The sequence below is a fragment of the Myodes glareolus genome, chromosome 9, assembly GCF_982192425.1.
Source record: "Myodes glareolus chromosome 9, mMyoGla1.1, whole genome shotgun sequence".
Taxonomy (NCBI): domain Eukaryota; kingdom Metazoa; phylum Chordata; class Mammalia; order Rodentia; family Cricetidae; genus Myodes; species Myodes glareolus.
In genome coordinates, this window is record NC_142034.1 from 75687743 (window position 1) to 75744265 (window position 56523).

The 56523-nt window shown below is 44.9% G+C and overlaps 1 protein-coding gene, 1 long non-coding RNA gene and 1 pseudogene across 3 annotated transcripts; 2 read left to right on the forward strand and 1 right to left on the reverse strand.

Moving 5' to 3' along the window:
• Positions 1-2627: 2627 nt before the first annotated feature.
• On the reverse strand, positions 2628-12125 carry LOC125401607 (uncharacterized). Its single transcript, XR_015738884.1, has 4 exons — positions 11773-12125; positions 7118-7252; positions 5461-5618; positions 2628-4253 (listed from the first exon to the last, which is right to left on the reverse strand). It is a non-coding gene; the product is annotated as an uncharacterized LOC125401607 (long non-coding RNA).
• Positions 12126-16063: 3938 nt separating this feature from the next.
• On the forward strand, positions 16064-17261 carry LOC148120989 (small ribosomal subunit protein mS29 pseudogene; annotated as a pseudogene).
• Positions 17262-23973: 6712 nt separating this feature from the next.
• LOC125401603 (T-cell-specific guanine nucleotide triphosphate-binding protein 2-like) lies at positions 23974-30211 on the forward strand. Of its 2 annotated transcripts, XM_087910683.1 has the most exons (3): positions 23974-24297; positions 26574-26732; positions 28253-30211. In XM_087910683.1, the coding sequence occupies exon 3, from the start codon at positions 28281-28283 to the stop codon at positions 29523-29525; it is 1245 nt and encodes a 414-aa protein (XP_087766809.1). In that variant the 5' UTR covers positions 23974-24297; positions 26574-26732; positions 28253-28280; the 3' UTR covers positions 29526-30211. The 2 variants fall into 2 exon arrangements, with proteins under 2 accessions (XP_087766809.1, XP_087766808.1); XM_087910682.1 differs by lacking the exon at positions 26574-26732 and having other exon boundaries at positions 23975-24297.
• The last annotated feature ends 26312 nt before the right edge of the window (positions 30212-56523 follow it).

Here is a 56523-nt window from a genome sequence, read left to right on the forward strand (position 1 = left end):
AATGAGATTGTTTTAACACTAGAACTCCCGCGACAGATGTCTGCGCTGAGCTTGTTTTTCTGCAGGACACCCATCCACAGGTGAGTGACAGTTTTCCTGTCATGCCATCCCGACTTGGCAGTTCCTACACCAGCGGTTGGTGCATTTTTCAGTTTCTATTTATGCAGCGGCCTATCCGCTTCCTCCTATTGTCTGTCTCTCTCCAGTGTGGTGGTCACTGTCTTCTGCTGGTGTTGGGGGTAGTGGGGAAGTGAGTAATTTTCCGTTATTTCTTGTAACTCTCCACTTTGACCTAATTCTCCCCTTGTCTTTCCTTAATCGTATTAACACTTGCCTGCCTTCTCTCTCTCTGCTTAGGAGACCAGCAGTGGTCCCTGAGCTGAAGAACTGTGTGCAGCAGGAAGGCACGGCACAGACTAAGGGAGGTGAAAGTGGAGATCCAGAAAAAGCACTGATATGAGACAGAGAATAATTTTTCTCCGGAGATCAGTGGGAAATGAAGTGGCTTCTTACATGGTCTTGTTCAAAGGAAGAAAACAAAACCACCACCTATACCCGGCATGTAGAGTTGAGACCTTTGAGCAGAGACACAAGCTTTACAAGGTTGTTTTGTATAACAGAAATATTATTTGTCCAAAGGGTATTTGCTGATAACCTAACACAGGCACTGTTTTCAGAGCCTGGGGCATGCAAAACAGACATCAGGAAACCTAAGTTCCAACTAGGAGACCAGAATTCAGCAAAGCTCATCCAGCACAAATAAAATATCCTGTGCACTGGCATTGTTTGCTGTGGGACACGAGGCAGTAAACAGACCTAGGGTGGAAAAGGAATTCAACTCTAAATCAAGCATGAGGGGAGGGTTCAGTAGGTGAAGGGGAGATGAGTTAGCAAGGCAGGATGTATCTGGGAAAAGCCCTCTGTGGGGATGTAACACTGGAGCGTAAAGGCCTTGAAGCTGGTGTCAGCTTGCAGTGTTGGAATAACAGGGGGTGGACAAGGAGACTGAATGTGAGGGAATTATGGGGGAACCGAAGGAAGGCAGTCTGGGTGGTAGTTGAGTGGGGGGAAGTTTCTGATGAAAGCCTTTCATAGGAAGGTTTTATTTTTACAAAGATAGATTCACTGTCAGTAGCCTGGGATAGGAGACAGGCTATGCAATGTCGGAAGAGTCAAGGAAACAAGGAATTCCAGAGGTGCTGTATATACATAACATCACTCAATACTTTTTATTTAGAAGGTAAGGCCAGTTAGGGAGCATTGCCATCATGAAGAGTGGCAACACCAGTGCTAATGTCAGGGAGGAGGAAGCAGACAGTAAAGGAGTCAGGAATGGGTGTGTTTTAGGTCAGCAGATGCTTTTGATGGTGGGATGAAGGAATGAATGAATGAGAGAGGTTAGTCCTTTAGAGTATGCCCAGTGGGCTAACCTGCAGCCAGACGGACCTGTCATTACCTGAGGTGGGAAGCAGAGTGGCATGGTTCTGTGGATGGCACTTTACTTAGGACAAGGCCACTGGTATTTCAAAAGAGAGTAAAGAATTGTTTAAGAATTCAGCTGCTCATTTGGACCGTGGAGTGCTCAGTTCGGTGTTCCAATATGGGTCTCCATCTGTATCGCCATCCAACGTCGGATGAAGGTTTCCTCTGCCCTTGCCTTCTTTGCTCACGTTCTCTTTCCTTCTGCCTCTTATTTGGACCTAGGGAGCTAGGTCCAGTGTTCCAACGTGGGTCTCCGCCTCCATCTCCATCCATCGCCAGATGAGAGTTCTATGGTGACATGCAAAATATTCATCAGTATGGTTGTGGGCCAAGGCCGGTTCAGGCACCCTCTCCTCTGTCCAGAGAACCATCTGGGGATCTCTCCTTGGACTGGGGATCCCCTTTATAATCAAGTCTCTTGTAAACCCTAAAATGATTCCCTTAGTTGAGGTATATACTTGCCTGATCCCATATCCATCCTTCCTCCCTCCCCCCCATCCCAGTCCCCCGATCTTTCCCCAATCCTCCCCTACTCCCTTCTCTCTAACCCTCTCCCTTTCCGACAACCCTCCCACCCCCCCATGCACCCGAGGTTACCTGGGACTCTTGTCTATTTCCTACCTCCTGGCGGGTAGCTAAATAATCTTCATCAGGTTCATCTTCTTATTTAGCTTCTCTAGGATCACGAATAATAGGCTCAAAGACCTTTAATTATGGTTAGAATCCACTTATGAGTGAATACATACCATGTTCCTCTTTTTGGGTCTGGCTTACCTCACTCAGTAAAGCGTTTTCTATTTCCATCCATTTGCATGCAAAATTCAACATGTCATTGTTTTTTACCGCTGAGTAAAACTCTAATGTGTATATGTTCCACACCTTTTTTAACCATTCTTCTATTGAGGGGCACCTAGGCTGTTTCCAGGTTCTGGCTATTACAAATAGTGCTGCTATGAACATAGTAGAACAAATGCTTTTGTAGTATGTTAAGGAATCTCTAGGGTATATTCCCAAGAGTGAAATTGCTGGGTCCTGAGGGAGGTTGACTCCCAGTTTCCTGAGAAACCGCCACACTGATTTCCACAGTGGCTGCACAAGTTTGCATTCCCACCAACAATGGATGAGAGTTCCCCTCATTCCACATCCTCTCCAGCATAGGCTATCATTGGTGTTTTTGAGTTTGGCTATTCTGACAGGTGTAAGATGATATCTCAAAGTGGTTTTGATTTGCATTTCCCTGATTGCTAAGGAGGTTGAGCATGACCTTAAGTGCTTTTTAGCCCTTCGAAGTTCATCTGTAGTGAATTCTCTGTTCAGTTCAGTACCCCATTTTTTAAGAAAATTAAAAAAGTAATCAGGACTGCGAGGGATGCGAGCACCCACTGATACAAGGGAACTGATATAATGAGAGTTCACCAAGGCCTGTTGGACTGGGACTGAACGAGGACGTGATCCAACCAGATTCTCTGAATGTGGCTGGCCCGGAGCCTTTTTGAAAAGCCATTGACAATGACACTGGGACTTGCTTCCTCTGCATATACTGGATTTTGGCGCTCCAGTCTGTTTGGACTCTCACCTTTCCTGGACCTGGAGGGAGGGGGGAGGAACTTGAACTTCCCACAGGGCAGGAAACCCTGACTGCTCTAGGGGATGGAGAGGGAGGAGGAGAGGGAGTGGGGGGAGTGGGAGGGTGTTGGGAGGAGGGGCTGAAATGGAAACTTTTATAATTTAATAAAAAATAAATAAAAAAAAAAGAATTCAGCTGCTCACATTAGCTGTACCAGCTAAGAAAGCACATAACCACATGGGGGCAGCAGAGGGTCAAGGAGTCCAGCCAGGATCGAGAGAAAGAGATCCAGCATCGAACTTGTTTACCTTTTGATTTTCATAGTTTTAAGTTGTGTGGTTTTGTATTTGTTAAGATAAGATGTGAGTTGGAACCTTGGCGGGTCGGGTGAGGCCCGCAGCAGGTGACAGAATATGCCATGCAGAGAAAGCTTGAGTGTGGAGTTTACTGAGAAGGTATTGGGAGGGCAGGGTGTGGGAGGGAAGGGAAAGAGGCAGAGACAGAGACAGACAGAGAGGGAGAGAGGGAAGAAGGAGAGACAGAGTAAAGGTGAGAGAGACCGAGACCTGCTTGCCTTGGCTGTGGGCGGGGTGGGGGGCAGATATCAGGACTGGGCAGAGCTTGTCTCTTGAAGGGACATTTGCACCTGCGTATAGTCAGGGAACTACTTGCCATAGGCAGAGGAGTGTCAGGTTCCCAAGGGGCAGAACCAAGGTATGTCTGGACACTAACAGTATCTCAGGTTGGTTGGTTTGGGTTGGCTTTTCTTTGTGTGTGGGAGGGTTGTCTCATGAGCCCCATTGTCACTATGACACAAGGATGTCCTTGATCTGATCTTCATGTTTGTACTGCTCAAATCCTGAGTTTGTAGGCATGCACCACCATGTCCAGGTTAGCTTTTATTTTAAGAGGTGATATTAGACATTGTTCTGCTTAGGTTTTCTTTACTATTATTGCTGAAATATGAGCGTTTGTTATCCATAAAACAACCAGAAACATTTTCATAGAGATTTGAGCTTAGCCTTGAGACGTAGATCTAGGCTAGGTTAAAAGAGAAGAGCAGAGTCTAGATGATTCTATTGGTCTTGACAGGTTTCACAGTCTCTCTGAGCATCTATGGTCTCATCTATTAAATGGAGGTGATGTCAGACCTGGGGTAGAGCATCTGCTCAGCATTTGTAAGACCCATGTCCAATGTCTAACACTGCGAAAGAAAAGAAAATAGTGTAGCTGAGTTTATTAATTTCAGTGGAATTTGTGGTTTCTGTCTGTTGCTTTGATATTGCATGTTGGACACATGTTGAGCACATTCTCCCACTGAGCTCAATTCCCAGCCCTGTTTATTGCTGTTATGGCTTAAAATGGAAATGTCCCCTGATGTCTCATGCTTTGAGTGCTAGCTAGTTCCCCAGCAGCTGTTATTTCTGGAGGCTGGGGGACCTTTAAGAGGTGGGTCCTAGCTGGTAGTAGAAAGTCACCAGCCAGTGGTGGCCATTTGAAGTTAGAGGCCAGTCCCTGGTTCTGGCCCCACTCTTTCTATTTTCTGGTCCACCAGAATGTTAACAGTCTGACATATTTTTGCAACCAAGTGCTAAGCCGCTCTGCCCAGGCATCCCTGGCTTCTCGCCAATCAAGATCTCAATTAATCTCTCTTTCCTTCAGCCATTTTCCTTAGATATTTATGTCATTATCATTGCTAACTAATATGAATACATTTCAACACCTTGTAGGTATGTCCTTAGTAAGTTGGAAATAATATAAAATTGAATTTCATCTCTTTAGTCTTTGGACTAGCACAGCCAAGCCAAACCTACTTAACTTGCTAGCATGTATTTGCTTGCAGCTGGGGTGAAATCGTCTGACACACAGTTTGGTATATAGTAAACTGTATGCTATCTCGTGCAAAATGTTAAATATCTCTAAGAAAAAAAAATTGCTGGTGACAGTACAAACAACCATGCGATGCTAGGGCTGACTGAGAGCGTGGTCCACGGTGACCTCCTACCATCCTGAGATGGTTTCACCACATGTGGCTAGCCTGGAGAAGGACCCGAATTCAACACTTCGAGCTCTGTTTCTGTTGAAAGCAGGTCATCTCACACCAGTGTCACGTGGAGCCGTTGTAAATCAGGACTAGCTATAGTTGTCAAAGCCTTCATGGTTATATTGGGAACGCTTTAGAAGGCAGTGAAAAATACAAGTAGTCAGAGCAGATGGGCTACAGTGGTGAGGACCTCAAAAGCCAGAGCAAGGAGTCTGTCCCGGGTGGACCAAAGAGGGAAGTGGAGTCGGGGAGCTGTCAAAGGTACACCTGAGATGTCCTCATGATTTAAGGTGCTACTGCCTCTGGCTAACAGTTACCACCAATTAGTTGTCTGGGGTTCCTGAGACAGTGGGGTATGTCTGCCTACCTCTTGAGCACAAACTGGCAGCAATTGGATGCCTACAGAGCTGGAGACTCATATAAAAAGTGACCTGGGCAGGACAATCCTTGGGTCCTCACTTCATACCCTGAAGCCTCTGCATCCTATTCATCTGGTGATTTCAACGTGTGGAGCTGAGTAGCTACCTGTGAGGGTTATACACAGATTTTGCTTCATTAGAAAATCAAGTAAAATGAACAGCATCTTTGCAATCAGAAACTCAATAACTGCAGCTACTCGGGAAATGCAATCAGTCACTGTCATTCCCAAAGACAGGGATGCAGGGAGGAGACAATAGTCAGCTAAGGGCTGGCTGTGAACAGTGACTTTGCCCTGGAAAGCCCCTGAATGTAGCGTTCTTTAGAGATTTTGGATAAGCTCCCATTTGGTACAGAGGGCAAATCAAGGTCAACAAGGAACTTCCCCAGGAGACAGTGCCCACCCCTTCATGTCCACATTGAAAGTCCGAGCAGAAGGGTCATTCTCCAGTGATGGCCACAACGCTCATGCCTTGACTCTGCAGGGCCACAGAGGTCTCCCTGCAGTGATTTTTGAGGACACGAGGAGACCTGGCTCTGGGTTAGAAGCCAAGAATCTGGGTCTGATCCTGGGTGAGTGAGTGAGTTCCTCAAGACTTTCAAGGATGAAGTTCCCTCCGGTGGACTTAGAGGCTCAGGAAACACCTTGTAACAGCCTACCTGAGGGATGCTCCCTCACTTCCAGGGGCAGTGCCTCCAAATGCACAAACACATGCTCACAATTCACTCTTAATTAATAAAAAAGCAAAGATTAACAGGGTACCATGTGATGTATCATTGTATGTTATCGTGTGCCTAAATCTGCTCAAACATATCTAGTTTCTCAAATGTTTGTCATTTCTTTATAGAATCATCATCCCAGCCCCCCTTTTTTCATACTATTGAGCATACAGTGTGGAAATGTTGTCATATACTGGACTTTTCATTGAGAAGATTCAAAAGTATTCATTCAGTTTTTACTTGGTACAGTCTCCTCAGATTTCTACTAAGACGACATCATTTGATAATGTTCTAGGAGTTTCACTCTTCCGGCTATGTTGGCTCATGAGTTGGGGCAAATTCTTCCACAGATCTTTATAATTCTTTTTATTTCCACAGACTCAGCAATGCTCCCCTTCCATTTCTGATTTTGGTCATTATGCCTTTCTTCAGCTCAGTCTAGCTGGACTTTAGCTAGTGATTTATAAATTATATTGATTGTTCCCCCTCCCCCCCGCCACCCCCGGGAACCAACTTTGGCTAGTTTTTGCCACTCTTTCTATCTGTTCAGATCTTTATCTCCCCACTTGCTCTGAAACCGAGTTTACTTTTATGTTTTGAGTTTCTTTATGGGGGTGAAATAGGTTGTTGGTTTGAGGCCTTTTAAAACATCATGACTGGACTGGAGAGATGGTTCAGAGGTTAAGAGCACTGGATGCTCTTCCAGAGGTCCTGATTTCAATTCCTAGCAACCACATGGTGGCTCACAACCACCATGTATGTAATGAGATCTGGTACCCTCTTCTGACTTGCAGGCAGACATGCCAGAACACTGTATACTTAGTAAATAAATGAATCTTAAAAACCAAAACCAACCGCCCCCCCAAAAAAACATTGTGTCTCTTTACCAAGTGTACGCTCTCTGGTATTGTTAGCATGGGTATTTAGAGCTACACATTTCCACCAGGTCAAGTTCAGCTGTGGCCTGTGCATTTTGATAGCATGTAATTCATCTTCATTCAGTTCCTAGCTTCCTTTATGACCTATAGAAATAAAGAAAGTAAAAATGAAAACAAACCCGGGATATTTGCTCAGAGCTTACTTATAGATAGCAAGGAAATTGGCCAGTCGGTGTTTAATGTTAAGCAGAGCGTAGGCAGGTGGGCTTACAAATTTGTATTTCTATGTTTCTATATTCCTACACCTGGATCCTACACTTATATATTCCTACTCCTAGACCTTCACAGGAACACTTTCGACATTCTCTGGCAGATCCCATGAGTTGGAATCAAAGCCAAAAAACAAAACAAAACAAAACAACAACAACAAAAAAAAAAACAAGAACGGTAATATTTAGTCAGCTCCTTAAGCTAACACACAAAGTGAAGAAATTATAGCACCTCCATACACATGACATTAAACTTTGTCCTTATTCATTTCTCTCTCCGATGGCCATTCCCTGTGTCCCCTTCCCCACAGTTGGTTCTGTCTCTTTCCCCAGTTGGTTTCAATTTCTGCTTTTGTTTGAATGTACTCCACTACCATCTCTCTTTCCTGCTGTCCGTAAGATCTCCTCCTTTTTCATGATTTTCTTTCTGGTTTCATGATCTACTCATTCTCACATATAAATACACACTCATATATACACTGGTACATACACAAACATATCAGTTTAAATCTAGGTTCCACATATGACAGAGTCAGAAAGACTAATAGCAACTTTCTTTCATATGCACATCACATTTGAAGCTAGCCTTCCCAGAATGCCCCAGGAAAGGACTCGGGATGACTCCGCACCAGCTCTCTTTTGCCTGTGAATCAGATGGGACACATGGACCACACACCTCCTTTCTTCACTCCAGCAAGCTGTCTCCTCCAGTTAGTTAACCCAGTTCTTATCTTCACATTGGTCCTGTTGCAGCAGGCACAGGTTCACTGTCATCTAATTGATCTTTTGATTTCTGTATTTATCATTGGTGCTATTATTTGTGTACATATTTTGTGTGGGAGGGCTGCTATGCCATAGCTTGTGTGTGAATGTCGGATAACAATCGTGTGGAATTGATTCTCTCTTTCATCCTTTTCATGGGTTCAGGAGCTTGATTGCAGGTCTTCAGGTCTGTGTGGCAAAAGCCCTTTGTCCACTGAGGTGTCTCACCAGTCCCATCTAACTAACGTTTCAAAACCCCTTCTGATGCCCAGTCAGAGACCCTGAGGTGAAAACTGGACACCCATCTTTTGTATGGTGGTTTCTAGTTAGCTCCTGGCTGCTTAGCCCCAAAATAATCACACAGAAACTGTATTAATTAAATCACTGCTTGGCCCATTAGCTCTAGCTTCTTATTTTCTAACTCTTACATCTTAATTTAACCCATCTCCATTAATCTGTGCATCACCACAAGTTGGTGGCCTATCAACATAGTTTTGGCATGTCTGTCTCTGAAGGAGGCTCCATAGCTTCTCCCTGACTCTGTCCTTCTTCCTCCCAGCATTCAGTTTAGTTTTTCCCACCTAGCTAAATTCTGCCCTGCTATAGGTCTAAAGCAATTTCTTTATTCATTAATGGTAATCACAGCATACAGAGGGGAATCCCTTTTTCTGTTTAAATAAAAAAAGTTTTAACTTTAACATAGTAAAATTACATATAACAGTTATTAAGCAAGGATTATATTTAAAATATTTGTATCTATTTTATCTTTTATCATGACTAAGGAAAACTATATCTATTCTTCAACTCCATCAAAGACTTTAGAAGGATATAATATTACCTACATTAACAGGAAGTACATTGTAAGTAACTTTCAAAACTCTAGAATTGACAGAGATGTCTTGCTGCCTGGACAGTCATCCAAGGTTCTTCTGTACCATTGGGGCATCCATCTTCAGCCTACAGGCTCATAGTATCAGTCACTTTCTTCTGTGTCCTGTAGAATGTCTGGCCAACTTTTTCAGAAAGCAGGAACCCTGAAGGATGGCCTCACCTTTAGGTAAGTTCAGCAGTCATTTCTTTGTGGGTCCTGCATATTCAGTTAAGCAGTCCAGGCAAGAGCAGCTTCTTGCCTAAATGGCTAACAAACTCCATGAGGAGATTCTTCAATGCCCATTATCCTCTTGAAGTAGATTGGTGCTGCCAGGAGCAGATGTGTTTCATTGTCATAAAAAGTCTTAAGCTCTTAAAACATTTTAAATGCCATATTCTGAAGGTCTCTGAAAGATTTGAAGAATATCTATCTAACTGAAATATATCTCTATGTATCTAGAAAACGTAACTACTATGACTGCAAACTTGACTACTATAGATGACTATCTATTAACCTGTATTTATTAATTATACATTACATTTTAAATGAACTGCACAAACACAGTACTGTAATCAGGAACAGAAATATACATAAAACAAAATTGACTTTAAATTTGTATCAATAGATCAAGATCCACACCAATGCAAAATACTCATCTCTATAGCATATCTCCCTTTAAATGTAAAGAAACATTTACAAACAATATTTGGGAATTTGGGCTTCAAATTACTTCCTTCTGTTTATTGGGTGAAGTGATTTTTGGAGTGTTCATGGAGACCTTTCAGGTGGTCTTGGTTCATCAAACTATGTTAGTCTGGAAGGAATCCATAAGTTCTCATCCTCTGTAGAAACAAAAGCAAACCTCCTTTCCAAAGCAACATATCCTTAGACTCAAATTTTGAACTCAAGATACCTTTAAAACATATATGTTGGTTGAGCTTAGCAGTCCATATAATGAAATGTTTCTCTGTTTCACTGTACTTATCTCATTCACAGTCAAAAAAATTCAAAGAAAACAAAAGAATATATATATATATATACATATATACACACACATATATATATACATATAGACTCTCTGTGTACATTCCATCATTATGTGGCTTATTCTTCTTACTCTATTACTCTTTCTACAAGTTTAATATTTATTTTATTATCTTTACTCCTTTAATCTGTGACTGTCTGTACTCTTTTATATTATAACTGTCTATACTCTTTTTCCTCTCTCTCCTAAGCCTACATGTATTTATCCAACACTGTGACACATTCAGAGGTCTTTTTCATCTGAATGTGTCTTTATTGTGTATCTGTAATTATATTCTGACCAGAGTACTTTTTTAATGTTAAGTGGGTGTGGTTAGGGTCAACATGGCTCTGCCTGTTTGCTCTACCCAGTCCAATAGGGCAGAGACATGTTTGCTGCCTCTGAGAGTCATGTACAATGCCCCATTTTGCCCCATTAAGCAAATTGTAGCATTTTGTTCACAGACCCTATTTAAATGTTTGTAGCTAGACCTCCCAAAAGAGTCAGAGCCATTCATGCTGGTGAACCAAGAAGCCTTCAAGGTGCAGTGCAATTTTTGCTTCTACCAGTGAGTCGGGAAGACTTCTCTTAAAAAGAATTGTGTGTCTGTTTACTTCTTGCGAATAGAACCCACTAAGAAAATGCTGCTACCAAAAAAACATTATTAACTCTGTTCTTTTGTGTCTAGAATACATTTTAAGCTTTCTCAGGTTTTACATGGATTTCAACCACGTTGGCACACCAATCTGTTGGTGGTTTTTGTCCTTCAATAAATACACAGAAATTATATTATATGCAATATTGTTTGGCCAATAGTTAAGAGTATTTCTAGCTAGCTCTTTTATCTTAAATTAATCCATTTCTATTATTTATATTTTGCCATGAAGCTCATGGCCTACCGACAAGGTTCTGGATGGTGGCTTGCGTCTTTCTACTCTGGCAGCTACATGGCATCCCACTGACTCTGCCTTCTCTCTCTCTCTCTCTCTCTCTCTCTCTCTCTTTCTCTCTCTCTCTCTCTCTCCCTCTCTATCTATCTATCTATCTATACACACACACACACATACACATACATGTGTGTGTATACACATATATATGTTAGTATGTGTATGTATATAATTCAGCCTGGAATTACTCTGTTAAGCTACTGGCTGAAAGCAGTTTTTTCATGAACCAATGGCACTAAAACATATTCATAGCATACATCACCTCCCACATCAAATAAGAATTGCTTTGTCTCTGCTTACTAATGACACAAAATGAGTTCTAGAACAAGAGAGGTCTGTGAGCATCTTAAACAACAGACACGTTTGCTCTCAGGTGTGTTCTCTGAGTGTGAAAATGGAAAGAACGTCCTGTTATAGAGCAGGGCGGACATCATCAGACCTCGGCAAACAGGAGCGATGTTGACACATTACTTAGAGTTCTGCTAACTATGGAAACCTCACAGAGTTGTGACCATAGCTCCCTGGCAGTGGAACACTAGACTCAGAACAGGCAGCTGTTTCACAGTGAGAACTTCATGGATTCCGGGAGAGTCACCCATAACCCTTCTGCTCGGTCCAAACTTTTCCACAACTCCACGGCACCAGCGGCACCAAACAGCAGCTCCAGACCCATGGCTCCCTATAAAGATGATGGCACAACTTGTTGCTTAGCCAAGCCAGCTCTGCCCTCTGCCCTCTGCCCACAGAGCTGACACCGGGTCACTGCCAAGGCAAAGGCTTTTCTCACTCACCAGCTCCAAAGAGTTTCTGCTGTAAATAACCAGGGCCAGAGCTTCCACGAAAATAGAAAGCCCTGAGTCTGCTGCTCACTGCAGCCCAGAGCACAGTCACCAAAAGCTGCACAGAGCTGTGCTCCTTGAGGAAAGTATCAAGGAGAGCAGAGACCGGGAGAGCAGAGGTGGGGAGGGTGGGGCCTCTGTGGAGAGTGGAGCAATGAGCCCAGGGTACAGAGAGGAGCGTTCTGAGGAATGTTCTGCAGCTGTCTCTGTCGATAGGCGGAGCTGGCTGGTGGGTAGACATTTTCAGGAAACAGAAGTGAAACTTAACCTCTCTGTGTGCATTCTGGGCAGTATAAACAGTTCCAGGAAAGAGAAAATGAACAGTTTATGACTTCAAGATGGAAAAAAAGCTGAAAGATTCTGGGTCAGGAAGGCGGTTCCCTTGAGGCATGTGAGGGTGTCCCTTGGCCAAAATTCCTGAGGAATGAGCTCTCTGAAGCCAAAGGAGTCCTGGGGACAGGGAAGAATGCTGGGAAGAGTTTCCAAAAACACTAGTGAGTGAGAGAAACAGGTTGCCCTGCCTCATTGTCTGTCTTCTCAGGAGCACTATGACTGACTACCCTCATTTCAACCCAAGGGCACACATGAGCGCGGGGTCTTACAGAGTCCAGAACCATCAAGACAACTCAAGATCGGGGATCAGGTCACACATAATGAAAGATTGGGGTGTTTCTGGGGAGCTCATAGTACTACATAAGGTGGAACTTTGAGAAGTCTGGGTACTCCCTCTGACCCTTCTTCAGTGAGTAGGAAGTCCATGCAGAGCAGAGGGGATGGTAGAACTTGAGGAAAATGAAAAGGTCCAGCTGCTGAGTTGTGGGGAAACCCTCATGGGCTCCCTGGATATTTGGGGGCTTGTAGGTGTAGAGATTGCTGATGGGGGAGGGGAGAGAGCATAAGAAGTTCCTCAGCCTCACCAACCCTCCCCCAATGCTGTGAACATATTTTTTCACAGCTACAGCCTCAAGCCTCTTGTCACCTGGGTTCATTCTCTAGGTCTTAGATCTCCAAAAACCCTAGGACGGTGTGTTCTTCTAAATTGCCTAGACCCTGCAGACGATCCTGCCAACCAGACAAACGCACCCACTGGTGGAATAGTGGCAAGACTGCCTATGGGAGTAACCAACAGCTCTCCGTCGAGTTGGAGGCCTGTTCCACAGAAGGAATTTACGTCTGGTACTGAAAACATGGTTTTTTAAAAGAAAAAAAAAAAGAAGCCGGGCAGTGGTGGCTTGTGCCTTTAATCCCAGCACTTGGGAGGCAGAGGCAGGTGGATCTCTGTGAGTTCGAGGCCAGCCTGGTCTACAGGAGCTAGTTCCAGGACAGGCTCCAAAGCCACAGAGAAACCCTGTCTCAAAAAACTGCAAAGAAGAAGAAGGAGGAGGAGGAGGCTCGAGAGCTCATTGGTCCAAAGGGAGGACCTACTGTAGTGAGCTGCTTTGTGCCGCACCTTAAAGATGGCGCTGACCTTTGCTCTCCACCCCCTGGGTGGAATGTGCTTTCAACTGTAAATAACTCCATACAAGGCTAAAACTAAGAATCTGGCTTGTTTCTGTGTACCTGGGCCTATCCGTATTCCCCACGTGGCTTGTGGGAGTTGGCTACACAGGGGCTATTTTAGATGTGAGCTGGCTTTCCCTGGAGTGAGAAGATTATTCAAGGTTTCCTGATTAAACTGCAATTGAGAAGAGTCCGGTGTCGCGTTTTCCTTGCTGGCCAAAGCTACGCGACAACCTACTATTTTCCTAAGCAGCCCTCTTGCCAAACTGCCTTCTAAATATTTATATTCGTATTTCCAGATGTGTGCCACCCTCAACCTTAGGCAGAGGATCTTCTTATTCTAGTGGGTGGTAGTAACTGCAGAGATTCTTACTCTTCAAAGTGCTAGGAAAAAGTGATTAGGAAGGTCTGCCATAGATGGAGCACCTACATTGAGCCTCCCTTGATCTTTAAGGCTCAGAGAAGATCACAGAAGAGCTGGAAGAAAACTTCTAAGAACTAGAGGATAAAGAGGAGGAGTAAAACAATGTCCCCTGGACCTGGCATGGCTGTTGCACGTGAGCTCACGGTCGCCATGGTTACTCTATTAAGATCCACACAAGATCTAGTCAGTTAAAAATGTCAGGATATTAACTAATATCATTGATGAAAATAGCTGCAAAAGTCTTCAGTTAAAAAAAAATGAGTACAGAAGGTCTGGGCTGATGGTAAGAAATCCACGACCTCCCTGATGCAATTCTCAGGTGGGTTCTAGCCACCCCCAGGTCCAGTCAGGGCCCACAAGATCAGGGCTGGCAGAAGACATCCACCACCCACCTGGCGTCTTGCGCACTGGTCAAGTGGGTCCCATTATGACGAGCAAATTTGTGGTAGAGAAATGGGAAGGAAAGAGAAGCAGAATGGTTCAGGTGCTGTGGAAAGAGGCAGAGAATGGAAGAAATGAAAGCAGTGAGGAGGCGGCTGATGTGGGAGGCCTGCTTGACACCTGGGACCAGGGTAATATCAGAGCCCAGGCTGCTGCCAAGAGCCATGTCTGAGTCCATGGTACTACCACAGCCAGGGTCTGTGTGGGCATCCACAGTCCGTGTTGCCATCAAAGACCACAGGATGCCCCATGCCTGGGCTGCCACCTGTGGCCATGGAGGTGTCCAAGTGCTGTATCACTGCTGGATTCATGCTTGTCTGGGTGGCCTGTGTTATCAACCAGGGCTCTGGTGTTGTCCAAGCTTGGGCTGCTGCCAAGGGTCTTGACTGGGTCTGAGGCCCAGTTGCAACCAGGGTCTGTGTTGATGCTGTGGCCTGTGTAACCTCAGGGGAGCATAGGAACCTTGCATGATGAAAATAGAGGGCCATGCTGAGATGACCCTACCCTCCACTGGTCCTGGTGAAACTAGCCCTACTTCTCAATGGAAGCCACAACAATAGAGCTGGTCCCAGCCCTTGCTGGAGAGCTGGCCCCAATACTCAGGAAGGGTGGTCCCATCCCTCACCACAGGTGAAGGAGAGCTGACCCTGATGGCATGAGCATTGGGGAGCTGGCTGTGCCCCCTCACCTGAAGCAGGCAGCTCCAGTGACCCAGACTGACCAGGTCAGTTACCACCTAGGCCCATAGCCAGACCTTGGGTTGACCCATGCTAACATCTACCCCATCTAGGACTTGTTGGAGTTCAGGAAAGGACTGGTCCTGTGGAATGAATGATACCCACAGGATCTCCACGATTAGAAGCAATCACAGGATATCCCGGAGGAGTTTCTGAGGATGCAGTGAAGACCCAGTGATGATGGTGTACCAGAAACCAGAGGCCTTGGACCAAACCAGTAAGCCATTGCAATGAACAACTAGTGAAGCTGATTGTACAAAAGTGTGTGCTCTGTGACACACTGCCCCCATCAGAGCAAATGAGGAGGAGTTGGAGAGGTGACAAAGAAGGAAAAGCAAAGAGGAATTTTTTTTTGGTTGTTTTGTTCTTGTTTGGTTTGTTTGATTGATTTGTTTTGTTGTTGTGAACTTTCTTTGCGGGGGACACTGCATGAGTGAGGGGGAAACATGGGGGATGGGGAGGTGAGCAGAATTAGGGTGCATGATATGAAATTCCCAAAGAATCAATAAAGAAATTATGTTATAGAAAGAAAGAAAAATTTTAAAAATGTGTACAGGCAAATATCAAAAACATCATCTACCAGGATAAAGTTGGCTTTATCCCAGAGGTGCAGAGATGACCCAACATATGTAACTCAACAAGTGTAATAAATCATATACATGTACTAAAAACTGATTATCTCAGTAGATGCATAAAAGGTCTTGGACAAAATCCACTACCCCTACATAATAAAAGTCCTAGAGAGGTCAGGGATGATGGAGCAGCTTTTTAATCCCAGTACTTGGGAGGCAAAGGTGAGCAGCTTTCTATGCTAGAAAGAGTCAGAATAAAGGGAGCATACCTCAACACAATAAAAGCTGCACACAGCAAGTCCACAGCCAGTATCATCCTAAATGCAGAAAAACTTAAAGCAACCCCTGTAAACCAGGAACAAGACAGGGTTTCCCACTCTCCGCACTCCTTTTCAAGAGAATGCTTGAAGTACCAGCCAGGGCAATAAGACAAGAGTAGGAAATTAAAGGGATACAAATAGGAAAACAAGTCAAATTATCCCTAATGAAGATGGTATAAGATCTCAACAATTCCACAAGAAAACTTCTAGATCAACACTTTTAGCAAAGTAACAGAATACAGAATTAACATGACCGGAGCTTGCTTCACAGCTGCAGGACTGACACCTCGGATCCAGCTGCTGCCAGTGTCAAGGCAGCAGGAGTACTGGTGGTGGGCTCAGGAGAGCAAAGACAACGCTGGCAGGAATAGTAAGGCTCTTCTCCAGCGTCCAGACTTGGACCAAAGGTGTTTGTTACCCTTGAGTGCCCAAGCATCTCAGTAAAATCAGGCTCTAGCTGAGTATCCCAGAGCTGTTTCCCACACCAGAGACAGTGACCTGGCTAAATACAGGGAACAGGGTGAAAGTCAACACTGCAGCAACCCCCTCCAGGATCTGAAGAAGGCTGTTTCCTCATGGCCTGCCTCCTCAATATGTGATGCAGGTGAAGACTTGGTGAAGCTTGTCTGATGGTAGAGAAGCCCCCAGCTCTAGAGCTTCTGGGCTCCCTGGCAAATACTGCTGTTGCCCATCCAGCTGTGCGGTATCTTCTCTTTGGACAGAAGGGAACAGGAAGAAAACCTCAGTCTCGGCCTTGCTGTTCATTTCTGTGTAAAGCATGACCGGCTGATTCTGTATATCCTGGATGCTCATCTTTGGGTTAAAACTGCAGTAGAGTTTTCAGTCCACCTGCAACAAACAGAGCTTTGATCGACGCTTAGAGGCTTCTACCTGGCTGAAGACTTTCAAAACCCAGGATGAGCGCTTCCTGAGCTAGATAAAAGTTCAAGAGAAGCACGTTTGGAAGAAGAGAGAACGCACTGAGAAATGCAGACCTCCATGAGATGTTGTTGAGAAAACACGAGTGAGGAATGCCACAGACATCCTTGAGATTGCAAGGAAGGAGTTAAGGAGGCAGAATCCCTTAGGGCTCTTTCACCTCCTGGTGGCAGAGGATGGAGTCAATGACTTCTGGGGAAGGCTGAAGCTACAAAGAGAACATAGGATCCTGATTGCCCCGGAAGAACTAGCCCTTGCCCACAACCTAGGGAAAATGGTGGAAAATGATTGGCGTGGAGGTGCAATCATGTTGAGTTTGAGCTGAACCGGGTGTCTCTTTAAGTCCTCAACGTCCAGCTCCAATGGAAGAGGAAGGAAGGAGCTAAAGTCCCTGAGCAACTTTAACGGGGGCAGCTGGGGCCAGGGGTGGGGTGCTCTGTGCTTGCTTGTCAGCACAGACACAGTGCAGCACATCTGGAAGACGTTTCCTTCCAGCTCCCTCACATGAGGAAGTTCCTAGGTACACAAATGGACCAGCTGACCGGCAGTGAGGGAACAACAGGTAGTTCATCCTGGCTGGAGCAGCCGGGGACATCACATCTACAATCAGGAAATAGAGCAATGGATTCTTCCTAATGCTCAGGTCACTTTCTCTATTTTATCCATCCCGGGATGCCCTACTGAGAAAATAGTCTGGCCCACAGAGAGGATAGTTTCTCCTACATCAGTTAAAGCAGCCAAGATAATCCCCCATGGGCATTCCTCAGAGAGTCCATCTTCCAGATGTTTCTAGATATTGTCAAATTGGCAATTAATACTGACTACCACAGATATAAACATGTAACTATTATATTTATGTAGTCAGAATTTCCATATCCTTAAGCATTTTTACAGGAAATTTTGTCAATATTATGTGGACATATTGACAGAATTCTTCAATATATTCTAACCAAATATACATACTTTTGTTACTATTACAGCATCATTTCTTAGTTTTGGTGAGTTTCGGCACTTCGATTTGCTTATTATTGATATATCAGAGGGTAATTTTTGAATTTCTTATTGTTAGAGAATTTCATGTGTTTGTTTTTATGAAATGCACTCCATTGTTCCTCTCTCCAGTTCCTTCCTCATCCCCACTGCCATATTTCTATGCCACCTTCACATGCTCTTTTTTTTTTCTTTTTGAGGAAGTCTCACTTTATAACGACTTGTTTGCTTAGAACTCACTATGGAGACAAGGCTGGCCTCCAGCTGAAAGATCGCCAGCCTCTACCTCCTGAATGCTAGCTTTAAAAGTGTGCCGCCACATCTAACAATGTGGTTTTTTTAAAGCCCACTGAGACCACTTAGTGCTGACTGTTTGCACATGGGTGCAGGAGCAGCTACTAGATGGTGGGTAGCATCTCTGGGGACACATCCCTGAGAAAACGGATTCTCCCTTGCCCAGAAGCCCCCAGTTGCCAATAGTCCTCAAAAAGGAATGGGACTTAATTAGCTCTTCTCCCAAGCATGCTACGGTTCTGCAGGTGTTGTTCATGCTGTCACAGCCTCTGAGAGTTCATGTATGCAACACTCCCACAGTGCTCAGCAAATAGTGTTTCCCTGAAGATGTTCCCTACCTCCAACTCTTACAGTCTCTGTCTCCCCTCTTCTGTAGTATCACTCGGTCATGCAGAGAGGATAGGCACAGAAATACCATTTAGAACTGAGCATCCACGATCTCTTATTCTTTGAATAAGAGAGCTTCTCTGATAAGAATTGAAAGATGTACAAGTCTATGAGTATAAAGATGAAGACTTAAGAGAAATTTATTACTATGTCCTTTTAGTAGAATAATAGTATTAGATTCTCCCACTAGGGCCTGTGTCCTAGCCAGCTATGGGTTTTTTTAGCTTAGTTAGCAATACCAGACAGGAGTCTGATCTTGTGACACAGGCTTTACATGTAATCAGAAATCCCTGGCTACTCCCGTAACATCTGTGCCACTGTTGCACATATCTGTTGGGTATATCTAGGCAGAGCACTCATTATTGTAATTTGCAGGAGTCACAGCTGGGTGATACTGCTGATTACTGTTCCCTCCAGCAGCATGCATGGAACCTTACATCACTATGAAAACTAACCAGGAGGGATGAAGCTCCAGCTTGATTTCTCCATGTCCTATGACTCAACTGAGTGGTGCCTTCAGCAATAGGATCTTACTGTTAAGTTCTGGAGAGTAACCAAGAGCAACGACAATAACCTATAATGTTTAGAAGTCTATGGGATCCCAATAGCCAACAACCTAAAAAGAAGTAACCTATACTTCACACTGAGCTTTTTATTTGGTAGCCTATGGTGTCTGGGAGGGGCACTGCCCTCTCCATTGTAGGGTGGCTCCATTTAAACTCATTTTCATATTTTGTGAACGTTCCACAGGAATAGGCTCCCTGTGGCTTTTTCAACGATCTTCAGCGTTAGTTGTCCCTCCCTATATGCCCTCCTCTTGTGAAGGAACTTGTGCCAATACCTTCTTCTCCTTCTAGATTTTTTTCTCTTGTGGCATTATGTTCTTTTCTTTCTATTCCATTGTTTGTAAACTCTGGTAGCTTCTACAGAACAGTCTGGTGTCCACTTGCCTGCCTCTGTGTCCTATTGCAGAGGCTTCACATAACCTGTACTGTGGCCTCAGGCTGAAAATGAGCACGTGGACAGTTGTCCCCCACCCATCTCCCTGTAATACGTACCCCTGCCTTGGTGTGTAGAACAGCCCAGTGACTGATCTTAGCTCCATATTTAATCCATCTCTACATTTTCAACATTTATCATCATGGAGGAAAGACACTGGCTGCCATGTAGGAAGAGGAAAAGTTCAGCAACTGACATGTTCTGTTCTTGGTAAATCTGTCACTGAGCATGCGATAGTTGTGTTCTGAATACAACAAGTGTTCCTGCATATCTCCAGCACATATAACCAGACATGAAGAACAGATCACTAACTCAAACTGTGGCATTTCCCCAGCTCCCTGGGGTTTGAGTTTGTTCTAGATCTGCATGGCTGTGCAAGTGCGGACAGTGGAAGGTTGAGGCCATGGCCTGGGCTTCTATCTGGTTATCTGAAGCACACAGTCCTCCTGTCTCCTTCCATACACAGAGTCATGAAATTAATATATATCTGTCTTTGAACTAACCACAGCTCTTCCTTGGTTTCCTTGTGGGAGTCAAAATATAGTTGTAGCTATTGAAAGTTTGGGGTACAGAGCCTGGCTTCCGTGTCTCAATTATATGGCAATGTGTCACAATTTCACCACGAAGATACTCTGTGATTTGAAAGGGGGAGAGAGGACACTGTCTGTCTTTATCTCTGCAGCAGCAGGGGACCAGTGCAGAGCATTCCTAGAGCACCTGGGGGGTCCATGGTACAGAGGGAAAAGTGAAGCAGGAGTGAGCTGCAGGCCTCGGTGTCTCAGAGAAACCTCACCTGCTTAATTCAGAGCTGAGACATCTCTGAGAGGGACACTATGGTTCTCTCTTTAGTTACAAAGCAAATGATAGGTGACCTCACCATCCTGGATCAAAGACAAAACTGTGTTTACATTCATGTGTGCACATTGCACATTCTGGGCATGTGTGTGTGTGTGTGTGTGTGTGTGTGTGTGTGTGTCTATGAGCTGGTATATGTGTCTACCTGTAAGGTAGGTGTGTATTCCTATGTAACAGTTGACACAGTACACATACCTTCTCATAGTACCCTCCATGTAACATGTGTGGATGTGAGAGCACAAATCCCGCACTTTCTTGGAACAGTGACATGTTGTGTGAAGTTGTTAATGATCAAAGTCATATGAGGAAAACCTTTGCTCCTCCCTCTTCTCTTTTTCTCCTTCTGTTTATTCTCTCTGCCTGAAAGCCCCATCTATCCTTCTCCTGACTAGCTATTGACCATTTGACTCTTTATTAGACCAATCAGGCATTTTAGACAAACAAAGTATCCCAGCATCACAGAATTAACAATGCAACAAAAAAGAATGCAATTTGTCTTTGCATCTTTAAGCAAACAGTCCACAGCATAAATGAATGTAACACATCTTCAAGTAATATTCCACAACAGTTGTGGGCTCAGAGGATGGCACTCAAAATCATGCGGAGGTAAGTCCTCACACATGGGAGTCACATCTCAGTTCCTGAGCTCTCTCCGGCCTTTCCCACTCCTGTGAACACACAGGCTGGGATTCTGATCCACGGTCCCCTGCCTCCTGTCTCCAAGGTGTGCTGTCCAGCTCTCTGCCCCCAGCAGCTCTAAGGACATATGTTCTTACAAGTGGATAGTCCTGTGCTCTAGTTTTTAGTTTTCATTCATAAAACACAAAATAAAGACTGTCTCCTTTCCTCTAATGAGGTAACATGGAAGAATGAAGAAATCAAAATCCATGTTTGCAGTACTACCAAAATAGGGCAGAAATTTAAAAAAAAAAAGGAAAAAGGAAAAGAAAATGGGAATCTGGATTTGAGTCAGGACTTTGAGGACTTCTCACTATGGATCTGCTGACACAGCTCCCACATCCCTGAGAGGCTTCAGTGACACTGAGGACCCAGAACAGTAGCACACATATTAGGCATGACAAGCCAAACCTCAACCATGTGCAAGACATGCTCATACCTAATCACTTCAGAGAGCACAGGGTGAAGGAAGCAGGGCACTGATCAACTATTAAATATTGTTTTAAAGAAGAGAAGGTGAAGACTTTAAACACACAGCCATCCCAATTCCTTCCATAGAGAGAAGACCCCACACACTGCTTCTTAACAATTAACTGTGCGCACATAACCCACAGGCCTGGGGCCCTGAGGAGACACAACACTGGACTGTGACACCCAACGATTTGTGACAAATCCCAGCTTCAAGGACAGAATGGGTGACTCTGGCTGTCCTCTGTGTCTGCACACTACATCCATTGATGAAGTCCTTCCTGCCTAACAGACTGCTAGCTGCCTGACGCCCGGTTCACTATATTCTGCTCTACCGAGGAGCATCTCTACCCAGGAGCATAAAGGGGCAAACAATACTGACTGTGAGACATGGGGAGATGTAGCCCTTGTATCCCTGAGCTGGGGTGCTGGACTCACTGAGATACAAAGCTCTGAATGTCTCCCCCTAACCCTCGTGTTCCCAGGTGCTCGCTTAGCACCATGACATAAAGGAAGTAGGACACAGAAACAGCCTGTTAGTCTCCCAAAGCATGAACTAAAACCTGAAAGAAATGTGCACCAGCTCAAATTGAACATGGAGTAGGCTCTGTTCTGCTGCCCCCCTCTTCTAATCACTATTGGGGTGGGGGGTAATTTGCCAGTCTCCTCCATGAGGACAGTGGCTGTGACTGCAGAGCTGTCCTAGCCCTCTGAAAGGAACAAGGCTCCTGCCCCATGCTCACCACATCACTTTTGCTGGGAAAATCTCCCTCCATTCCCTGTTGTGAATATCACATGATTATTGCTGCTTCCATGACAAGGCCAGAACACCCAGTCTCTGATTGCAGTCAGGAGTTCGCTGTCTGCTCAGCTGACTCCAGGCTGTTAGGAAACTGTGATCTTCCCCAAAACCTGCATCAAACACACTTCCACACTGAGACACATGGTGCAGGGCCAGGGTTCTGACCAGGCATCCTTCATTGCTCCTGTGTTTTCTTGTTTGAAGACTGCTGATAGGTGAGATTACAGCAAACAAACAAGTAGATGCAGAGAGGAAACACAGCAGGCAAGGTTTCAGTGAGCAAGGCCACCATGATGGTCTGTAGCCTTCTAACAGCCAGGATTCGCTGAGTTTGAAGTGTGATGGTGAACATTGTGTTTAGAGGATCAATTTACCATGTTAAGCATGAAAAAACAAAATTGTTCTTAGCTTGTATAAGCCATGAGGAAGTTGCTCCTGCCTTGAATGTGCCCTGTCAGCTAGCCCCAGACAGGACACTTCCTGAAACAGCTAGGCTATGAAAAGTTTCTGCACCCCAATAAGCCCCTCCACCAAGGCAATGATCCAAATCAGACCAAATCAAACCGAATTAAAGAAAGCCCAGGTTTAATGGATAACAACGTTCCCGGATGACTTTCCAGCACCCCAGAGAGTAGTTGGGGAAGGAAGACCAGAAAACCATGTTTGTTCTCTGGGGGCAGTTTAAATACCCTTTGGGTGTGGTCTTGAATATCTCTGGGGAGAGGTCATCATTTGGCAGGCTTTCTTATGGGTGGAGTCTGGACTGAGGGAAGAGGGCTTGGGATGGTACTTTTCCCCAAACATTCCAGACTCTTTAGATACATGGATGCCAGGGGTTGGGGTGAAGCCTTAACCCAAACATTCTAGACTCTTGGGGTATATGAACGCCAGGGACTTGGGTGAGGCTTTAACCTAAACAGGATATTCTTGGTGGGGGAAAATGGAAAGAAGGAAGGAAGGAAGGAAGGAAGGAAGGAAGGAAGGAAGGAAGGAAGGAAGGAAGGAAGGAAGGGGAGGAGGGGAGGAGGGAGGGAGGGAAGGAGGGAGAGAGGGAGGGAGGGAGGGAAGGAAGGAGGGAAGAAAGGAGAGAGAGAGAGAGAGAGAGAGAGAGAGAGAGAGAGAGAGAGAGAACGTCGAACGTTGGACATTTCACTTCCTCCTCTGTTCCTACAAGGTAATGGTCAGAGAATAAAACAGGTTAACCTGCTACATTCTGCTTTTGTAGGAAGCTCTTGCTTGTTTGGACGTCTGAAGCATCTGCAGGATGACTGTTACAAGATAAAGCATTGTTCACACCCAGACAGGGATATGGTTATTTGACTCCCCAAATTAAAACTTTGAACGCTTTTTTCCTTTATACTCCACTGACTAACAATAGCCAGGGCATTACCTAGAGAACATCGGGTTTGTTCCTGGCTGGTGTCTTTAATTAAAAGTCTCCAATTCATTAAAACCTAGACTGAAGTCAGGCTCATAAATTTCTAACGAACCTGGAACCCACAGTAGAAGGGTAGCTTGCCTAGGGCTAGGTGCCCACACCTGAGTTAGCAGTCTCCAGTGGGGAATCTAGAGGGTCAGACCAAGATTCTCTACCATGAACTCTGCTCTCATGGGCATGCCACAGACTTAGTAAGACAACCTCAAACAGCTTGACCCATCTGAGACCTCCTCTAAAGGACCTCCCAAGTGTTTCGTGCAAACCAGCCATTTCTAGGAATAGAAACTGAAACCAACTCTGAGTGCAGCCCCTTTCCTGGAGGTGGTTTGTTTGACTAGAGCTCTTATCCAGTCTGGAAACTGTACACAGCAATGGTGGGTGGAGACCAGGAATGATGAAGTAACTTTAAGAAGACCCGGCTGCCATCCCAAGTGCTCCACCTTTCTCTTTGCAGTTCTCCCTAGGACTCAGAACTCCAGCACTCACTGCTTTTCTTCCTGAACACCCTGAGTCTGAATTCCAGTTCTAGAGCATTCCAAGGCAACTGCCCCTGCTGCAGTGCACAGACCTCTCCTAAGAGGAGAGCTTTCCCAGAGGCACCACTGCCCTCAGATCAAGGCCACCACTGCTGAGGTGAGTGAAGGGATCTAAGTTCAGCTTGGCCAATAGCCCTATGTGTGTGATAACATGAGCAGGGGAGCACTGACTCCAGGGCAGGAGGGCGTGGGGATTTCACTCAGGGAACACTCACAGTAGCATCCTTCTGTGCCATCTTCTGTGCCACAGAGAATCCCAAAGCAGACAAGCAGCAGCCCTTCCTTCCACCTGCTTGTGTGGACCTAGCTGGTCTTCTGAAGTAGTTGAGCTTGGAGAAAGACAGTAGGCTGAGATACCCAGATGCTCTTGGAGTCTTTGCTGTACCCCATGGAGAAAAAAATCCCAGATGAGAAACAACCATCCACAGTGTCTGGCAGAGCAGTTGAGTCCCCTGGCTTTCAGGAATCTGCTGCTGTCAGTCGGTTGTTATTCTGATGGCACCATCTTTACACTTCCTGTTGTTTTTCTTTGGCAGTTTGCAGACATTTGGCCCTGTATTTTCAGGGGTTTAACTGTGATATGACTTCAGGAGTTTCTTTTCCTGCCCTGTGTATCTGGAGATCTATATGCCTTTGTATCTGTCTTGAAGTGCATTTCTCTCCCTAAATTTGGAGACATTCTTGCTAGGGTTCATTGAGAATATTTTTTATGCCATTGGAATGGAGTTCTGCTCCTTCTCTGTGGATGTGTTTCATGCTGTTTCAAAGGACACATGTAGTCTGCTCATAGAGGTATTTTTTATTTTATTTTTATGGTTATTGCTGACAAGGTCTTTCCACTTTTCTACATTGTCCTAAGCTCTCTCCTCCATATGATCCACTCTGATGGTGAGTCTTTGCTCTGAGCATTTGGTTTATTGCATTTTTCATCTCTAGCTTCACTTAAGTCAAGATTTTGCTCAGCATTTCTCATTGAATTTTATTTTCATGCCCTTTGTTGACCTGTCGTTCATTCAAATGATTGTTTGAATCTTCTTTCTTTGATCACATTTACATCATCCTTGTGAATTCTTCATCTGGAATTTTATCTAAGTCATTCTCATGAAGACCGTTACTCTGGAGTTTGTATTTTTTAATAGGGGATGAGCTGTCAAGGATTTTCATATAACTGAGTTTTTGTGTTTGTGTATGCTTAGATCACTGGTTAGATTTTCTTTGGCATATATTTGGTATATATTCCTTTGGTATATATTTACTGCCTTACTTAATTCATAATAGGAAGCACTTGGGTGGGCTTTGAAGGCTCTGCTACTTGGTCATCAGGGGCCAGGTGAACTTGGATGTCTGAGACTCAACAGGGGGAATGCTGACCTCCCTGGTGAGTAGGTGGGTAGACAGCTGGCAACTCTGACAGTCCAGATAGTGGATGGGCAAGAGGCCTGGCAGGCACTGAATTTGTGGGATCTGAAGTCTCTGAGGGACAGGGGGGTCTCCTCATGGGGTAGGTAGTGGGTACGCAGGAAGATTGACAGCCGCCAGTATTAATATGTAAGTGATAATCTCATGAAGCAGGCAGCTGGTCAGGTGGTTTCTGATCAGTGTTTTGGAGACAATATTCTACAATGTAACCCTGGCTGGCTTAGGGACATCACTGTAATGTCCTTAGATAGTTATGGTGAATTACATTCTTTGGAGGATGGTCTCCTCAATGCCCTTGCCTCTAACAGTAGTAATTACTTTTTAATTTTACCTTTTATTTAATTTAAATGTTTGCCATGAAGCAAGAGTCCTTTTGTTTATTACAATATCAGAGCATCCTTCTCCCTCTCCTCCCTGCTGTCCCTTCCATAGCTCCTGTTCCCTTTCAGATGTGTGCTCTCTAACTCTTTATTACTGCGACAGTGTACTAACAAATAAATACATACACTCAACCTACCGCCTTTAATACAGCTTATATACATAGATATACAGGTAAATGATAGATGATCAGTACAAGATAGATAGATAGATAGATAGATAGATAGATAGATAGATAGACGATAGACAGACCGACAGACAGGTTTTAGGGCTGAACATTTGGAACTGAATGATCAACTAGGGAGCTCCTCTCTTGGGGAGACTACTTCTGCCTCTCTGCAGCTTTTTACCACTTGTGCCTCTTCATCTAAGTGTGACAACCCACGCAATTTCCCACATTCACTTTGGCACATCAACTGTTGGTGCCAGTGTTCAGGTCCTGTTTGAAAGGCCATAGTGTTGAGGTTTCATGGGTATCTTGGTCATATCCAGTAGACTCAATCTTACAGCGGACTGTGTTGTCTTCCTATTCTTGTGTCGTCTGCACCCTCCTCCTCAGTGTTTTCTCTCTCTTAGGTTAAGGCTCAAACGATCAACCGAGGCTGGGCACCGCAAAGTCAACTGCTTTCTGCTTTGTTACCAGCTGTGTCTTTCTGAAGTGATCTCTCACTGCTGTGAAAAGGAGCATCTTTGGTGGCGAGAGAGCTCTGTGTACCTCTGGGTATAAAGAAAAAGGTTTGGAAAGCAGTTAGGAATATTCTGGGATAGGAAATTGGCCACAGTGGATTCTCCTCTGAGATCTGTGACCTCACTAGCAGCACATGGTGGTTGGTTAGGTTTTTCAGTTACCAGGCACGATTTTCCTTTTGTTCAGCCAGCGTGATGCACAATTAGACAGGTGTGGGTCACCACCAACACAAAATGCCACCCCTGCACCTTTAGCTACCTCAGTGTGATGGTCATCACTGTGGCTCACGGGAGTCCCAGCTGGGCAGGATTACAGAACATTCTCCTCCCTTGGAAACTCTCACAGCTCCTTCTGATCTTAGGGAAGCTGGGCCTCGGAGAGGAGACCTTGGATCAGATGCAGCTTGATTGCTATGTGTCCTTTATCTGAAGTGTCCTGTGTCTTCAGCACAGCACCCTTCAACTTCTGGGGCTCAAGCAAGGGCAACAGCAGAAGCCTGTGCTGTTTGAGGAGTATCATGGGGTCCCCTGAACCACAACTCGAGAGAAGTTTCTCATGCCTGACAATGATGTTTCTATTACTCTATGACTCAGAGAGGAGGCATTACTAGCCAATGGCATAACGTCATTTAAAGTGTATAAATATACATATACCTACACACACGCAGACAGCATGTGTATATGTATAGTTAAGTAAATATGAAATGAGAGGATTCCAAAAGTCGTCTTTTTCTATAGTTCTCATTCTTTCCCCAAGTTATTCCTGGTGTTTTCTGGAGTCTCTGAGCCAGCATGGTTTTGAGAAATGTTATGACCTTAAAAATCTAGTCAGCATTATGCAGGATGCTTGTCAGAGTTCTCCCAGGATGCCCCTCCTCTCAGTGCCTGGGGTGGAAGCTCTGATTCTCAGTTGTCTTGATTTTTGACCTAGTCACCCAAGAGAACACAACACAGAGATGTACCCAACTGAGCATCTGAACACCAGGGAGCAGGGTCCCTAACTTAGGTGCCTCCAAACCATGAATGTCATGTCCCACCTCTGCTGAGAGAAGTAAGGGAAATCACAGTTAGTTGGACATCTCTTTTCAATTCAGCCATTCCAATCCCTTGTCTGGTCTCATGTCCTCATAAGAATAACTATCCAAAGAGACCAGAAGCCTTGAGGTCCCACAGGCAACTCAGTGAAGTGTTCAGGTGAAGTTGAGGACCCAGCCAGGAGAAATGTTACTTCTTTCTTGTCCTTCAGGGTTGATATCATGTATGGGTGTCATTTTAATGAAAATAAAGGCATTTAAATGGAATTTCAAATTGATAATAAAGGCTGCAGTGGGTAACTGCATAGAGTAAGTGGAGACTGAATTAGACAATGAAGTACAAGATAATTCCTAGGAGTGTGAGCAAGAGGCTTCTTCATTTCCAGGGCAGCAATTGCAGCAGCAACCAAGAGAAGAGGAGACAGACAGTGCCAGCTCTGACGTGGGTTAGGGTCAGGGTCCTGCTTTACTGAACCAGCAAACACCAAGGCTTTGCTCTGCTTTAATTAATGATTACGATTTCTCTCCTCTCAGCTCCATTCAGCCTCTACCCTACCGAGTCATGGCTTGGGCCTCCAGCATCAATGAATTCTTTAAGAATTTTAAGAGGGAAAGCCAAATCCTCTCTGAAGAAACCATTGCCTTGATTAAATCCCACATCGAGAACAGAAACCTCCAGGAAGCACTTTCTGTAATCCACAGTGCACTGAGTGACATCGAGAATGCCTCCCTGAACATTGCTGTGACAGGGGAGACAGGATCGGGGAAGTCCTCGTTCATCAATGCCCTGAGAGGGGTGGGGCATGAAGAAGAAGGTGCAGCCCGCACTGGGGCGACAGAAACCACCATGAAGAGAACTCCTTACCTACACCCAAAGCTTCCCCAGGTGACAATATGGGACCTGCCTGGCATTGGATCCACTTCCTTCCCACCAGAGAAGTACCTAACAGAAATGAAGTTTGGTGAATATGACTTCTTCATTATCATCTCTACTTCACGCTTCAAAGAAAATGATGCCCAGCTAGCCAAAGCCATTGAAAGGATGAACATGAATTTCTACTTTGTCCGAGCCAAGATAGATAGTGACATATATAATGAAAAGAGGAGTAAACCTAAGGCTTTCAATGAGGAGAAAGTCCTGAAGAATATTCTAGAAGAATGTTCACGTCATCTCAAGGAGGCTCTCTCCAGTGAGCCTCCAGTCTTCTTAGTCTCTAACTTTGATACATCTAAGTATGACTTCCCAAAACTGGAAAGCAAACTTCTATATGATCTCCCAGCCCACAAGCGCCATGTCTTCATGCTGTCCTTGAGCAGTGTTACTGAGGCCACCATTAACCTCAAGAGAGATTCCCTGAAGCAGAAAGTCTTCCTAGAGGCCCTGAAGGCTGGAGCATGGGCCACCATTCCATTTGTTGGCATGATCAGGGATGAGTTAGAGGATCTGGATGAAACATTCAATCTCTTCAGGTCTTACTTTGGGCTGGATGATGCCTCACTGGAAGAGATTGCTAAAGATTTTAACATGTCTGTGGCTGAATTCAAGGTGCACCTTCGGTTTCCCCATTTGTTTACAGAAGATGACGATGTGTCTTTAGGGAGAAAACTATTGAAATATATCCAAAAGTTTTCCTCAGTTACTGGTGGTCCCGTTGCTGCCGGCATTTATTTCAAAAAGTCTTACTATTTGCAGAATCTCTTTATTGATGCTGCAGCAAATGATGCCATAGCTCTTCTTAATAAGGAAAGTCTTTTAGAAAACAAGGTGGGACCATATGTATCTAAGCCCCCCGATTACTGGGAATGACGGGGAAATGAGGCACAAGTTCCAGTCAGTGTTTACTCTTAGCCTTGTTTTGGACACTGACACATAACCCATGCCTGACAAACGAATCTTGTTTGTGGAGCTCAGAGGGCTCCTTTTTGCTCCCCTGGAGACAGAATATCACTGTGGCAAGAGCTCAGTTGTACTTTAGTAGGAAACAGTCATCAACATTGTGTAAATGCCTGAGGGAACCTAGTTTTCTTTAAGATAGTATGTAAAGCACACATGAAAATATTGATTGGATTCCTGATTTTATGGTCTAATGACTCCTGGATCCTTTACCCTTCTGAAAGTCTCCACACACTTCTGCATCTCACAGCCATTTCTGCTTTGTCACTTTTCCTTGAGGGCATCTGATGCCCAACACTGTGTAGATAAACACACCGCAGTAGAGGTGGGAACCCCACACAAGAGTCACATGACAGATGGAGACTGTTGTTATTAGCAAAGCTCCATGCAGGATGAGTTTAGTAAAAACAGAAGTATAAACATTTGTATAGATCCTCTTGCCTCACACAAATAAGGATGTCTATTTCCTATCCTGCACTGGCAAATCAGAGTGAATTGAAATTCACCCAATGTGATTGGCAACTGCAACTTTAATTATAAACTGTCTCTCCTTGTTGTAATTTCACTCATAAAAATAAATAAAATAAATTTTAAAAATCTGCCTGACTGCTTTCCTCAAAAGTCGCAGAGCCACAGTTGGTCCTTGTTCTCATTCCAGCAGGGCCAGGCCATGGAGCTGCTGACAGCTTGTTTGTCCCTCTACCCTGTTGACCATTTGTGTCGATTATGAATTTTCTGGTTGTCTGACAGAACTTAGAACCGAGTATGAGAGGGCTCCCTGAGAATCCCAATGAGAGATTATCTGGATTAGTTGACTTTATCTCTTTATGTTATATATCAGTGACATCAAAGGACCATCTTAATGTGATGCAGGACCCTCCTCCCAACGATGGGATTCTGCCTGTGTAAAGTGGGTAAGGGTAGTTGAACATGAGTGCTTTTTACCCCTCTCTGCTTCCTGTTTTTGCAACCTGATTAGCTCTCTCGGGCCTCTACCACTGGAACCTCCCCACTGAGGGCACTGCAACCTTCAACTGAGAGCTGAGAGAAGCCCTGGCTGCCTTACATGGCTTTGCAGGACATTTTGTCACAGCCACAGAGAAGAAACTCAGGTAAACACCTGACTGGGCTCTTGGTTAAAGCCCCTGTGGAATTTCCATACTGATAGCTTTCCCAGCAGACGAGGAGAGAGGCAGGCATGGCATCCCAGGGGCAGAAAATAAAGCACATGTTAGGTCAGTGTTGGAATCCTACAGAAAACCAGAGGCAGTGGTCAAGGCCCGTGTCCTCTGTCAGCTCCATCCATGTCCACACCACACTGATATTAGTGACTTCTGAGTGTGGTGACCCACACACCCGACAAAACAGCATGAGGGAGGAAGGTCTGCTTTGTCTCAGAGTCACGTTCCAGAGGTGGAAGGTGCCAGTGTATTGTGAGCTGAGGAGGGGAGAGGGGACAGCAGCCACCTTTGTCCCTGGATAACAGGATACCAGGGAAGTTTATTCCTTTAGAGCCTTGACCTCACAGTGAAACCAGCAAGGAAAGACAGAGTCAAGGTCACATGTGGGAACTGAGTCTGTGAAAACCCAAATCTGCTCACCTCAGAGCTAAGGCACCTCCACTGTCTCTGAGAGGAACACGGGATCTTTTCTTTAGTTACAGAGGAAATTGTAGGAGACCATTATCCTGGGACAACAGAAGGTACAATGCCCTGTCCCTGATGCATCTATGCTGTGGATGTGTTTGCATGTGTGTCTCTGTGTGTGTTTGTATAGGGTCAGCCTGCATGTATGTGTGTTTGTGTGTAACTGATGACCCTGTACTTGTAGCTACACACTAACTAAAGGGACTGGAGCCCACTCAAGCATGGACTCTGACAGGACCTGCCATTCTTCCTAGTTCCCTCGGCCTTGCTGATAACCTTTAGGTTCCATTCCTAAAGCTGGCCACCAAGGTCTATTCCCTTATTTGGCCACTTCCTTCTCCTGAGGCTGGCTACCACGTTCCAGACATCAAAGATTTAATTTGATGTCCAGCGATCAAAAGCCCCTCTGACCCACCTATTTAACATGCCCAACCAAAATACCCCACCTCATCCTAGCCGACTCTGACACAGAACTCCCATTTTCCTTTCAAGGATGACACCTGCATGGTCATTTGCTGCTGTTTCTCCACCCGAGTCAGGAAGCAGCCACGTTACCTTTTCTTCCACACGAAATAAAGGATCTCACTTTATTTGAGTGTGGTTTGTGCCTTATCTGGGTTGGGAAACAGCGCTCTCTCTGTGCAGAGGTCTCCTCATTGGTTCTGGGACTCAGTTGCAATAATCACCCAGTCCTTTTTCACACACTCAAGTCCTTCTGACGTCCCTCATCCAGCAAGTGGTAAGACAGTGGTAAGTAAGTGGTTGACTGTAAGACAGTCAGAGACGGCAAAGCACAGCCCCCTCCATGTGTGGTTCCTGAGAAGCAGGAAGCAATTCCCTCCAGGCAACCCAGTGGCAGCTAAAGGAGCCTGTTACCTGGGGGCCAAGGAGAAAACACCTACATGCCCTAAGGTCCACTTCAATGGCGTCTGCATACACATTTGGCAATGTCACAGATGATTCTCCTTATAGCAATTCTACTAGTGTACTCATTCTCCATGTTCTTTTTCTCCTTCCACACCAGCAGCTTTTAGAAATATGGATGTGCTGTGTGGTAATACAGGTCTTCCTGATCTGATAGAACGGGCAGACGTTGAAGCTGTAAAGCAGATTATATGAAAAAACTTAACTGTTGAAAGAACTGGGGAAATTTGAGTAAAATGCACAAATTGATTTTTTTTTTTACCTGTTTTTAAAACTTGGCAAAGAATTATACTGAAACAGAAAAGAACTTGCCTATGATAAATGAAGATTCTGAGGAACTTAATGGCTTTTAGGGATGGCTGCCTGTGGTCTTATAAATCAAAACTGGAACTGTGAGGAACGACAATGGGAAAGGTACGACAATGGGGTAAAACCCACTGAACTGTGCTCCTGTAAACTTCCGGTAGTCTGTCTCTGAGGTGAAAGCCTCAGAAGCTGTTTTGTGATTAACTCAGCTAAGAATTAAGAATACGGTGGCTGGCATGGGGCTTGGGAACTGGGAAAATGTCATAATGAAGGATGATGTTCTTGTTTCAAAGAATCCTTACATTTTTTGTGAACTGCTTTGCCTAAGTAATGATTAACCTGTGGCAAGAAAACAGAATCATTTTCCTTGTGTAAAATTTACAAGAAAAGACTGGGGTTTGAAGCTCAGGACAGGAGAAGAAGAAGAAAAACTTGCCCTCCAGCTGATAGCCTGTCAGCTTGCATCAGAATCCTGAGTGCGGGTATGCATTTCGCCTTCCAGACAACCCAGATTTGAGACCCACTTCTCTACTAAAGCTGGTCCCCGGTGTAAGACCCCCATCTTGGTTGTTCTAAATGGTCCCCAGGTAATTGGGTGACAATCATCAAATGTCTAGTGTCCCCCACTCTGTTCTGTGGAACTGGGGAGACTGCACCCCACCAAGAACTTCACTAGTTACAGTGGGCTCCCATGGACTGGCTGCTAGTGAGTGCTGGTACATTTGTTCAGTCTGGTTTGCTAGGGAGCTCCCCCGTTTTCCCTCTTGGTGGTTGCACGGCCTAAATCTGGAGCCCATTCCTCCACTGAAAAAAAAAAAAAACCCAAAAACAAAAAAAAAACAAAAATAAAAAACAAAACAAAAAACAAAAGCAAAAACAAAACAGTTGACCAGCCCCAGATTCACCCGCAAACCCACCTGGGTCCCTCTCTGGGTTACAGAGCCTGGATGACTGCTACTCCGCCTCTCGAGATTCACAGGGACTTCTGGTATCTTAACTTTGACCCACTGCCACCAAGGTGACGGGCTCTACCCCCTCCATTCTGACTGGCTGGACTTTGAGATGTCTCCTCCAAATCTCCAATGGTTACAACATTCAGACATCAAATTTCCTAAGCTCATTCACTACAGTACCCAGGCTTGGCCTCTACATCCACAAGATAAGCAATCTAAAAGGCCACCTAACAGCACTGGGAACCTAATATAATTCAGAGTCTTTAAAATTAAAACAAACTCACAGGAATTGGAAAGAGATCCTTTATGTCTCTGCTTGTTTCTTTCTCTGCTCCAAACCTCACTGTATGCCCCCTGATCACCCTCCTATGGCCTCCGTGTTCTCAATGAGAGTACATGTATGCAACATTTGCACCATGTCCAGCAAATAGTGTCTGATGTTCACTACCTCCAGCTCTCACCATCTTCCCCTCCCCTCTTCTGCAGTATCACTCAGCCGTGGGGAGAGGATTGTGGTATAGAATTGTCATTTAGAACTGAGCACTGCACAATCTCTTGGTCTCTGAATGTCAGCCAGTTGTTGGTCTATTCGTATCAACAACTACTCAAAAGGCGGTTCTCTGGTAAGAACTGAGACATGTACTACTCTATGAGTATTAAGATGAACACTTAGGAACAATTTATTACTCTGTCTAGTTGGCAGAATAATAAAATTAGCTTCTCCCACTAGGGCCTGAGTCCTAGCCAGCTATGGGTTTTTAACCCAGTTAACAGTACAAGAGTCTGGTTTTGGGGCACAGGCTTTACATGTAATCAGAAAGTTACTGGTTACTTCCATAACACCTGTGCCACTGTTGCACCGGTGGGAATATCCTGGTAGAGAATTCATCATTGTAGATTGCAGGACTCACAGCTGGGTAATAATGCTGATTACTGTTCTCCTTCAGCACTATGCATGGAACCTTACTGTGTGGTACTTTCAGAACTAGGGACTTACTGACAATTCTGGAGGTTAACCATGAGTAATGGTAATAACCTGTGATGTTTAGGGGTCTATGAGATCCCAGTGACCAAAGAACACAAAACAGGTTGCCTATGTTACACATTGAGCTTTTTATTTTGTAGACTATGGTATCTGGGAGAAGCACTGCTGTGTGGCGCACCCCTCGACCAGCAAGCAGGAACGACCACGAAATCGAGAATTCTTCCCAAATCACCACTTTATTGGAGCCACTCGGTTGAAGGGGGAATGGGGAACGAGAGAGAGAGCTCAAAAAGCCAAGCGGCAGCTGCTTTTCTAAGGTGGAGAGGCTCGGACACTGTTCTGATTGGTGAATACCATTCTGCTGAAGCCTGGGGCCTCGGAACAGGCCAGGGAACCAAGGCTCAGTTATGCAAAAACAGACCAAGGCCCACTCGGCAACTTCAAAGGATTTGTTTACTTCCAAGCTGCAGGACGCCAGCATCATTTAACAATGGCGATGTTCTGAGGGCTCCTTACACACTGCCCCCTCCATGTAGGCTTGCTTCATTTAAACTCATTTTTACATGCCTAGGAAGATTCTACAGTAATAGGTTTCCTCTGGCCTTTTCAAAGGTCGTCAGTGTCAGCTATCCCTCCCTATCTGCCCTCCTCTTCTGAGGGAGCATGTGTTAATACCTTCCACAATTTCTAATTCTTTTTTCCCTGGGACACTACATTCTTTTCTTTCTGTTTCATTATTTGTAAACCTTGGTAGCTTCTACTGAACAGTCTGCTCCTGGTGTCCATTTATCTGTGTCTGTGTCCTACCGTACTGAGTTCCCCAACTGCACTGTGGCCTCAGGATGAAAATGAGCAGGTGGACAGCTGTCCCCAACCAGTCTCCTGTAACCATACTCCTGCCTTGGTGAGTAAAACACCCCAGTTCCTGGTCTTAGCTCCATATTTAATCAATTTCTGTGTTTTCAACATTTATCATGATGGAGGAAAGACATTGGCTGCCATGTTGGGAGAGGAAGCTCTCAGTGGCTGACATGTTCTGTTCTTGGTAAATCTGTCTCTGAACATGTGATGGTTTGTGTTCTGTTTACATTAAATGTTCCTGCATATGTTCAGCACATGTAAGAACAGCATATGAAGAACAGATCACTAACTCAAACTGTGGCATTTTCCCAGATCCCCAGGGTTTGAGTTTGTTCTAGATCTGCATGGCTGTGCAAGTGCAGACAATGGGAGGTTGGGGCCATGGCCTGGGCTTCTATCTGGTTATCTGAAGCACACAATCCTCCTGTCTCCTACCATACACAGCCATGTAATTAGTATATTCTTATCTTAGAACTAAAAACAGCTCTTCCTTGGTTTCCTTGTGGGAATCAAAATACAGTTCAAGAAATAAAGTTAGGGGTACAGTGCCTGGCTTCCATGACTCAATTATATAGTAATGTATCACAATTTCACCATGAAGATACTCTGTGGTTTAAAAGGGGGGGAAAGGACACTATCTGTCTTTATCTCTGCAGCAGCAGGGGACCAGTGCTGAGCATTCCTAGAACACCTGGGGGGTCCTTGGTACAGAGGGAAAAGTGAAACAGGAGTGAGCTGCAGGCCTAGTGTCTCAGAGAAACCACACCTGCTTAATTCAGAGCTGAGACGTCTCTGAGAGGGACACTATGGTTCTCTCTTTAGTTACAAAGCAAATGATAGGTGACCTCACCATCCTGGATCAAAGAAAAAGCTATGTGTGCATTCATGTGTGCACATTCTGGGTGTGTGTGTGTGTGTGTGTGTGTGTGTGTGTGTGTGTGTGTGTGTGTCTATGAACTGGAATATTTGTCTACCTGTTGGTAAGTATGTGCACCTATGTAAAAGATGACATGGTACACATAGCTACTCACACAACTCTACACTTAACATGTGTGGATGTGAGAACACAAATCCCACACTTTCTTGGAATAGTGACATGCTGTGTAAAGTTGTTAATGATCAATGTTATATGAGGAAATCCTTTGCTCCTTCCTCTTCTCTTTTTCTCCTACTGTTTATTCTCTCTGCCTGGAAGCCCCATCTATCCTTCTCCTGCCTAGCTATTGGCCATTCGGTTCTTTATTAGACCAACCAAGGGTTTTAAACAAAGTGTCACAGTGTCACTGGGTTAAATGAATGCAACAGAAAAGAATGCAATACCTATTGGCATCATTAAACAAACAGTCCACAGCATAAATGAAGGTAACACATCTTCAAGTAATATTCCACAACAGTTGTGGGCTCAGAGGATGGCACTCAAAATCATGCAGAGGTAAGTCCTCACGCGCGGGAGTCACATCTCAGCTCCTGAGCTCTCTCTGTCCTTTCCCACTCCTGTGAACCACAGCCTGGGATTCTTATCCACGGTCCCCTGCCTCCTGTCTCCAAGCTGCACTGTCCAGCTCTCTGCTCCCAGAAGCTCTAAGGACATATGTTCTGTGCTCTAGGTTTTAGTTTTCATTCATAAAAGACAAAATAAAGACTGATTTCTTACATCTAATGAGGTAACAGGAAAAATGAAGAAATCAAAACCCATCTTTGCAGTACTACCAAATAATGGGTCAGAAATTTAAAAAGTGGGAATCTAGACATGAGTCAGGACTTTCCAGGGCTTTGAGGACTCTTCCTCGCTATGGATCTGCTGAGGCGGCTCCCACATCTCTGAGAGGCTTCAGTGACACTGAGGACTCAGAACAATAGCACTCAAATTAGGCATGACAAGCCAAACCTCAACCCTGTGCAAGACAGACACATACTTCACTTCACAGAATACGCGGTGAAGGGAGCAGGACACCGATCAGCTCTCAAATATCTTTTTAAAAGAGGGAAGGTGAGGACTTTAAACACACAGCCGTCCCACTTTTCTTCCACAGAGAGAATTCCCCACACACTGCTTCTAAACAATTAACTGTGCACAAGTAACCCACAGGCCTGGGCCCACTGAGGAGACACAGCTCGTGACGGTAACACCCAATGATTTGTGACAAATCACAGCTTCAAGGACAGAATGTGTGGCCTTTCGCTGTCTTCTGTGTCTGCGCACTTTGTCCATTAATGACGTCCTTCCTGTCTAACAGACTGCTAGTTGTCTGATGCCAAGTTCATTGTGTTCTGCTTTACTGAGGAGGGTCTCTACCCAGGCGCATAAAGCAGCAAACAATACTGACTGTGACATAAGGGAAGATGCTGCCCCTCCATTCTGAGCTGGACTGCTGGACGCACTGAGATACAGAGCTCTGATTCTCTTCCCATAACCACTGTCTGCCCAGACTCCTGCTTACTGCCACCTCACAAAGGAAGCAGGACACAGAGACAGCCTGTTAGTCTCCCAAAGCATGAACTGAACCCTGAAAAGAAACAAGAAACAGCTCAGGTTGAATGTGGGACAGGCTCTGTTCTGCTGTCCCCCTCTTTTCATCACTATGCGGGCGGGGAATTTGCCAGTCTCCTCCATGAGGACAGTGGCTGTGACTGCAGAGCTGTCCTAGCCCTCAGAAAGCAACATGGATCCTGGCTCATGCTCACCACATCACTTTTGCTGGGAAAATCCTCCTCCATTCCCTGTGGGAATATCACAAGATTGTTGCTGCTTCCATGACAAGGCCAGAACACCCAGTCTCTGATTGCAGTCAGAAGTTCGCTGTCTGTTCAGCTGACTCCAGGCTTTTAGGAAACTGTGATCTCCCCCATCACCTGCATCAGACACACTTCCACACTGAGACACATGGTGCAGGGCCAGGGTTCTGACCAGGCATCCTTCGTTGCTCCTGTTTTCTTGTTTGAAGACTGCTGCTAGGTGAGACTATAGCAAACAAACAAGTAGATGCAGAGAGGAAACACAGTAGGCAAGGTTTCAGTGAGCAAGGCCACCATGATGGTCTGTAGCCATCTAACAGCCAGGGCTTGCTGGGTTTGAAGTGTGATGGTGAACATTGCGTTTAGAGGATAAATTTACCAAGTTAAGCATGTAAAAACAAAATCATTTTAGCTTGTATAAGCCACAGCAAGTTTTCTCCTACTTTGAAAGTGTTGCACCTGCACAAATCCATATGCACATGAATACACACACACACACACACACACACACACACACACACACACACGTGCAAACACCTTGCAGCCACAGAGCCTTGTACACACTATTGTGTCAGGCTAATGAAGTCATCCTCCAATCTGCGTTGTGACTAAAGAAAGGGCCCTAGTAATTTTCCCATGGGTAGTGTAGGTGCCTTAGCTCCAAGATCAGCACTTTTAGTTTCTCATGGACCTTGTTATTACTGTTGTTGTTGTTGCTGTTGTTGTTATTATTAATATTTTAGCTTTTAGAGACCATATTTCTCTGTGTAGCCCCAACTGTACTAGAACTCACTTTATAGACCAGGCTGGCCTCCAACTCAGAGATCCACCTACATCTGCCTCCCGAGTGCTAGGATTAAAGATTTGCACCACCACAGCCTGGCGGTCCAACTCCCTCACCGAAGGCTTGTCTACAGCAGCATGGAGGGGGCTCTGAGAGCAAGGGCTTTCCTGGTCTCCCGCTCTCACTGAGCTGGGGACCCTTGCTATTCTTCCTCCCCCTCCCTCCCACAAGGTGCCCAGGGAGGTAATCCATCCGTCACACGCTGTCCTGATTCGTGCTCCAGTTACCGTGAAGTCGCCCCTCCGTTCTTCAGCATACAGAACTGCACTTTGACTCCCACATGGAAAGCAAGGTGTTTATAGTTGGGGGTCAGAAAGGAGGTTACCCCGTCTGCAGCTGCCTCTCCTGGTTGTGGCCTCATATTGGATACAGGGCTCAGGGGACTCAGGTAGGGTGTGCTGAAGAAGCTGTGAAGTGTCTGAGCGCCCTGACCACACTTTGGAGGAGGCGGTTTCTCTCAGCACTTCCTGGTGTGATTCAGGTGAGATGACGCAGTTTTTCTCTAGTCTTCTTTTCAAATCCTCGTTTATTTGCTTTGCCCTCTCAGCTTTTATCATTCACGTCACGTCGTCTGTCTTCGCAGATCATTTTGAATTTCCAAAGTAATTGCCTTTGCATTCTCTGAAGGGACAGAAAGTGGGATGATTTCCCCATGTAATATTTTGGTTTCCTCATAATGAACTCATTTTGCCCTGGCTCATATATTTCAAGAAAAGATTTCTCTCTAAGAGATAACAAATCTTCTCTGAGGACAAGACTCCTGACGGATTATCTAGTCTCAAATGATCAGCCCTGAACATTTACATAGACAAGCAAAACTAAATGGACTCGGCATTTTTTTGTGTGTGGTGTGTATGTTTGTGCATGTATGTACATGTATAAATGTGTGTAACAATAAATAATTAAAGAAATGGGTTCATGTATTTTAGAGGAAGTGGAGGGACGTAGTGAAGCATGATTAATAAATACTCAGAGACAGAAATTGGTGTTCAACCTGAAGATCAGAAAAGCAAAACAGCTAGCCATTGGCTCTTACCTCTACCTCAGTCTGAAATGGTGATCCTACCTCCAGGAATCTCAGAATGAGACTGTCTGAGAGCGGTCCCCTCCTGTTTTATAATCCTCATTGTTGCTGGGATTAAGGGCGTGCGTGCACCACTACCACCTGGTTTCTATGGCAAGATAGTGTGGCTACTGGGAATAAAGGTGTGTGTCATTGTGGCTAATAGGATTAAAGGTGTGTATCATTACTGCCTGGTGTATAAGGCCAGTGTGGCTGTTCTATTTTTCTGATCTTCAGGCAAGTTTTATTTATTAAAATTCAAATGAAATGCCACTACATATGGAAGGAGTTGGAGGAGGAGGAGAGGCAGGCATGTAAACAATGTAAATACAATATTTATGTATAGAAGTCTCAGAAAAATGTTAAATTAAAAAAGGAGAAAGAACATAAAAAAGTCGTCTTTCCCTAAGTAGCCTCTAGGTGTCACTGCGGTCCCGTTTTCGTTCCCTCTGGCAGCATGGATTAACCACATGAGAACTAAGGATGGTGATAAGGGGTGATGGTCAGGAGGCCACAGACTCAGTCATGTGACTTTTCTGGAATGATGTGAACGATCAACTCTGCCCCCCTGATAGAACAAAATCATTTTCTCCAATCCTGTCTTAGTCAATCAGTAAACATTTTGGGTTGATTTGCAAAAGTTTGTGTTGTTATGCCCAGATCACAGAGCTCCCCAAAAACCAATTAGGAGACTGAGTCCTGTATGTAAAAGCAAAGAGCCTTTATTCTTATTCACGTTTGAAATCAGACTCTCCCTGTGTCCAACTTATCGCCACTATCGGAGAGCCCTGAACTCAGTTGGAGTGGGGTTTTTATAATAGTAGAGGTTGGGGGAGAGATTTCTAAGGTTCAGGAACCCTGATTGGCTGATATTTGTCTGGGGGTGTCCTGGTGAAAAGCGATGAGTGTGTGCTGGCAGGTGATCCTATCTACAATGCTTGGAACATTCGAAATTTCCTTTGGATGGTCTGTTCCTAGGTGATGCCTGGGTGTTCTCAGTTTATGGTTTTTCTTGGAATCAGGTTTTACCTTAGAGTAAACTACTGAGACTAGGGCCTCTTTTGAACTTGTCATGGCTGGGTCCTACAGGGTGACTGAGGGCAGTAGCCTCACTCAGGAGCCCACCCACTAGGGGTGATGACTCATGAACCCTGCATCCTTGGAAGCTCCTGCACAGGCTGTAGGCAGCTCTACTGTAGAAAGCCTCCTCTCCCTCACCAAGTGTTTGCTATAGATATCACCTTGGTGGAGGGCCCTGTGAGTCTTGAGACTTTGACTTTCTTGAGTTTCTAAGGTTTCCTTGAGTACTTTAGTTTTGTGAGCCTCCCTCCTCCCTCCTCCCTTTAGGACAGAGGGGCAATTTCAGTCCAGGGAAAGCAGCTATGCAGCAAAGATTGGGAGTGGGATATACACCGTTTTGCTTTTTTCAGAGGGCTGTAATTGAGACAGGCTTTCTCTTGTAGCCCTGGCTGTCTGGAACTTTCTCTGTGGACAAGTCTAGCCTCGAACTCAGAGATCCACCTGCCTCCTGAGTGCTGGGATTAAAGGTGTGCGCTATCACTGACTGGATGGTGCACCATTTTAAGAGATGTTCTCTCTCTCTCTCTCTCTCTCTCTCTCTCTCTCTCTATTTCTCTCTCTCTCTCTCTTTGTTTCTCTCTCTCTCTTGGCAGGTGTCCTTCTTCTTGTGCTTCCAACCCCATGAATCTTTCCCTAAAAAGTGGGAAGCAAGATGAGAATCCCTCACTGACAAAGGTACCAAGTCACGTGGCCAACACAGACAAGAATTATGGGTTAAGATGTAAGATGTAAGAGTTAATAAGAAGCCTGGGCTAATAGCCCAACCAGTTTATGATTAATGTAGACCTCTGTGTGTTTTCTTTGGGACTTAACAACTGCGACTACAGGAACTGGGCAGGACAGAAACCTCTGTCAACAAGAGCTCACTTGTGGTGAAAGGCTAATACTGCCTCTGTTCATTGCCCTCACTGTTCTGGCTAACCACCCTCAGGGGAAGTGCAACAGAGTTGGCCAGCTGGGGCCGACCCCCTGGTGAAAGATGGGCTTCCCAAATTCCCTGAGCTTCCCTGAATCAGTTGGGGGAGGCAGCTGGTTGGAGGTAAAAAAAGGAGTTCATTCTCTGTGCCCCTTGCAGCACAGGGGCAGAGGGCTTAGGGTGCTCTCCCCTTTTGTCTTCCCATAAGGCGATGATGGTCTTGTTTTTCGGTCCTGTGGAGATAAAGGATTTTAACCAAGGGGAGGGTTGCTGCAAGGTCCTCTCAAGTGACCATGTAAGGAATCTGGTCCAGGTGTCCAGATTCACCAAAAATCATCCCTTTTGTCCTGCAAATGATATATGAGTCAAAAGTTCCCTCCACCAGCCACCCGTTTCTGAGTGCAAAAGGTGGTAAGTTTGCCCTTTTTAGTTTCCAGTTTTCCTCTCTTTGCCCTATTTCTAAAGTCCTCAAAGTGGTCCAGATCAAAGTTAGGGGAGTAGGAATACCCTTAGTCTGCCCGATATCATCAGCATCAGTCTAAGTCAGGACAGAGCCTGCCTTGGCAGGTGGTAGCCTAGGTCCTACAGCACAAGAAACAGACATTGATGCAGAGACCCACTCATGTGCACCCTCAAGAATCCCACAAAAACACAAAACAGGGAGCTATAATATATATCCAAAGGACTTCTGGGGCAAAAATAACATATATAAATGGAAATAAAAATTAAAAACAGAACAAAAATACCCCAGCATTACATGAAGCAAGGAACCTCCAAAGATGGTACTGAATTCATTTTCTGTTGGACATCCACGACGGGTCACGCAGCCTACCATTAGGAATGGGGTTTGTTTCCCCAGTGAGACTCCCTTAGAGAAAACCCACACTTTTTTGCAAGTGATTATCAACTGGAGGTGGCTTCTGGGTTAAGTCTGTGTTCACTTCCTTCAGCACTAAGACTCCATCTGGTACAGACCTGTGCAGGCCCTGTGCTTGCTGCCTCAGTTTCCCTGAGCTCACATGAGAATCAGTGCTGCTGTCTTCAGAGGGCACTGTTTCCTTCATCCCCTCTGACTCTTAGACTCTCTCACATCCTCTTCCACAGAGTTGAGTCCTGAGGGAAAGATTAGATGGAGACATCCCATTTAACATTGGATGTCCCAAGCTCCCTAACACTCGGCATATTGTCTGGGTCTGGGCCTCTGGGTGTGTTCCCAGATGTTGCAGGAGGAAGCTTCTCTGATGAAGGCTGAACAAGGCAGAGATCTATGAGTGTAGTAGAATGTTATTAGGAGTCATTTTTATTGCAACCTTTGGTTTGTTGGCTGTCTAGTCTTAGGTTCTTGGTCACCCAAGCAGTATTGGGTGTGGGTTCATCTTGTGCAGTGGTCCTAAATCAAATCAGATATTGGTTGAACACTCCCACAAGCTTTGATCAGGACTGTGGGTTGAAGGTTTATGTTTCTCTTTGGTAGTGTTCAGAGCATTTTACAATTCCAAGTACACTAGCCTGTAGGGGTGAAGACACGGTAGGCACCAGCTTAGCTTGTGGTCAGTGAGTTGTGTAGGCGTGGTCTTCATCAATAGCGCCTATGCAATCAGTTTGTGGAGAACAATCAATAGTCTTTGCGACAGCCTGGGTTGTTTAGGGGTTCCCTTCCGCCATCAGCTCAACAGTTGTAACCCATCCCCAGGTATAAGCTTCATTTGGAGACAAAAGATGTCCAGTAGGTGTTCTATCTCCCTGTTATTTGGTGATTTTACGTTTTAGGAAGCATCTACTGTGTTAGGTTTCCATACTACACCTCAAATGTCTCTTTTTTTTTCTTCTTTAATTTTTTTGAGACAGGATTTCTCTGTGTAATGTTCCTAGCTTTCCTAGACCAAAAATGTCTGGCTTTGATCATATATTTTGTTTTGTTTGGGTTTGGTTTGGTTTCTGAGATATGATTTCTCTGTGTAACCACCCTGACTGTCTTGGAACTCGCTTTGTAGACCAGGCTGACCTGGAGTTCACAGAGGTCCCCCTGCCTCTCCCTCCCACATGCTGGGATTCAAGGTTTGTGTCTCAATCACCAGGTCAAATTTTTGGTTTTATTCCGCATTTGTCCAGTAGGGGGAAGAGTGAGCTAACACCAGTGTGTTGATTTACTCCAGAAGGACTTGATCTGCTTCCTCATGATCAACAATGTCTATGGCACACAGGGCATGCATGGGAAATCAGAAAAAGGGGGGGGGGGATTTGAAAAGTTCCTACTGCATTCACGTAATGTACAGAGGGACGAGTCTGTGCCTGACTGTGGAGTTGGCTTCTCAATGCAGATAAAATACTTGAGCTGAGTCAAACTGGAAGGGTGCACAGACAGCGCCAACTTTCAACCCTAGGTTGAGATTCCCCTTCCATGAGAGGTGAGGTGAGGGGTTCATGTGGGTGAGGGGCTCGAGAGTTCTCATACTTTCAGGATAACCAAGGTATGATGTGGGATTCTCCTTTGTACGCTGTGGATATGTTTTATTAGCAATGGTTAATAAGGAAGCTGCTTTGGCCTATGGCAGGGCAGAATATAGGCAAGTTTTATTTATTAAAATACAAATGAAATGTCACTACAAAGACATTGTCTGTGGGGGTTCTAACAGTGGGCTTTAACTCTCTAAGGAAAAAGAGAAGAATACAGTAGAGATACTCTTAGATCTGGGGAGAACATTCTACTCTGTTCCCCCCAAACTTGAGCCTGAAGCACAATTTAAAAAAACTCAGGGACAGATATTGGGGTTCAACCTGAAGATCCAAAAAGCACAACAGCCTGCCACTGGCTCGTACCTCAACCACAGTCTGAAATGGCAATCCTGCCTCCAGAAATCTCAGAATGAGACTGTGTCTGTGAGCTGTCTCCCCCCCCCCGCCCCGCCCCATTTGATATTCCACTCGGGCTGGCATTAAAGGTGTGCACCACTGGAATTAAAGGCATGCACCACCCGGTTTCTATGGCAACTAGTGTGGCTACTAGGATTAAAGGTGTATATTACAACTACTAGTCTGTAAGGCTGACCAGTGGGGCTGTTTTAATCTCTGATCTTCAGGCAAGCTTTATTTATTAAAATACAAACGAAATAACACTACATGAGCCCCATCAGAAGACCCAGGAAGTGAGCGTAGGCAGATAGAAGGGATATTTACCTCCTCACTGCTGTGTTGGATGAGCTTAAGCAGGAGACAGAGTACACTAGTTGGCACAGAAGAACACCACAAGGTGGAGAGTTGGCAAAGAGACTAAGGCACTGGTTGCTCTTGCCCAGCACCCACATGGCTCCTCACAGCCTACTTTGATTTCCATCCCTCTGTGGGCACAAGGCTTGCACATGGCACACATACATACATGCAGGCAAAGCACTCATACACACAAAACGACTACATAAATCTTTTTTTTTGTAAATTTTATTAAATTATAAAAGTTTCCATTTCCACCCCCCCTCCCAACACCCTCCCACTCCCCCTACTCCCCCTCCTCCTCCCTCTTCGTCCCCCAGGGCAGTCAGGGTTTCCTGCCCTGTGGGAAGTTCCAGTTCCTTCCCCCTCCCTCCAGGTCCAGGAAGGTGAGTGTCCAAACAGACTGGATCCCCAAAATCCATTATATGTAGAGGAAACAGGTCCCAGTGTCATAGTCAATGGCTTTTCAGAAAGACTTCGGGTCAGCCACAGTCAGAGAATCCGGCCAAATTCGGAGAGTCTGGTTGGATCACGTCCTCTTTCAGTCCCAGTCCAACTGGCCTTGGTAAACTCTCATCAGATCCGTTCCCTTGTATCAGTGGGTGATAGCATCCCTCGCAGTACTGATTTCGTTTTTCATGTTCTTCCTCCTTCTGCTCCTCATTTGGACCTCGGGGGGCTCAGTCCCGTGCTGCAATGTGGGTCTCCGACTGTATCGCCGTCCTTCGTCAGATGCAGGATCTATGGTGATAAGCAAAATATACATCAGTATGGACATGGGCCACGGCCGATTCAGGCACCCACTCCTCTGTCCAGAGAGCAATCTGGGGGATCTCTCCTTGGACCTGGGGTCCCATATATAATCAAGTCTCCTGTAAACCCTAAAATGGGTCCCTTAGTTGAAATATAGTCTTCCCTGATCCCTTGTTCATCCTTCCTCCCTCCCCCCCCCCATCCCAGGCCACCAAGCTTTCCCCTTTCTTCCCCTACTCCCTTCTCTCTAACCTTCTCCCCTTCCATCGACCCTCCCTCCCCCCCATGCACCCGAGGTTACCTGGGACTCTTGTCTATTTCCTACCTCCTGGTGGATAGCTAAATAATCTTCATCAGGTTCATCTTCTTATTTAGCTTCTCTAGGATCACGAATAATAGGCTCAAAGACCTTTAATTATGGTTAGAATCCACTTATGAGTGAATACATACCGTGTTCCTCTTTTTGGGTCTGGCTTACCTCACTCAGTAAAGCGTTTTCTATTTCCATCCATTTGCATGCAAAATTCAAGATGTCATTGTTTTTTACCGCTGAGTAAAACTCTAATGTGTATATGTTCCACACCTTTTTTAACCATTCTTCTATTGAGGGGCACCTAGGTTGTTTCCAGGTTCTGGCTATTACAAATAGTGCTGCTATGAACATAGTAGAACAAATGCTTTTGTAGTATGATCGGGAATCTTTAGGGTATATTCCCAAGAGTGGAATTGCTGGGTCCTGAGGGAGGTTGACTCCCAGTTTCCTGAGAAACCGCCACACTGATTTCCACAGTGGCTGCACGAGTTTGCATTCCCACCAACAATGGATGAGTGTTCCCCTCACCCCACATCCTCTCCAGCATAGGATATCATTGGTGTTTTTGACTTTAGCTATTCTGACAGGTGTAAGATGGTATCTCAAAGTGGTTTTGATTTGCATTTCCCTGATCGCTAAGGAGGTTGAGCATGACCTTAAGTGTCTTCTGGCCATTCGAAGTTCATCTGTTGTGAATTCTCTGTTAAGTTCAGTACCCCATTTTTTAATTGGGTTAATTAGAGTTTTAGTGCCTAGTTTCTTGAGTTCTTTGTATATTTTGGAGATCAGACCTTTGTCTGATGAGGGGTTGGTGAAGATCTTCTCCCAGTCAGAAGGCAGCCTTTTTGTCCTACTGACAGTGTCCTTTGCTTTACAGAAACTTCCCAGTTTCAGTAGATCCCATTTATTCATTGTTTCTCTTATTGTCTGTGCTGCTGGGGTCCTACTTAGGAAGAGGCCTCCTGTGCCTATATCTTGTAGACTACTTCCCACTTTCTCTTCTATCAGGTTCAAAGTGGACGGATTAATGTTGATGTCTTTAATCCATTTGGACTTGATTTTTGTGCATGGTGATAGATATGGATCTACTTTCATTTTTTTACAGGTTGACATCCAGTTATGCCAGCACCATTTGTTAAAGATGCTTTCCTTCTTCCATTGTATACCTTTAGCTCCCTTGTCGAAAATTAGGTGTTCATAAGTTTGTGGGTTAATATCTGGGTCTTCTATTCGAATCCATAGGTCGACTTCTCTGTTCTTATGCCAATACCAAGCTGTTTTCAATACTGTAGCTCTATAATAGAGTTTGAAGTCAGGGATGGTAATGCCTCCAGAAGTTCTTTTATTATATAAGATTGTTTTGGCTATCCTGGGTTTTTTGTTTTGCCATATAAACTTGATTATTGTTCTCTCAAGGTCTGTGAAGAAGTTTGATGGGATTTTGATGGGGATTGCATTGAATCTATAGATTGCTTTTGGTAGAATTGCCATTTTTACTATGTTGATTCTCCCAATCCAAGAGCAGGGGAGGTCTTTCCATTTTCTGGTATCCTCCTCAATTTCTTTCTTCAAAGACTTAAAGTTTTTGTCAAATAGGTCTTTCACTTCCTTGGTTAGAGTAACCCCAAGATATTTTATGCTATTTGTGGCTATCATGAAAGGTGATGCTTCTCTGATTTCCCTCTCTGCTTCTTTATCCTTTGTGTATAGGAGGGCCACTGATTTTTTGGAGTTGATCTTGTATCCTGCCACGTTACTAAAGGTGTTTATCAGCTGTAGGAGTTCTTTGGTAGAGTTTTTGGGGTCACTTATGTAAACTATCATATCGTCAGCAAATAACGAAAGTTTAACTTCATCCTTTCCAATTCGAATCCCCTTGATCTCCTTATGTTGTCTTATTGCTATTGCTAGAACTTCAAGCACTATATTGAAGAGATATGGAGAGAGTGGACAGCCTTGTCGCGTTCCTGATTTTAGTGGAAAGGCTTTGAGTTTCTCTCCATTCAGTTTGATGTTAGCTGTCGGCTTGCTGTATATTGCTTTTATTATATTTAGGTATGATCCTTGTATCCCCAGTCTCTCCAACACCTTTATCATAAATGGGTGTTGAATTTTGTCAAATGCTTTTTCCGCATCTAGTGAGATGATCATATGGTTTTTTTCTTTCAGTTTATTTATATGATGGATTACATTAATAGATTTGCGTATGTTGAACCAGCCCTGCATCTCTGGAATGAAGCCGACTTGATCATAATGGATAATTTTTCTAATGTGCTCTTGGATTCGGTTTGCCAGTATTTTATTGAGAATTTTCGCGTCGATGTTCATGAGTGAGATTGGCCTGTAATTCTCTTTCTTGGTTGTGTCTTTGTGTGGTTTTGGTATTAGGGTAACTGTAGCTTCATAAAAGGAGTTAGGCAATGACTCTTCTGTTTCTATATTGTGGAATACGTTAAGGAGTATAGGTATTAGCTCTTCCTGGAAGTTCTGGTAGAATTCTGCATTGAAACCATCTGGTCCTGGGCTTTTTTTGGTAGGGAGATTTTTGATAACAGCTTCTAATTCTTCGCGACTAACAGGTCTATTTAGATTGTTCACCTGTTCTTGGTTCAACTTTGGTATATGGTACTTATCTAAAAAAATGTCCATTTCTTTTACATTTTCCAACTTTGTGGCATATAAACTTTCATAGTAAGATCTAATGATTCTCTGAATTTCCTCTGTGTCTGTGGTTATGACCCCCTTTTCATTTCTGATCTTATTAATTTGCACGTTCTCTCTCTGCCGTTTGATTAACTTGGCTAGGGGTTTGTCAATCTTGTTGATTTTCTCCAAGAACCAGCTTTTTGATTCATTGATTCTTTGGATTGTTTTCTCTGTTTCTATTTTGTTGATTTCAGCCCTCAGTTTGATTATTTCCAGTCTTCTAGACCTCCTGGGTGAATCAGCTTCTTTTTTTTCTAGATCTTTCAATTGTGCTGTTAATTCTCCAATGTGTGCTTTCTCCGCTTTCTTTAATTGGGCACTTAGTGCTATGAACTTTCCTCTTAGCACTGCTTTCATAGTGTCCCATAGGTTTGAGTATGTTGTGTCTTTGTTTTCATTAAATTCAAGGAAGAGTTTAATTTCTTTCTTTATTTCTTCCTTGACCCAGGGGTGATTTAGTAGTTGACTGTTCAGTTTCCATGAGTTTGTTGGCTTCCTGGGGGGAGCATTGTTGTTGAATTCTAATTTTAGTCCATGGTGATCTGACAAGACACAGGTAGTTACTAATATTTTTTTGTATCTGTGGAAGTTTACTTTGTTACCGAGTAGGTGGTCAATTTTCGAGAAGGTTCCATGAGCTGCAGAGAAAAAGGTATATTCTTTCCTATTTGGGTGGAGTGTTCTATAGATGTCTGTTAAGTCCATTTGATTCAATACCTCCAATAGGTCTCTCAATTCTCTGTTTGGTTTCTGTCTGATTGACCTGTCCATTGGTGAGAGAGGAGTGTTGAAGTCTCCTACTATTAGTGTGTGTGGTTTGATGACCGCCTTGAGTTCTAGAAGAGTTTCTTTTACATATGTGGGTGCCTTTATATTAGGAGCATAGATATTCAGGATTGAGACTTCCTCCTGATGAATTGTTCCAGTTATGAGTATGAAATGTCCATCTCCATTTCTTCTGATTGATTTTAGTTTGAAGTCGATTTTGTTAGATATTAGAATGGCCACGCCCGCTTGTTTCTTAGGTCCATTTGCTTGGAAAACCTTTTCCCAACCCTTTACTCTGAGTAGGTGTCTGTCTTTGTGGTTGAGGTGTGTTTCTTGTAAACAGCAGAATGTTGGATCCTGTTTTCGTATCCAATCTCTAAGTCTGTGCCTCTTTATAGGTGAATTGAGTCCATTGATATTAAGTGATATTAATGACCAGTGGTTGTTGACTCCGGTCATTTTTTTTTTGTTAGGTAGTAGAGTATATGTGTTTTTCTTCTTTAATTTGTGCTTGTGAATGGTCGCTAGATGTTCGAGTTATTGTAGATCGTGTTGGGAATGTTGGATTCCTTCGGTAGTGATTTTCCTTCTAATATTCTCTGTAAGGCTGGATTAGTAGCTACGTATTGTTTAAATTTGTTTTTATCCTGGAATATTTTGTTTTCTCCGTTGATAGTGAACAGTAGCTTGGCAGGGTATATTAGTCTGGGTTTGCATCCATGGTCTCTTAGTTTCTGCAGTACCTCTATCCAGGATCTTCTGGCTTTCATGGTTTCCATAGAGAAATCCGGTGTAAGCCTGATAGGTTTACCTTTATAAGTTACTTGACCTTTTTCCTTTGCAGCTCTTAAAATTTTTTCTTTAATATTTATGTTTTGTGTTTTGATTATTATATGACGCGGGGATGTTTTTTTCTGATCCAATCTATTCGGTGTTCTGTATGCTTCTTGAACCTTCATAGGAATATCGTTCTTTAGGTTGGGAAAGTTTTCTTCTATAATTTTGTTGAATATATTTTCTGGGCCTTTGATCTGCAGTTCTTCTCCTTCTTCAATCCCTATTATTCTTAGATTTGGTTTTTTTATTGTGTCCCAGATTTCCTGAATGTTTTGTGAAGAGAATTTGTTGGATTTGCCGTTTTCTCTGACCAGAGCATTTATTTTCTCTATGGCATCTTCAGAATCTGAGATTCGTTCTTCTATCTCTTGTATTCTATTGGTTATGCTTGATTCTGTAGTCTCCGCTCGTTTACCTAGGTTTTCCATATCCAGCCGGTTCTCGTTTTGTGTTTTCTTCATTGCCTCCATTTCAGTTTTCAATTCTTGGACTGTTTCCTTTACTTGTTTGATTGTTTTTTCTTGGTTTCTCAGGGTATCACTCACGGATTTACTTATTTCTTCAAACTTTTTGTTATATTTCTCATCCATTTCTATACTCATTTCTTCAAACTTTTTGTTATACTTCTCGACCAGTTCCTTAAGGGAGTTATTCATATCCTGTTTAAGGGACTCTATTGCTTTCATAATGGCACTTTTTCCACTTCATCTGGGTTAGAGTGCTCAAATCCTTCTGTTGTAGGGTCGTTGGGATCTGATATTTTCATGTTGTTTTTCAGATTGTTGGAGGAGGTCTTGCCTTGGCGTCTGCCCATCTCTTCGATCCAATGCTCTCTATTGGAGCTTCTGGTATCGGGTCAGGCTCCCTTGTTGGGCAGGGAGTTCACTGATAGAATGCCTACCTTTCCCCAGGCAGGGTATTGAAGCACAGGCACTCCCTCTTTCCGGGATGCCCCTACAGAGCAGGCCCAGTGTGCAAGGCAGCTGAACTGGGGAAATTTTATGGCCTCAGTGGGAGGGGAGAAATATAGAAATTTGTACCTGGATGGAAGCTGGGATGGCAGGCGGGAGAGCCTAGCAGTGTGGACACAGCACTGCAGGCTGACCTGGGAGTCTATGGGGTCGGGGAAAGTCCTAGCTCCTCCTCGCTGGGCCCCTGCCGCGGGCCCGAATCAACTCACCACTCCGAAGGCCCACTGGATGGAAGCTGGGATGGCTGGCGGGAAGCTAGCAGGGTGGAGCAGGTAGAGCAGGCTGACCTGGGGGTCTATGGGGTCGGGGAAAGTCCTAGCTCCCCCTCGCCGGGCCCCTGCCGTGGCCCGAATCAACTCACCACTCGGAAGGCCCTCTGGATGGAAGCTGGGATGGCTGGCGGGAAGCTAGCAGGGTGGAGCCAGCAGGGCAGGCTGACCTGGGAGTCTATGGGGTCGGGGAAAGTCCTAGCTCCCCCTCGCCGGGGCCCCTGCCGTGGCCCGAATCAACTCACCACTCGGAAGGCCCTCTGGATGGAAGCTGGGATGGCTGGCGGGAAGCTAGCAGGGTGGAGCCAGCAGGGCAGGCTGACCTGGGAGTCTATGGGGTCGGGGAAAATCCTAGCTCCCCCTAGCCGGGGCCCCTGCCGTGGCCCGAATCAACTCACCACTCGGAAGGCCCTCTACATAAATCTTTAAAAAGAAGAGCACCAGGGGGGTCCTGTTGTGAACTCCTGAATGGAATAAACCAGACCTCCAGCTCCCCTGTCCTGGTGCCAGCGGTTGAATTTCATGTCACCCCATGAACAGGGTTGTAATGGTGAATCTTTGCTGTCATTTTATTGGCTTTAAAATTATGCAGAGAGCAACTGTAAGCCCATATTTCTATATGGTGTGGCTGTCAGGTGCTAAAGCCATAGAGGCCCACCTGAGGTGATCACGTAGCTCTGCAGACAAGCTTTCTCTGCCTAACAAAAGTCAGGATGTTTGCTGCTTCTCCCTTTGCAATTTGGAGGATGCCTTATAGAGATGCTAATTCAAGCCTCCATGACAGCTAACATACTCAGCAGACAGGTAGACACAGATTTGACAAAAGGCCATTCACCTGGTTACCTAGGAGATGGGTCTAATGTATTTTCCCTGCTCAGTTTGTGGGTTGGTATAAAAGTTGTTTGGAGAATAAACGCGGGGAGATCTTCAGGAGCAAGAAGCCCGAGATGCCCTTTTCCAAAATAATGGTGTAAGCTGTGTCTGGTTATTCCTTGCGCCTCCGTACCAGTCCAGTTAGGAAAAATAGATATCTGTGTTGGAGCCACAAGGGCTCTAACAAGCAACTTCTGGTTGTATCTGTGGTTGTATTTCTAGGGAGGTTTAGTGGCAGTAGCAAGAGCTACCCTGACTGTGGGTGACCCATTTCCTGTTCTCAGACCAGGGACAGAATGAATCACCACCATCGGCATTTGTTACTCTCTGTTTCCTGACTGCAGACGTGATGTGACCGACTGTCGCACACTCCTGCTTTCCCACCTTGGTGCCACCCTGGGCTGTGTGCTGGTTTGGATGAGAATGGCTCCCACAGGCTCATAGGCTGGAAGACTTTGAATACAGTTGGTGGGATGTTTGAGAAGAATTAGAAGGTGTGGCCTTGTTGGAAAGTCATGTCACTGGGAGTGGGCTCTGAGGTTTCAAATGTCTATAGCATCTGAAATTAGCTCTCCCTGGCGGCTTCTAGGGGATATAAGCCCCCAATCAAATGCTTTCTTTTTCAAGTGATCATGGTGTTTTATCAGAGTTCACGCCTCACACAATTCTTATGCAGACCGAGGATGCTCAGCAAAGGAAGTGGTGAAGTTTGAAGTTCTGAGGTCTCCTTTGCCAACCAGAGCCGCATACAGAGCAGGAGCTGAGAATGCTCTGATCTCTGATCGTCCTGGATTTCCTTCCAGATCCCGTCCACTGAAAGCGCCTTCTCTGTTCTGCAATTTCTATCCCTGGGATCTTTGTGCCCGTGGCCCTATGGAGTGGGGCCTGCAGTGAGTGCTGGTTTGATTCCTAGTTTTGGAAATTTTTGGCACATTCAGTCAATTCCTCATCCCTCTCAGAGGGGCACAGCCTAACTCCTGCTCCGCATATCCTGCCCAGAGATAATCACAGTTCAGCCAATAGGTCAGGCCTTCCTGGGTCTGACTGTGTAGAATCACCAACTGGACCCCATCTTCCTAGTTTACATCATCTTACCTGGGGAAATATTAAGTTCTGGAGCCACCCTGGCCCCTTAGATGACTGCACACCTCCTCCAGCCTGCTCCCTGACAAGCTTCCTTTCTCACCTGCTTCCCCGACTTCACCCATCTTCACAGGAGAGATGATTTCATCCAGAAAGAGAAGAAGTGGTCTCCAGTCAGTATGCAGGAGGCTGAGAGGAAAGAGGAGCTAAGCAGGGCTAGGAGGGGGAGCTCAGTTTCCTAAGAGCTCAGAACCCTTTGGTGAATGGTTGACATCTGGATGGAGCCGGGGACTGGGTTCACCATGTCAAAGCAGCACTAACACTCGTGATCTTCCCGAGATGGAAGTGAGATGGGCTGGGGAATTCTAGGAAAAGCAGGTGTAGGGCACAAGGAGCCACGTTTCCTTCAGAAGGGCAGGGCAGCTCTGTTATCGCCTCTGCTGTTTGGTAATTACTGGAAGTTCTCTCTGCAAATCTGAATACAGAGGAGCAGGAGTGAAGCACAGAAATGAGCCTCTGTGTTATGCTGGAAGGAAACAGGCTGGGCCGGATAGGAGCTGAGTGTCTCATGCAACCCTGCATTGGCCAGAGCCTTGCTCTGGAGACCTGAGCACAAACCCTGCCCATCACACGGCCGGATCTCCCCTCTCTTGTGTTGCAATGTCACCCCTGTTTCTCTGTGCCTGACTTCCTCCCACCCAAGCAGGAAGGGGCTGAGGGTAGGCACAGGCACCTTCAAGGCAGTATCAGAGTTGTCATCACAGTTGTCACTGTGCCTTCCCTTGGTACCCAGCATTGGCTCCGCCTCCCTTTTTCTCTCCCTTTCATCTGTCTGCCTTTCCTCTGTCTCTCTTTCTTGAATTTTTGAGTCAAAATCTCAATCCCTTTTCCTGGCATCCTGGAACTCTATGTATAACCTTAAGTCATCCAGGGAATTGCAGTGTTTGTTCCTTGGCTTCGACAAGAATTGAATGAGCAGAAAGATGAAAGACCAAGCCAGAACACCATGTGGGTGCTGGGAATTGAACCTGGGTCCTCTGGAGGAACAACCAGCTCTCTTCACCACGGAGCCATCCCTCCAGCCCCTCCTGTCAGTTTAATTATCTGTGTCACACACCTCAGCAGACCAGGGTGAGGGTTTCTGTAATAAATCGTTTCTGAACCCAGACTGCTTCCGTTCACAGCTTTCAAAGCTACGCCCCAAGCTGAGGGAAGGGAAGCCTGGGCCTGAGCTTCTTGGAGGAAATCTTCAAGAAGATAAGTTCCCTCTTTATGAGGAGGCAGGGCAATTGAACCAGCTCCAGTCAGGAAGAAAGGACTAATGGGCCACAACAATGTTTGTCTTAAAAACAAAGCAATTCTATTATTCCCCCATTTACTCTGTTTCCATAATTTCTCAGAAAGTGCAGTTTTTATTAGATCTTCGAGTATTTCATGCATGCATGCAGTGCATTTTGATCATATTCATGCCCACTCTCTCCCTAACTCCTCCCAGATCCACTCCTACTTCCTGAGTTCCCTCCAGCTTCAATCATGTCCTTTTCTTTTCTTTATTTTAGATTTATAGTTGAGTTGGATCTCAAGACAGTTCAGAATATATATTCAGATAAAGCACCCAAAAGAACCAACAAAATCATGTTGCTGATGAGCAAATCTGAAATATATTAATAGCTTTAAAGTTTTTTGCATTTTTATTGATTTTACTGAGCTATACATTTTTCTCTGCTCATAAGTTCCTTTTAGACATAAAGCAAAGAAAGTCAGCCTACAAATCACAATCACAGAGAATCGAGACAAAATGAGGATCCTAAGAGAGACACACATGGATCTAATCTACATGGGAAGTAGAAAAAGACAAGATCTCCTGAGTAAATTGGGAGCATGTGGCCCATGGAAGAGGCTGGAAGGGAAAGGGAGAGGAAGGGGTGGGAGCAGAAAAAAATGTAGAGCTCGTTTCTGTACAAGGCTGAACTGATGGGAAAAAAAATCAAAGATTGATTATTGCTTAGGATGAGGATCAATGTGCAGAGAGACCTTGGCACATCTCCCTGCTGTGTGAGACACTCGGAACTGGACCTTCTGTCGTCCTGCTGTGACAGTAAGATTGCTGTGTCTAATCATTCATTCACTGTAGACACACAGGTGAAAGCACATAGCTGCTAAATGTGCAGTCCAGATATTTCTCTGTTGCCCGGTTCTGGAACGTCCATGAGGACTTTCTTCCTATTGCTTTTTGCTTCATGTGTTCAACCAGTGGTTTCCTTGTACATTTCTAAGATTTAGCACTGAGTACAGCATTCTGATGTCCGAGAAACTGTAGGCAGAATTCGTGTGCGTCCACTCCACACATATCACACACATCACTACCACACACAGGATAAAAGACTGGAAGTTTGCATACACCACAGGTTGAGTGGGTAGAAACTCAAAGGGCAGTTGATGATCAATGGGCTGTTACTTGTTTTGTTTCTTTTTGTTTGTTTTATGTTTTTTTGCAACAGGGTTTGTGGTAGTTTGAAATAATTGGCCCTCATAAGCTCATGGGGAGTGGCACTATTAGAAGTTGTGGCTTCATTGGAGTAGGTATAGCCTTGTTAGAGGAAGTGTGTTATTGTGTAGGTGGGCTATGAGGTCTCTTTTGCTCAGCCTTCCTTCAGTGTGACTTTCAGATCATTTCCTGTTGCCTGCAAGCTACTTCTCTAACACTAAGTCTGCCTGCATGCTACCTTACTCCCCACCATGATGATCATGAACTGAACCTCTGTAGCTCTAAGTGAATCACCCCAATGAAATATTTTCTTTTTAAGAGTTGTCATG

What these genes read in the sequence shown, in the direction of transcription:
- LOC125401603 (XM_087910683.1), top strand. Translation starts at nt 28,281, where the DNA reads ATGGCTTGGGCCTCCAGCATCAATGAATTCTTTAAGAATTTTAAGAGG.